The following is a 72,089-nucleotide window of genomic DNA, read 5'->3' on the forward strand; positions in this document are numbered from 1 at the left end:
GTATATTACCCACAATTCACTGCTGCATATGACGTACTGACCAAAAACCAATCACAACCGTCAACGTAGCCAGCCACCAAATCAGAATAATAAGAACTGCGTAAACTTTACACAGCAAGCCGACAAATATATTTTTTTTACTGGTTTTCCAGGCTCAACATCGTAAGATACCACTGGGTTCAGAGTGAGTCTGGGCAGTCAGTAGGTCATAACACTGAAGTTACCTTTCAAACAAACACTGGCACGGAGAGAGTCTGGTTATACACCAGACTCTCGCCTCCTTTGCTTCCTGCACTTTCTTCTCCTCAAAACAATTGCTTGTTGCAGTTTTAAATAGTTTTTTTAGCAGCAAGACTCTGGAAACAGCGCTGGTTCCCGCCCTTTTTGATGTTGCAGTTACGGTGCAAGTCGATGACGTAACCCCTATTGTCTCAATTCTCAAATTTTGCACACTTGTAACCTGCGCGCTTCAACCCCTACATGCACTTGTACAAAGTACACATTTCATAGAGGGTGTAGGGTGGGTATTGGGACAGGGCCCCTGTTGGAATACCCAACCATGTCAACTGCCTGGATGCTGATTTAAGGTGAAGTTGATGTATTTGGAAGCCCTCCTTCTCTTTTATTATTCCACTTTGTGCAACACATCAGCACTACTGGTAGCAAAACATCCCCATGGCATGATGCTGCCGCCACCGTGCTTGACAGTTGTTAGAGACTAAGTTTGAAAGCTTCGACTTGAATCCTTCAAACATATCTTTGACACTGCGTGTCAGTGAACCTTACTCTTGTCTTATTGGTTCCTGAGCTGTTACTGAACATTATTTCTTCTGAATGTGGCAGTCTAGCTCTTCTTTCACATCTTAACAAAGGCGTGGCAGATCCAAATAACTTTCACTTATATAAAATATTTTGAAGTGACGATCTTGAAATCTGCAGATAATAATTAACGCTAATCAGAAGTTAATTAACCTTTGGGCATTTTATTTTAAACATTAGCATTTAAAAGTCTTCTCCGTCACTCATAAAAAGTCTAAGGTGAATTTATGTGTACATTTAGGCATGCATCATTTTGATTCTGTGTAGATTAGAGAAAACGCACAATAAATTCAAACATACACCATCAATTGTTGTTTTTGAAAACGATTGACATTTTTTGTTAGCTAATCAATCAACCATTTAAAATAAACCGCTCAATTAAACAAAAGCCCAAAATGCTGATTAGTGTAGCCGGAACGGTCTGCAGTCCCAGCCACACTGCGTTGTGTTCAGGTGCAAGACACTCTAAGGAGGATACTGACGACCGGCTCTTCTGGGCACTTTATTGCAATCTTCACAAAAATAATAAAGAGCACAAATGGAGAGTCAATCCTCACCATTGGAACAAGCCTAACATGAAAAAGATATAAATTAAAATACAAAATCTACTCCATGTGAGGATGAAAAGGAGAGTGCTAACATGAACATGTAAAACAATGTGACTAGCTTGTTAGCTATCTTGTGCTCTTAAAATTCACCCAAGAAACTTAACAAATCACCCGAAACAACTATTTTTACAAACATTTACAATACTGATCATGTAGGAATCACTGTACGCAACATAAATGACATTACAGCACTAAAATTCCTCTTTTAAAACCGAGCTGCGTTGGAAACCTACCTCTCCCAGCCACGTACAATGCAGACTGGCGAGAGATAGCAGATAATACAGCCCATACCCTATAAACCACTACAGGGCACTGTGACACCCAAAAATAAAACTCCCAATACAAACAAACGTTAACACCTAAAACAAAACACATATTTTGGTGAAATAAACATTCTATACATTCTATATGAAGATAAATTATATAGAAAATAAATAAAGAAAAAAAATATATAAATAAAATGTCTGTCTTTGTTCTTTCCCTGCTACATTCACCCCTCTTTAATTTCACCAAAATCTGAGTACTAAAAGGGTGAGCTAGGAAGAATAACCCAACATTACAAAGCACATTGTTCATATTCAGTCTGCCCAAGGCAACCGGGGGGACTCTAAGTAAGTTCAAAGTAAACCGTAGGTGATCAGACTACTATTTCTTCTAGTAAGCGTGGTGCCTTTTTACACCACACAAAAACCTGGCAGGCAACTCACCAAAATGAACAACTCAAATCAGCGTATTTACTGAATGAAATACTACAACACTCATGACTACTTCCTGTCTAAAATAATGAAAGTAAGGACGATGATCCCGTTAGACCCCTCTATAAGATTTTTTTTGTAAAAGGTTTCTGAACCATGTTCTCTATCAGGCGGTTAATTGCTTTAACAACCCTACCTGTGCGAGTACATCTTTCAAGCCCTAAAGCTTGTGTTTTTGTCTGACTACCAGTCACAGAGGTGGATGGAATAATGTCGGAGGACCCTGTGTCATCTAAATCAATAACGTCAGTTGACGAGTTAATGTCACTCCGATGTGTGACAGGAAGCACACTAGTACTGGGCATATCTGCTGCAAACAATGGTCTTTTTGGCTGACTAGAAGCACCAGGTGAGTGGTGTGGGAATTCATCCTCCGACTCAGACTCAGAGCTGGCATCAGGCATCTTGTTTAGCGATGAGTAGGTATGACCCTTAGAGGTTTCCTCCTCCAAACCGCTTAAGGCTTCAGTGGATGGAAGCTGGACCTCACCAACCACATCCAAGGCACCTGCTCCCAACTCTTCATTTGACAGCTCTTGGGAAGGCAAGAAGGACACATCTAACATCAAGTTACGGTGGACAACTTTGGTCCTCCCACTCTCATCCCTGACTTTGTACACATGGGTCCGGGGATTACAGTCTGTGACGGTATAGACGTTGGGTTCCCACTTATCAGCCAACTTTTGTTTTCCTCGTTCCGTCTTATTTGCCAGCAGAACTCGGTCACCAACGTTTAAATGAACGCCATGGACTTTCTTGTTGTAACCATCCGCTTGATGCTGTTGCTCCTTCTTTGCATGCTGTTGAGCAATGCCAGCGGCCGTTCTGAGGTTTGCCAACAGTTTGTCCACATAGGTGTTATAATCAGTCACAATCGGAAAACTTGTTTGAACACCAAATCCACTGGGAGTCTGGGAACTCGACCATACATTAAGTAGAATGGTGCGTATCCAGTCGTCTCATGAATAGTGGCATTATAAGCAAAGGTCAAAGTTTGTATCTGCTGAGCCCAATGTTGCTTAGCTGCCAGAGGTAGAGCGTGCAACATACTGCCAAGTGTCCTATTGAACCTTTCAGTTTGTCCGTTTCCCATGGGATGATATGCAGTTGTGTGTGTCTTTGTGACTCCTGTGAGGCTGAAAAGTTCGGATAGGAGTTTACTTTCAAAATTGGCTCCCTGATCGGAATGTATATGCAGAACACATTATCCCATAATTTCTTCGCAACTTGCTTTGCAGTTTGGTTGATACAGGGGAATGCATGAGCCAACTTTGTGAAGTGATCTGTTATGACCAAAACGTCCACTGATCTTTGCTTACTATCTTCAGCGCTCCAAAAGTCAATACACACCAACTCCATGGGTGCAGATGTGCGAATGCTCTCCAACGGAGCTCGGGCAGCAGGTTCAGGAGTCTTTGCTAAGATACACCTTTGGCAGCATTTCACATAATCCTTAATGTCCCTTTCCATTCGTGGCCAGAAAAAACGTTGTCTGGCAAAGTGCACGGTTCTAACTTGACCTTGGTGCCCAGCAAAATCATGCACACCAGCGAGGGCCTTTGCTTTCAAACTGGCAGGCAAGACAAACTGGAACCTTTTGTGCCTAGTTAAGGGGTCTTTCATGACTCGATAGAGGACACCATCCTGGACCTTTAACTGATGCCACTGCTTGCATAGTGTCTGTGCAGTTGGAGCTAACCTATTTTTTTCTCGTCTAGATGGTGGCTGACCACCCAAAACAAACGGAAGGACACTCCCAATGACTGGATCCTCCTCCTGGCTGCACCGCAACTAATCAATGGAAAAGGCTGGGGGTGTGTCTTGTTCCAAGCATGCTGCCCGGGGAAGAGCTCTGAGAAACTGCATTGCTCTGAACTCTGCACTACTCTCCCACTCAATGTGAGCTTCACAGGCAGACTTCACATAAGCAGCATCCTGAAGGTCAGACGATTTAGTTTGAGAAGCACATTTGGTCAAACAACCCACCTGAAGACTCTGGACTTTGCAGCGAAAAACATCTTGAACTTTGTCCACTTCTGCCCCTTCAGCCTCTACCAATAGACTCCTATATGGTTCACTGATCAACCTCTGACTCACTGACCTTGTAAAAGGGTCTCTGCTTAGGGCGTCTGCCACAACGTTCTTCGGCCCAGATATGTGCTTAAGATTGAATGTGTATGCAGAAAGCTTTGCGACCCACCGTTGTTCACAAGCATCCAGTTTTGGTTTTGTCATTATATAAGTTAAAGGATTATTATCAGTCCACACCGTAAAAGAGTGTCCCTTCAACCAATGACTGAATTTCTCGCAAATGCTCCACTATAGTGCTAACAATTCCAAGCGGTGAGCTGGCTATCGCCTTTGTGAACTGGAGAGGGTCTTGCTTGCAAAGGCGATTGGATGTGCCATACTTTCCCCCTCTGGTATCTAGAATAACATTGCCCCAAGACCATCAAGGGAAGCATCAATGGACAAGATCAGTGGTTTGGACAAGTCTGGATGAGTGAGGACAGCAGAGCTCAGTAGATTCTCCTTGAGGCTGAGGAAAGCAGCGTCACAGTCATTGCTCCAGTCTGCCGGCTTGAGCTTTCTAAAGACACCGGGATTCTTACTGGTTTTACCAGTCTTGCCCCTCCGTTTCTGCCCAGCCGTTAAAGCGAACAGCTGTTTGGCTATGGCAGAACAATGAGGTATAAAGTGCTGGTAATAAAATACCATCCCGAGAAATGACTTCACCCTCCGGATTGAAGGAGAACAGCCATCATCCTCCATCAGGTCCTTCTTTGACATCTTGACTATGACTTCCACTTTCTCAGGGTCAACAGCTACACCATCAATTATATGTCCAAGGAACGTCACGGATTGCCGCAATAAATGGCACTTTTTGGGACTTAACTTCAGGTTGTTCTCTCGAAGTCTCTGGAAAATGACCTCTAGTCTGTTGAGAGCCTCTTGTTTGGACTGAGCAAAGACCAGGTCATCAAGGTAGCACAGCAGACTATTGAAGTTTAAATCTCCAAAGATGCTCAGCATCATCCTCATGAAAGAAGCCGGACTGTTGCAAAGCCCCTGTGGCATTCTGTTATACTAGTGGAGGCCTAAAGGTGTTGCGAAGGCAGTGTATTTTTTATCTTCTTCGTGCATGGGTAGATTATAAAAACCTGATGTGAAATCCATGGTGCTAAAGACCATATTTCCACCAAGGGCTGCCAAACAGTCAGCTTGATGTGGCAGAGGGTGAGCGTCCTTGATGGTTCTCGCATTCACCCAACAAAAATCTGTGCACAGGTGAAGGTCGCCATTTTTCTTCCAGACCATCACAAGTGGGGAAGCGTACTCACTCATAGACTTCCGTATGATTCCTTGCTCTTCCATCTCAGTGAGAACTTGACGGAGCTTCTGATAATGTGCTGGCGGCACTCTGCGATATGGAAGGCGGAAAGGACGGTCGTCTGTGAGTCGGATCCTATGAACAAATCCTTTAGCTTCACCACAGTCCAGATGGTGCTTTGAGAAAACATCATGATAATGTTCCAGCAATGTCACCAGCTGAGCTTTCACAGAGGGGCTCACCTCACAATGGTCAACGTCAACATCTCCCAAACCACATTTCTGAAGTCGCTGTTTGAGATCAGTGTTATCACTCTGTTCAGCTTGATTGATCTTAACTGAGCAATTCTCTCTTTGGCAGGAGCCCTGGAACAGTGAGACATCTTCGACTGCGACACAAGGAGAGACATCTGCCAATTTAGAGTTCTTTCTCAGAGTGAGTGGCTTATTGGTAATATTGGTGACCTTCATAGGAGTCCAACCATCCCCCCACAGGGGAGTGATGACTCTGCCAACTATGATGCCCCGGGGGACACTCCTGGAAGTAGATGACTCTACCATGACTGTACTCCCAGGTGACACATCACTGGGCAGTCTTCCCCATAGCAGGTACTCTTGTTTAGGGAGGAGAGACACAGCTTGGGTTAGCTTCACCGTACCCACTTTTTCTGGGACATCTGGACCCTTCCACCTCGTGAGACTAGTCATCATTTCTAGAAACTGCTCACACTCAGGAGACTCTTGTGTATTGCGAGAAATAAGCGTCCAATAGTTGTTGTCGTTTTTCAACAGGTGCAGCACATATTTCAACATGTTGGTTTCCACAATGATGTCATCTTTCAGGCCAGCAACCACTAGGACCGGCACCGTACACTTCACCCCATACAGACTCAGTTCCACATCATGCATGCCTTTAGGGCTCACCTGTAGTCCTCCACATCCAACAAGAATAATGTGCTCCCCTGGTTTTTGTCTCTGAGTTAGAATGTTCTATGACATGAGTCTTTGCTCTACTTCTTCATTGATTGTGCAAGCCATCGACCCCGTATCAAGCAACCCCTGTAACTGGGCAAAACCGTTGATCATCACTGGGGCATGAAATAATTCACCAAACGGTTCAACAGTGTGGATGTTCTGAACAATTACTTTGCAGTTATCTGGCATTACTTTACAAATGTTGATATACATTTCTTTCAACTCATCATTTCCTTTGAGGGTTGATGTTTCAATGCCCACACATCCCCTCACCGAGTGCGGGCCATCTAGTTTAACTGTGCTCTGTCCTGCTCATCTTGGGGCTGCGTCTGGACCTGCTGTGGCGTGGAATTGAACCTGGACCTGCGCTGTTGGCAGTTTTTCTTCCAGTGACCTGGCTTAAAACAGCCCATACAGAGATTATCCTGCCTGCAATATACAGAGGTTGAATGTTCAATAGACTGACAAACATTGCATCTCCTTTGAGGTTAAGCGGATCCAATAGTCCATTGAGCTTTCTCCAATCAAAGGGACAGTATTGTAAAAATCTGCTAAAGGCATTGAGGAGTAGGTTACTTCACTAAAATGCCGCTTGAGTATATCAAAAACAAGCTTGGAATTTTCAGTAGGCCGTAAAGATGGGATACTCCGCAGGGTGACTTTGACAATGTCTCTAGCCTTTCCCATCAATCTGGTCATTACTTCTTGGGAATGCTCTTGTGGTGGAACACCCCTCTTTTTCAAGTAAACATCCATGATTTCCTCCCACTCATGCACTGTGTCAGTCCCATCACCTCTGAAGTACGGTGGCTCTTTCACATCCGTCTTCATCACTAACTTTACACCAGTCATGTTCAAGTCGGTGTGTCCCTGACTCATATTCAAACCAGGTGTGGGCTGGCCATCTTGACTGCCAACAGATTTGTTCAATCGACTTGATATATTCTCGCCTATTTGATGAGCTAACTGTGTTATAAGGTGTCCTATTTCTGTTGTGTTAAATCCCGGACTAGGAGGCTCATTGGATGGCCTGTGAGTGAAGGAGAATACAGGACGACCTGCTACACCAACACCTCTCCCTACGCCGGGGAAGTCTCTCAAACTAGGCATGTGCTGCCCAGGTGTGGGAAAATCAGTGAGCATGTGAGTGGAAGACAACAAAGGATTAACCACTGCACGAGTACCCCTGACTGGAGTTGATTCCATCTCACCCAATAGCTTACCCCGCCCCACACACACTACATCAACATTCTTATCAAGGTTAAGAGGCATGTTTACTTCCTTGCCTTCTGCCATTTTAACTGTATTATCTTAACTAGTTTTAATCAACCGTGAGTAAGTACAAAACAATGTGCAAAAAAAACCACTCAGCATGAAATTAAAACGGCTGAAATAGAGGCATTAACCGCACTGAGTTTGGAATGACAATTATACTGGATACAGCTGCAGCAACCAGTGGCGATCACTCTGGAGATGATCTGTTGCGAAACCATCCGGGTCACGGCACCAATGTAGCCGGAACGGTCTGCAGTCCCAGCCACACTGCGTTGTGTTCAGGTGCAAGACATTCTAAGGAGGATACTGACAACCGGCTCTTCTGGGCACTTTATTGCAATCTTCACAAAAATAATAAAGAGCACAAATGGAGAGTCAATCCTCACCGTTGGAACAAGCCTCTCCCAGCCACGTACAATGCAGACTGGCCTGTATCCAACCATTTCAAATTTCAACAGTGATAAAACAGAATACAATAAAACTGCTAAATAGATTGCCACATTAGAACATAAATCTGCACTAAAGAAAAATGCATGAACTAAAATACATGAACATTTACCCAGAAGAAAGAAATAAAAAACGTATAAATATTTAAACAGTTTCCTGAGCACGGTATTGAGAGTACATACCTTCACAAAAATAATAAAGAGTACAAATGAAGAGTCAATCCTCACCGTTGGAACAAGCCTAACATGAAAAAGATATAAATTAAAATACACAATCTACTCCATGTGAGGATGAAAAGGAGAGTGCTAACATGCACATGTAAAACAATGTGACTAGCTTGTTAGCTATCTTGTGCTCTTAAAATTCACCCAAGAAACTTAACAAATCACCCGAAACAACTATTTTTACAAGCATTTACAATACAGATCATGTAGGAATCACTGTACGCAACATAAATGACATTACAGCACTAAAATTCCTCTTTTGAAACCGAGCTGCGTTGGAAACCTACCTCTCCCAGCCACGTACAATGCAGACTGGCGAGAGATAGCAGATAATACAGCCCATACCCTATAAACCACTACAGGGCACTGTGACACCCAAACAACACCTAAAACAAAACACATATTTTGGTGAAATAAACACACCATACATTCTATATGAAGATAAATTATATAGAAAATAAATAAAGAAAAAAATATAAACAAAATGTCTGTCTTTGTTCTTTCCCTACATTAGCAGCCAGATTATCCTGACCTCCAGGTCTCCCAAGGCATAAGTAAAGGAAGTGGCTGCTTAGAGCCTTGAAACCAGCAGGTGCCCAAAGAAGCATTTAAATTCTCACTCCTGATAATGATCTCAAAAATGTATTTATTTATCAAGTAATTCTCTTTGACTGTTTCCTGAATAATGAATGAAAAACATTCATATTTTTTTTACATTGTTAATGCACATTTAAGACAACCTGAAAATGTACCTGTTGTAAATATTTTAAGGGAAATCTTAATAGTTATTAAAATGTAACCATCTGTGCTGATTGAGTCACATTTTATGCACGCTGTAACTATCTGTGAATCCCAACAAATGTACTGTGGCTGCTTTAAAGAACAACCCTTTCAACCTGGACTCTTTTTGTAGAGCAAAACTACCCTGGCACGTGTAGGCAACCAGTGTTTTGCCTGAGATTCCATGACAGGACACATGAAAAAAGAAAACAGGCAAAAAACCATTAACATTTTTAGGCATTTTCATGTCTAGAATACATTTTTCGAAATGTCAACGTAGAATATTTCATTTCAGATCTGGTGAATATGAACATTTTCGATTTTGAGCTTAAGATAATAAAACTAAGTTCAGATTCCTTAAAAAAATTGTAAGAAATCCCTTTTAATGAAGCACCTAATCGGAAAGCGAGATAATGTTTTAATGGGGCGCCCTCAAGCCCCTCTGGACAAAGAGCCATGATACCCATATCAAAAAACCACAGTGACAGCAGGATCTGTTTTTCTATGGGGAGTTAAAAACGTGTTTGTGCCATATGTTAATTTGTTCAGAAAGCAAAAAAAAAAACAAAAAAAACATTCAAGTCTGATAAACTCAAATAACCTGATGAATCACACCCTATCTCTAAACCTCAAAGCACAAAAAAAACAAAGAATTATCAAAGAAGCCATTTTGACAGATCCACCTGGATGCCGACACTTGAATGCCCATCAGCATGCTGGGTTTTGATTAAATGGAGAAAAAAAAAAAAAAACTCAGCAAATGTTAAAGAGTGGATTACTGCTCTATCGTTGCATTTGTTGAAATCATTCATTTTACTTGTAAAATAAAATGAAAATGACCTTTTTATAATTAGAGGACCTCGTGGGCGATGGGCTTAACTGAAAGGGGGGTTCTAATGAACTTCTGCCCAGGGCCTCCTGAAGCCTTGAACCGCTTCTGTTGACCTCCTCCATCATCTGCATCCTCCTCCTCCGCATCCATCTGCACTGGAGCTTCTGCTCTGTCCTAGACTTTCAAAGTCATCGTCGTTCATCGCTGAAATTTAAGAAACTGGACGTTTTTTTCAGAGATAATCGCAGCTTTCGGGTTTATTTTATTACCCATCAGGAATAATTATCTGGTAAGTGTTTCCGGTTGCCGTTAGTCGGAGTTTAAGCGTTTGGGCAAACTCTAAATGGATTAACTTGCTGCTATTTTGGACGAAAACGGGTCTCAGCGGGATTGTTTAGAATTTGAATACGATTATTGCTTAAATTAAAAGAGGTCTTGTGAAGGGTAAATCCCTCTAGCCTCCTAGCTTAAGCGTTAAAGCGTTGATTACAGTTTGGTATTGTTGTAAAGCTAGCACCGCCAGTGTTTCTCAGTTCTACGTGAAGTTACAACAAGCTGATAAAAGTACATACATTCAGTTATTCGGGCATAAATAATGAAGGCAGCTGGCAGACAGTGGTTAAAGGATAAAACCAGATTAATAAAGTGTTTTTGCCAGTAGCGTTAGCATGCTAGGATAGCTAAAGCTAGAGTAGAAATGTCGTCCTGGCACATGTCTTCATACATGTCTGACCTTTTCCCCGCTAGATGTGCGTTGATATCCAGTTAGGTCTGAGAAAGTGGCACTGATAGGCCATTTTCTTATATTAAGCTCAGAGTCATTGTTTTGCTTCACATTTTAAAGGGCATTTTCTGGGCAAACAGTGCTTTTGTTCATAAGTAAAACAGTGTTTCCTGATCCTAAAGCGGACGTTGCCATGTTTTAGACATGTCCCTCATTCACCACACCTTATTCAAACGAATTAATGACCTCCTTATAGGGGTCAATGAGCCATCAATTCAAATCAGGTGTGTTGAAGCACACCTGAACAGCTTTAAGCAGAGAAAGTGAGCGAAAATCTGTCATGTGAAAAAACGTATTTAAATGTAATTCCCAAAGAGAAATCCGAATAAGCTAAAATTTGGATGGGAGGGTCAGAGCTTTACTAATTCTTATACAGCTGATAATGCAGTCTCTTAATACATTTAAAGTGTCGGCTTGACCAAAGTTACAGGGAGCATAAAGAAACTGCTGCCCTTCCTCCACCCGTTGCTGTTGGGTAATACTTCTGGTCTTTAAGAACATGGGCAGTCATACTAAAATGAAATGAGCACCACCCTTCACCCTCTTGTTAAAGTAACCCTGTTTTAAAACTTCAGTTTGCAAGCTATGAGAGGCATGTCTGTTTAGCAGTCCACTGGAGCAGATAGCTTGACTAATTTAACCATCTAACCACACTTTCTGTTACTTTATAGAGACCAAAAACAGGAAGAAGGTATGATGTTCTAGGCAATAACTAATTGAAAATGACGCCGGTGTTTATTTTGTAGCAAAATAAAAAGCAATTATTTATTGGTTTTGTTTTTAATGAAAGCAATCCAATCGTGTATATATTTGTTTAAGATCTACAGGTCCTTCTCAAAATATTAGCATATTGTGATAAAGTTAATTATTTTCCATAATGTCATGATGAAAATTTAACATTCATATATTTTAGATTCATTGCACACTAACTGAAATATTTCAGGTCTTTTATTGTCTTAATACGGATGATTTTGGCATACAGCTCATGAAAACCAAAAATTCCTATCTCACAAAATTAGCATATTTCATCCGACCAATAAAAGAAAAGTGTTTTTAATATAAAAAACGTCAACCTTCAAATAATCATGTACAGTTATGCACTCAATACTTGGTCGGGAATCCTTTTGCAGAAATGACTGCTTCAATGCGGCGTGGCATGGAGGCAATCAGCCTGTGGCACTGCTGAGGTCTTATGGAGGCCCAGGATGCTTCGATAGCGGCCTTTAGCTCATCCAGAGTGTTGGGTCTTGAGTCTCTCAACGTTCTCTTCACAATATCCCACAGATTCTCTATGGGGTTCAGGTCAGGAGAGTTGGCAGGCCAATTGAGCACAGTGATACCATGGTCAGTAAACCATTTACCAGTGGTTTTGGCACTGTGAGCAGGTGCCAGGTCGTGCTGAAAAATGAAATCTTCATCTCCATAAAGCTTTTCAGCAGATGGAAGCATGAAGTGCTCCAAAATCTCCTGATAGCTAGCTGCATTGACCCTGCCCTTGATAAAACACAGTGGACCAACACCAGCAGCTGACACGGCACCCCAGACCATCACTGACTGTGGGTACTTGACACTGGACTTCTGGCATTTCCTTCTCCCCAGTCTTCCTCCAGACTCTGGCACCTTGATTTCTGAATGACATGCAGAATTTGCTTTCATCCGTAAAAAGTACTTTGGACCACTGAGCAACAGTCCAGTGCTGCTTCTCTGTAGCCCAGGTCAGGCGCTTCTGCCGCTGTTTCTGGTTCAAAAGTGGCTTGACCTGGGGAATGCGGCACCTGTAGCCCATTTCCTGCACACGCCTGTGCACGGTGGCTCTGGATGTTTCTACTCCAGACTCAGTCCACTGCTTCCGCAGGTCCCCCAAGGTCTGGAATCGGCCCTTCTCCACAATCTTCCTCAGGGTCCGGTCACCTCTTCTCGTCGTGCAGCGTTTTCTGCCACACTTTTTCCTTCCCACAGACTTCCCACTGAGGTGCCTTGATACAGCACTCTGGGAACAGCCTATTCGTTCAGAAATTTCTTTCTGTGTCTTACCCTCTTGCTTGAGGGTGTCAATAGTGGCCTTCTGGACAGCAGTCAGGTCGGCAGTCTTACCCATGATTGGGGTTTTGAGTGATGAACCAGGCTGGGAGTTTTAAAGGCCTCAGGAATCTTTTGCAGGTGTTTAGAGTTAACTCGTTGATTCAGATGATTAGGTTCATAGCTCGTTTAGAGACCCTTTTAATGATATGCTAATTTTGTGAGATAGGAATTTTTGGGTTTTCTTGAGCTGTATGCCAAAATCATCCGTATTAAGACAATAAAAGACCTGAAATATTTCAGTTAGTGTGCAATGAATCTAAAATATATGAATGTTAAATTTTCATCATGACATTATGGAAAATAATGAACTTTATCACAATATGCTAATATTTTGAGAAGGACCTGTATATGTACAAGTGGTAATGTGCAGTTGTTATTTTTACTCAGAGTTTGCTATAATAATCTCACACCAGCCTGTCTCTAATGGTGGTGTTTCCATTGTTAACTGAATGTTTTGCTAGCTTTTCTTAAAACCAGAGTGTGCTCAAAAGGGACGTTTAGGCCTAGATTTATCTTGCATCCTAGAAGATCTGATCAAAAATGAATAAATGCAAAACATTTCACCATACAGAGATAAAGTCAGTTACTTTTAACAAAAACCACATGTGCTTTTGGTAATGAAGGACAACGAAGTGAAAAATGTACATTTCAGTTCCTGGTCACATTTGTTATTCATTGTTAGAACATTTCCATTAAATCTTAACAGCTCGCCAGTTGTGTTTTATATTTAGTGATGTAAAATAATGGCAACAAAAAGCTCAACACTTAACAGCTTTTTTGACAATGTAAACGTTTCAAATTTGTGCTCTGAAGCTGATAAATAGGTATTTTTTGTAAAAGGACAAAATGCTGCAAGCAATTAGTTTATTCATGACCTTTGCACGCTTATGCAGCGTGAAAAAGAATGTGCAGTAACCTTTTCGTATTATTTTTACAAAAGAAGAGCTTGACATGGTTAACATTTGTCCACAGTTTTTCTTCCTGCCGTTGGCCTAAATGGAAGCTGAAGTGTTTCCCTTTATACTGCAGTGTCTCATTAAATCCTAACTTAATTCTTCTTCCTCTTGAGGCGTGAAAGAGACAACAATCGGGACAGGAACAGGGATCGGAACCGTAACGGACTGAGAGTCCGCCGGAGGCCCCGTGATGTCAGCTAGAGCAAGTTGGAGTTTCGTGAATCAGGCTCCTATTCAGCAGCAGTTAAACCGCTTCACCTACCTGCTCCATTCGACACGCTACTATGAGAGCCTGAAGAAACGAGTGCGGCTCCCAGTCTGGGAATACAGAGAGATTTTGGATGCAGAACCCGTCTTTCGCGCTGGTGGGAGAGACGGGCTCTGAAAAGACCACGCAGGTAGAGGCATGGGGCAGCCATCAGTTGCCCTCCTAAAAACAGACTTTTAATGCCCTGGCTCAAGTGTGTCTCAGAAACTCTGAGTGGTTTAAATTGCTTTAATGTTATCATGAAAAATATGGATGCTATGAAAGATTTATGTATTTTCATTGGCTTGTTTTAGGATTTGATTCCAAGTTGGATAAACTTACCAGTAAAAATGTTTGATGAAGCTGGGCTGTCTGTTATTTTTCCTGTAATTTGCAGGAACAGATTAGAGTAAATCACTGAGTCTCAGCATCATCCTGAGATGAATACAAACTATCCTGCAAAGTGAAGTGTAGAAGTGTGAATGTTTGGGTACTTTTTATGCACCGTCGGTTTACTGATGCATGAAAGTTGGGAAATTAGCTTTTTTTTTTTCAAATACAAATACTTCCTCAAATAGATCAGGAAAAAGGCAAAATTCAGAAGACGTTGCATTTATTGCATTATATTGATTTTGCTTTTTAGGGACACAAATGCAACTTAAGTCATTATGATTTTAAAACTTTGTTCAACTTAGTTAAAAATCTGTTCTGAGCACAGTTAAAACTTCAACTAAATATCTTGCACTGTCATGTAAAGGAGTAAATTAGCAGTGTTGTTAATATTTTTAGTTGGGTTTGTTTTTTGACAGATGCCCTATAGCCTGGGATCATTTTACTGTATTTGTGCACTATTGGATATGCTGAGAAAACAGGCATGTAGCTTTGGGCTGGTTTTGTGAACCTTTTCTTATTAAAAAAGTTCTGCACAAAGTCAAAAAACGTATTTTGATGTAATTTGTATTTCTCAAAGAGAAATCCGAATCAGCTAAAATCTGTATGGGCAGGTCAGAGCTTTACTAACTCCAACAGCTTGGCAGATCATGGGAAACTGTAAAACTAAAATCCCCAGTAATGACATCAGAATCGTCCTTTTAAGGACAATATGTGCATTTCTACCTGTTCTGTGATGTTTGTTGCTGATTTGAAGCCCCAACTGAGCTAAACATTTCTTTTGTCCTACAGATCCCCCAGTGGTGTGTAGACACGGTGCGTTTAGCTGGCAGCATCACTGAGAGCGGTGGCCTGCACCCAGCCCAGGAGGGTGGCAGATGAGATGGATGTCTTGCTGGGTCAAGAGGTGGGCTATTCCATCAGGGTTGAGGACTACATCTCTGCCCAAAACTGTAATGATCAGTTATTTTATAAGGTTTCAGTACTTCATTAGAATAGGGCCGCCACTGATGATGATTTTTTTTATATTGACTAACTTATTGAGTAAATGATTCATCTAAACAACTTAGTTTTTCTACATAAATCAAAAACAGTTGTATGTTAGTTGGTTTTTAACGGTCCAGTTTGGCTCTTAATGTGTACCCCAAAATCAAAATATAAACGGAATATAAAATATATAATGCATCACTAAATGAAGTGAAATGAAGCACGTATTATGCATGCATTTAAAAATAGTGTGAATGTTTAGAATGTGAGGAAAGTTTAATATGTTCAGATGTTCCGGCCTTCTGTTACACAAGATAAAAAATGAAAACAGAAACGTCATTTCAGCCTTGAGTGCCAAATATAAGGTGCATCTGCAGACTTTTTTGCATCTACAGAACTCTTTATTTAATGCATACATATGTATTGATTATGTAGCTATTATTTATGAATTTGTCTGATCTAAGTGTTCTTCATTAAGAGATTAACATTTAGTGTTTCCCATAGGAATATGCTGTTGGGTTGAAGGAGACATGATTTTTATGTGTTTCTTTTAATAACTGCATTATAACAATTGATTACTTTAATCAATTTCTGCATAATCAACAGAACATTTCTATTAAAAAATATTTTTATTTTTACTCATAATAATCCCTTCTTCGTTTTTTATGTGTCTTTATATATTTATATCTATATTTCTCTCTCCATCTCTCTATCTTCACATATGATGTATGTATTTGCATTCTTACTTAGCCCGATCAGTCTTGTATAGCCCGGGGGAGTATTTCCCCTTTGACAGCCAATCCGGGTCAGAGCCTGTCACCCGGGGGTGGGCGGGTGGGCGGGGCCTGAAGCACCCTGGATGAGGGTGGCTATCCTCACAACTCTTGGGCCGTTTGAAAACACAGATGTTTTAGCTTGTCTTGCAGGTGGCGATGACATCTTTTCCGGGTCGGCCCGTGTCTACCAGCGGTACTGTGTGTTCACCTGTGGGCGCGCACGTGACACATGTATGAATTCTGTCGCGAGTGACACAAAGAGCACAACATTGTTGAGGCAGAAATGACATAAATAAGATCATTTTGTTTGCTTTCTAAAAGGACAATGCGTAGACAACAGCTTCATGCACTTTAAAAGGAATCTGCCTTCACATGGTTCTATCTTTATTGTAGGCAGGTTTCATCAGATAACACAGTGGTACATGATGATAAAGCCGCAATGTACTGCATAGTTAGTGTTGGCGGCATATCCTCTTTTTGCTCAGGTACATGACAGATGGAATGTTGCTGCGGGAGGCTACGAATGATCCCCTGCTGGAGCGCTATGGTGTCATCATTCTGGACGAGGCCCACGAACGCACATTACCTACAGACATCCTGGTGGGGGTTCTCAAGAAGAAGTCTGCCAGAGGTCTGACCTGAAGGTAGAAACCAGCTCTTAGAAATCTCCTGAGTTTTTCTCTGTGTTTTATTTTTAGGATGTGATTTCAGGATCAGGTGCCGCAGTCCTTTGTTCTTTTTTTTTTTTTTACAGCTTGCAGATTTATTTTACAGCTGTAACCTCTGGTTTTCCACAATGAGTTTAATTCTTGTAAAACAACGTTGCAGCCCTAAATATTACTTTCCTTCGAGGATAAATTAAGAGGAGAGTATTTATGTCCTTCCTCTGTACCCGTTTTCTGTTGTTGTGCTTTTTCTGACTGAGTCCCCGTGTAGTGGATAGAGAAATGCTGCTGTTAGTCTCATAATCACCCATTTTTCTGCACCGCAGCAGCACCATATATTGCTCCAAGAGTCACCTACCATTTTCAGCCAGTCAACCAGGAGGAAAACAGCAACTGTCGGCGTCGATGGGATGGTCGTAAAGGCAGGCAGAAGTTTTATGGTCTAGAGTGTGCCAGATAAAATTTTCACAAAGCAGATGGATAATTACTAGTTGTTTGTCTTAGTGAAATCAAAGGTTAGATTGTTGTTCGCAGACTGTTAAATGAGGTCTAGGTGATTGGGAATGATCATCCACCCACTCCCCTTATCTCCTTCATCCCTATCGCTCACCAAATTTGAAAGTTTAATTTGCCTTGATTAAGAGCAATTAGGATGTCTTGCAGAGCGTAAAGCGAAATGCAGAGACGCTGGCCCCTGAAAATATTATAGATTGAAAACGGGAGAAGTGTTTCCCATCAGAATCCTAATGCACACAGTCTAATGGCTCTGGTTAGGAACACTGTGTACCTAGCAACAGCAACAAGGAGTGTCATAGATCTTTTGTAGGTCAGTTACTTGGGTTGCAACGCCAAAATGTACATTATAGACTCTGTATTTTGTTTGTGCCAAGGTTCTCTTTCAAAATTAAAATTTGCAGCATCATTCATACCGTAGAAGCATGTAGACACATCAGTCACGGGTTTAATTCCATCCTTGTCTGCTTAGAACTTGTCCTTATCCATAATCACCTAGAAAACATCTAAAATATTAAAAGATTTTTCTCTTGAACGCTCAGACCTACTATCACACAGTCCCATTATCTGTATGAACACAGAGTGCCTCACAGACACGCTGCCACGTCCCCTTTTCTGTTCAGGTCATTGTCATGAGTTCGATGCTGGATGCCAGAAAGTGCCAAGTGTATTTTGACAACTGCCCGCTGTCAACCATCCCTGGACGCACGCACCCTGTGATGTTTTACACACCGCAACCAGAGCGAGACTACCTGGAGGCGGCCATCCGCACCGCGATCCAGATCCACATGTCTGGGGAAGATGAGAGGGAGATTCTGCTCTTCCTCACTGGACAAGAGGTACCTCCCCCAAAGCATATGAAAAAATGTTTTATGATGTACAGGACTCCTGGAAAATATGCAATTTGATTTTAGTGGTTTCCAAGTCGGGATAAGGATAGAAAAAGATGTAACCATCATTCTGTCCTTACTTTGTTGTGCCCTTTCTTTCTTCCTTGTCTCTATCCTTCCTTCCTCACTGCCTTATGTCCTTCCTTGTGTTAATCCTGTCTTTTCTGCTTCCTTCTGTCCTTGTCTTCTACCTTTCTTCCTTCCTCTCTGTTCTTCCTTCTTTTCTTCCTTTTGCTCTGTCCTCTCCTCCTTCCTTCCTCTCTCCCGACCTCCCAAAGAAATATCATTAAAGGAAAAGTTGTACATCCTCTTACTTGAGTAGCTGGAATAACATTCTTATCTTATATTTAGTATTCTTAGTATTTGTAACTATGAGGATACAATAACAACGTCAGATTCAATACATGCACATTTTCCTCCCTTCTCTCTTCCTCATCTGTGCTTCTCACACTCGTTGTGACCTTTAGCATCTTGGCCACTGTAACCTGTGTCAGCTGTGGGTTTCTACTGCGGTGATACTCCAACCAACAGACTGAATATTACATTGGCGCTCAGGTATGAATTCATGACATCTGAAATATATTAGTCCAACAATCAGTGCAGTCCAGTCCTATGTAGTATTAATAACACACACACTGATTTTACAATAACAATATATTTGTGATATATTATGCATTCCTAATGTATACCCTATTGTAGTTCTAAAGGTTTATGCATCATGGCATTCAAAAAGGCGTCTTTGTTCCTAAATTTCATCATGTGTTAAAATTAAAGCTTAATGAACAACTCCATGAAGTATGATACTATGTATGTACAAGTAAGTATACTGCATAATGTATTTACTTTCTACATGACCTTATCAGCCTCTCATTTGTTTGATGGGATTTTGGCCCCCTCTTTACAAGTTGCTTCAGTTCATTGAGGTTTTATGGGGCATAGTTTATGCACGGCATTAACACTTGCTCTTACAGAGGACATGAAAGCTAAACGATCTTAAGACGTTGGATTTCCCCTCTGCAAAAATTATAGTTATTACCTTGTTAGAGATACTGATTTTGAAGGGAAAGCAATCAGCGTTTCTGTACATTACTTGAAGAAGTGTAGCCTCACCTCCGTTATGTGATGCCATACGGGTAGTCCACTTTAGACGTTCTATAGGTTTCTATATATATTTGTGCTTATGTGTTGTAGGGTTTTTTCAGCATGTGTTGCAAAAGTATTCTTACCCTTTGAACTTTTTGTTCACAAGATAGGGTGAAACTAAAGCTATGCCACTTGAGGAGTTCTGGATAGATCATATTTACAGACAAAGTAGGTTTTTCATTTTAAATGCAAAATGTAGATATTTTGTGGACAATTTAGGCCTAATTACTGCTCTGGGTGGGCTGTCTTTTCACCAAATGGCATGTTTTACAGTGTGTATACTCCAGTTAACAATTGTTCGATTATTAAATTCACGATTAATCCGATTGTTTCAGCCCTACGTCTGTCTATAGGCCAATAAGTTTAATTTTCTTCTGATCTAACCAGAGCACCTTCTTTCAAAACCATGTCTATATATTTTTTCCAGTTCACAAATATGTGTGACTTTGTGTTGGATGTCATGTAAAGTCAGAGTAAAATACACTGATGTTTGTGGCACTAATGTGAAAATGACTGAAGGGTATGACTAACTTTTCAAGGCACTGTACATGGCACCATGTGTTTAGGGCCAAACGTTCTCCGGTTTTGGCTCGTTTGTCCAAATAACGTGTTCCAGAGGTCTTGTGGTTTGTTTGAATTGAACTTTGCAAAGCCATGTTGTATTTTTCTCTTTGAAAAGAGCTTGTTTTTCTCTTTTAAATGTACTTGCCTGATATTAATTGATAATGCTACCAAGGCCCATAGAGTCTGTATGTAATTTCTTTTAACTTTTGTTGGCATTACACAGATTGACCTGGAGGTAAAATTGATGGGCATTTGCTCAGTAGATTGTTCTTTGTCCTAAATCTTTTCCATTCACAAATAAACTTTTGTTTAGAATGATAGAATTGGGACTGTTTCAAAATGTTCTAATTGGTAAAACCTTGGAATTAAAAGGTCTACCTACTTTTACTACTCTGTATCCTCAATGTTAGAATTGTCCATGAAAACAGAAAGAAATGGGCACATTTGACAGAATATCTCTAATCCTTGGATGAATAGAAGACTGAGCTCTCTGTGTCTCTGGCTCTTTGGGAATCATCAGGATTTGTGCTGCAAATGTGAAAAAATAAGACAAGTGACCCAGATTTCAACCTTCCCACAAATCTCTGAAATTAAGTCATTATTTTTCCCCTCCTGCAAATGTCGTCCACTGATGTGTAATGGAGGGCAGGGTCCATGCCCAAAGTGATGAATTTGGTCACAGCTGGGTGGACACACACACGCAGAAATGCACCAACAAATGTCTCAATCTCCTGATCAGTGGAGAGGAGAAGCCTGTCGGATCCAGCAGCGCCTTTTGCTGCCATGATTAGTTTCTCAGCTCTTTGACGAAATACTGTTGAACATTTAATCAAAGATGGTTGTATTGGCCAGCATCACTGGTGGAAGAAGATGCCTATGTTGGACTAAATGTTGGTGTTTAGGCAAGGCTTTTTTTTTTTTTTTTTTTTTGCACCATTGGGACACACTATATTTCAAAGTGTCTTACAGAAAAATAAAAGTATATAGGGGAAGAAAATGACAACAAAATCCAGAAATGCATTAAAGTATACAGTCATATTAAGCATCACATAAAACGGTTAAAATTCAAATTGAAAACGCATTCATTTCTAAGACAATGAGCTCATAAGGTGATCTTTGACCTTCATGGATATTTAAAGGAACCAACTGTTTCTGCATATTTCAGGTTTTCAGGTAGCTTGTTCCAGAGCTGAAGGGCATAGGAACTAAATGCTGGCTCCTCTTCTATAGTTTTGGTCCTGGGTGCACTGAGTAAACATGTCGCTGATGACACCAGGGGTCTGACCTGACTAGGCTCTTAGCACCCCTGGGCCTTATAAACCAATAACATTTTTAAAACTATTTACAACTTGGCAGCTTAAAGGACTACTCTAATATCATCTATTCCCATGCTACTGGTCAGGACTCTGGCAACAGCATTTTGGATGAGCTCCAGCTGCCTGATATTTGTTTTTTTATACCTCTCAGTAAAGACACTATCCCAATATTTCACTGAAAATAAAAGCACCCGTTATGCTGTTCTTTAAAGTGGAAGTAGGCTGATTTACAGAGTATGTAGATGTTAAAATGGAGGTTTACCTGCATTTGGGTCTAGCAGAGGGATCTCAGAGTGATCTCTAACCTTCCATTTTTGGAACCATAAACAATATCCTTTGTTTTATTTGCATTTAGTCAGACGAAACACCGACCCGCTGATTGATATTATGAATACACTGTCTTATTGACTGTAAGGGACTGTGGTCATGTGGTGACACAGATATATAATAGTTTAGTGCAGTCAAGTTCAGTTTATATTGCCAATTAGTACAAGTTTACTATCAAAGAAAGCCCATGGAGTTGTTAACTTGGGTGTAGTCTGTCATACTGAGCAAAGATGTGGCGATGGCAAAAAGGATCTTCTCCTTTTTAACAGTAAGAAACCTTCTGCGACCAACTGGGGGTTTGAGCAGACAGAGCAGACACACAAAAAGCATGAGATGCCTGGCTACTAACCACAGAAAACCAGGCCAGGTTTAACTTCTATGAAGAGAAGAAAACATAGACAGAACAAAAAGTTAATGGAAGCAGTAATTGCAGATAATTCATAAATGGAGAGTAGTAGGAGAAAGAAGCAGAGTGAGGAAAAATGCTCATTATGTCCTCCAGTAGCCTATAAGCCTGTAGCAGCATAACTACAGAGATAATTTAGAATTAGCTAAGCCACTTTAACTATAAGTTCTGTTAAAAATAAAGTGTTAAAAGTAGACGGAATGTTTGCGTCATTGGCCAAAACTGGAAGCTGGTTCCACAGGAGAGGAGCCAGATACATGAACAGTTTGCCTTTCGGTCTATTTTTAGAAACTTTAGGAACCACCAGGAGGTATGAGAGGTAAGTACTCTGTCAAGAACATATTGAACAATCAGATCTCTAATTTATGATGGACCAGGACTTTTTGAGGGCATCATATGAGGAACATATTTAATTTTTTTCTGGATTTAACATGGATGCAATGAAGGTTTATTCAAAAGAGACTTGATCACTGTGATGTTTAAACATTGCATAAGTAAAGCCACTCAAATGATGTCATGTTGTCCTGACTTCCCCAGTCACCTTTTCTCGCTGGTTGTTTATTACCAGTAATTATCTAGCATTTGACACCAGCTTGGCTGGTGTAGAACACCTATGTCAGTATTAATTTGTCAAAGCAGGATCGATATGCGGCTTGTTACAAACAAGATCAAGCCATTGGGCGGGGTAGTGTTTGAAGTGGTCTCCTCTGAGGATTGGTAATTGATTTTAGAATAAGTGGTATCCCAGCTGAAACATTGATCGTCCCTCCTGTGACTGACTAGGAATAAGTCCAAGATATTTGCAGGCTAAGTGTAAAAGATTTGTATTTTTTTGCGGTTAGATGTAATTTGGTGATTTATATTCCAATGCCCCGTGCTGTGTAAAGCTCAGGCACAACAGAGAGCACTCCCATGGTGAGTTCATTATCACCCTCTCCTAATTGGGTTAAAGAAGTTAATGTGTTGTAGGTCTGGCAGAGATGGTGGTTCAAAGGGTGCAGCAGCGTGCCCCTCCAGCGTTTCTTAACCTCTTCAGTCTCCCAGCAACTTTGATGTAGACTAATGATTTGGAGGCAGATCCATGGCAAAGCCATAGATTCTTTTTATCTGACTGTTTAATTTATATCAGAGGGTGCAAACGACCACGTACCTCTCTCCCCCACAGTTTTTCTGAGAGATATTTGGCTTCCAAAAACAAACAGAACTGAAGCGCCAGCTACAAATGAGAAAGTTGAAACTTATCACAGCTGTCGAGAGTAGATAAGTCCTAATATTTAAGCTTCCCCCTCAGCCGCTAACATCAAAAACAGCGGGATTTATGAGGGGGGCTGTTGTTTGCTTGTCAAGAAGGGTGCCCAAATGTGTTGGTACTTCAACTTGGCTAGTTAGATTCTTGCTTCTGGGGTCACAGGCAAAGCTGGTGGACAAGTTCCCAACACTGGACAAATGTTTATGCACGTGTGCGCACGCACGCGCGTGTGCTTTGTCTTCAAATCCCTAAAGGACAGACAGCCAGCTTGCTTCCAGCGCTTTGGCAAAGAGGTTATTTATTTATTTATTTCATGGCAGCTGCTGCATCCAGAAGCTGGATAGGCTATTAATACTGAGGCTAATTTTACCGATCCATTCAGATTTAGCGTTTTCCACGTGTCAGCGTGTTGATTAAGAGGCACATGGCCATCGGAGGGGCCTGACTTGATTTGATGAACAAGAGGACAAACAGGGCTAATAACCTATTTGCAGTCCAGATGGAAAAAAAGGAAATCAGGGTTTCTGCTGGGTATTAAAAAGTCTTAAATTTAATCTTTGTTTTAGGCCTTAAAAAGTCTTAAATACATCCAAATTTTTCATAGCATGTTTTAAATTACACGTACTTAAATGTTAAATTAGTTCCATCGTAGATTCGTTGTCTTTTTTTGCGAAATGTTCTGGGATCATTCAATTGTTCCGTTTGTTGTAGTTCTGACTGAGGAATTAGGGTTGTATCATGCTGTGACAAAACTACAACACCCATGATGTAAACAGCCTTTGAACAGCCCTGGTGGAAGTAATATGTAACCTAACCCTATCCTGAACATTCTGCCTTCCCTGCAAACATGCAAAATTCAGCCCCTATAACTGGTTTATTGTATATTTTATGCAAATAAAATCTAAATATTTATGTTATCTGCTGTCATAGGGCGGTTTATAAAGGGTTTGGCTTGAAAGCAGGGATTTCAATAAATGGCGAAATGCTTGGTATTACTGACTGTTAAGTTTACTGTATATTGCTGTATAAGAAAACATTGAAGTTAGGTGACTAGTGGTGCTTTGCAAAACTTTTCATATGCCTTGCACTTCTTCACATTTTGTTACTCTAAAACCATAGACTTCAGGATATTTCATTGGGGCCTTAATTTAATTTTAGAAATACATCTCTGATGTGCATTTGTAATTAGCCTACCTACTTTGTAGAAATACATTTTAATACAATTACAGCTGCAGTTCCTTTTTTTTTTTTTTGATTTTCTGACCATTCTTTTTTGTAAAATAGCTCAAGCTGAGAGATTGTCTGTAAACTTTGATATTCAAGTATTGCCATAGATTCTCAATTGTATTCTGGGTAGAATTTGGACTGGGTCATTCTTTCATATGAATACGCTAAAGCTAAAGCATAGCATTCTAGCTCTGGTTCTGCACCCTCTATCAGGGATTCTTACAGGATTGCCCTGTGTTTAGCTTCATGCATCTTCCTGTCAACTCTGACCGACTTTGATGTTCCTGCTGCAGAGAGGCGTCCCCACAGCATGATACTGCCACCACTATGTTTCAATGTGGCGATGGTGTGTTCAGGGTGATGTGCAGTGATGGTTTCCAACACTTATCACTCTTACTTTGCTGTGTACTCTACGGTGCTTTTGGTAAACTGCAAATGGGACGTTTTACAGCTTGTTTTCAACAATGGCTTCCCTGTTAACAGTCTTCCACAAAGGCCAGTATGGGGGAGTTCACTTCTAGTAGTTCTTCTGTCTACATATTCTCCTACCTGAGCTGTGGATCTCCGCAGCCCCTTCAGAGTTATTATTGGCCTCTTTGCATCTCTCTGACTAATGGTCTCCTTTCCTGGCCTGTCGGTGTAAGTAGACGGTCATGTCCTGGTAGGTTTGCATTTGTGAAACACCTTCCATTTGTCAGGATGGATTGAACGATGATCTGTGAGGTTTTCAATACTAGATTCCCTGTTTTATAACCTAAACCAGCTTTAACCACTCTGCAACTTTTATCCCTGACCTGTTTGCTGTAGCCCCTGGTCTTCATGATGGTGTTTGTTTACTAATGTTCTTTAACAAACCTCAGAAGCCTTCACAGAACATATTTACATAAATGACAGTTCTAATAAAAAAAAATCCCAAGTTGAACTTATTAAACTTCAAAACATCTCAGTGGTACTTTCTTGTGGTATTAACTGTTTTTCATAGAATAGTTCAGGCACAGGATGTTGGTGAAAGTTTTGTAAGTTATAAATGCCACTTTTCGGACTGACCTTTCGGTAAGCAGAAGCTGTTAAAATCTTTGTTGTTGCTTCTGGTGCTTGTTCTGAAGCATACATTTTAGGCTGAAACTAAAGGGCCTTCATTGCGACTCTGTAAGAGGTTTCTGCATTGCTCCCATGGGCCTGCAGGTGGTGCAACAGCATAAGCAGCAAGGAACCACACTGAGGAGATGCAGCGTGCTGAAGATGAAACGATTCTTGTTTGGAACATAATGAAATGGTTCCTAACTGTGAATAGTTTAAAAAAGCTTAACGTGTTGACAGCTATGGTTCGCGCTAGAAACTGTTCAGAACTTAGAGTAATTGTTAAAACATGAAATTGTCTGTGTGTTGAAATGGAGTGAAAGAAAAATGAATCAATCTTTATGTTGTCAGGCTAAAGGCTTTGTGGAATATTTATAATGTATTTTTCCTATTACATTTAATATGCTTTTGCAGAATAGGCTCCAATTTTGTATTTCTTACCCCCATTCCTGGCACTACTCACGGCTTCTGTCTGCCAACCCACCGGCTCTTGAACGTTCAGCTCCACTAAACGGATCTGCGGTGATTTGCCAGTGGTTATGCATCAATGCTGCAGTCTCATATCACATTCCGCTCTACAATACTGCGCTGTGGAATAATGAACCCCGTTTCAGTGTGTCTGGCTCTGCGTGTTTGTGCCTTCCGAGCATGCATGTCTGTGTTTTCCGTGATTGCTGCATTTGACAACAGAGCCACAGGGAGTTCAGCAAAGCATGCTGCAGTCCAAGTTTAATTTCCTCCATCAGATGGAACGATAGTTGGAACCAATGTACTGTAGCAGGGAACCACGGTTTCCCCGGCTGCCTTCTTTCTTCCTCCCCCTATCACCTCTGTCCGCTGCCATTGTTATTCCAGGTGTTGCTCAGAACCTGCCTGGTTTTGTGTGTGCGTTCACTGGAGGTTCGAAAATAATTGTTGTCATCTTTTAGGAAATCTACGAAGCCTGCAAGCGAATCAGGCGGGAGTTTGATGACCTGGGGCCCCAAGTCAGCGACATGAAAATCATCCCTTTGTACTCCACCCTGCCACCACAGCAGCATCAAAGAATCTTTGAGCCACCTCCACCACATAAACTGGTGCTATTGGAAGAAAGGTGAGACAGCTTTGTTGGTACAAAGACACTTGCAGGAAGAGGTTGGAGTGAGGGAGAAAGTAATGGGGAAAATAAGAGAGCTAAAAAGGTGGAAAGTTTTTTTGTTTTTGTTTTTTTCTTCAGTTATAGCGCAGAACTGACTCACACAACATATGCTGCATTTGTAAGGATATGATTCTGTGCTCTAAATTATAGCTAGAGTATTACTCATGCCCTGTGAGCTGGAGGAAAGCACTGCGTTCTTAGTATTTTTATCCCTACACTCAAAAGTGTGTAAGAAAAAAAAAATCCCATATAAGGTACATAACATATCTAATCCTTTATCATTTTATCTCACGCTCTCATTGATACAGACACGAAAGAGTTTCTCTCTTTTGTGTGCCAGTTTCTATTCAGATGGGCTCATCGCCATAGTAGCAGCTCCAGCTGCACAGTCACACTGTTGGCTTGAGATCTGAAAGAATACAAGACCATCATCAGTGCCAGCGAATGAGCAAACACCCAGCCACAACAGCTGATAGAGGACGGTGCTGATGAATGAGTCATTGCTACCACCCTGCTAATTGAGCCAGATCAGAGCGAAATGAGCACCTAAAGTATTTATGTGCTGTCGAAGTTGAGCACATTGTGATACATCAGAAAATACTCGGTGCTTTTAGAGACACTTAAATGCGGATAGATTGTGCGTTTATTAGCGACAGATATTCAGAGTATTGATGTCGCTCTGCGCAGGTCTGCTGTGGAGTCTTGGTATCCAGTAAGAGTTAGACAGGTTTTTTGCCCCATAATTTCAACAAACCTTTGACACAACCTCTTTATCTTTAAAATGTAAAATTTTCCTCCTCTTCCTCTGCAGCTTGCTGCTACTACCAAAATGTCTTGCTTTTGGGATGGTGATTTTTTTGTGATACGTATTGTTAGTTTTCCACCTCACACAATGCTGTGTGGCCCAAATGTTCACTTTTGGTCTTATCTAATCAGAGCACTTTCTTCTTATGAGCTTCTTGTGGCTTTCTGTTTTATATTGTTCCAGAAAGTTGTGCGATGCTTTTTCATGATGTTGCACTGATCATTCAGCACTGCTCAAACCTTGGCCATTGTTTTATAACCTAAGCTCCTGCTTAAATTTATCCCTGCTATGTTTTCATGATGCTGTTGGTTCGATTATGTTCTCTAACAAACCTCGGAGGCCTTTACATAAGATCTATATTTATACTGAGTTTAGATGAGACACAGGTTAGCCCTCTTTACTAATTGGGTGACTTTTCTTTCCAATAAGCAGTTATAAACTGCTTATTGTTGGTTTGTCACTGTAAAGGCTTGAAGATGAAGTTGGTAGCTCCATAATTTCGGAGGGGTTGCGGTTCCTCCTCATGGAAAGGAATCAATGAAGGTTCTTCAGCACCATTGGGATACCCTAATGGCTTTGTGTAAACCTCCTAAACCTTGTGGAAGATGTTTACAGAATAGGTAAAGTTGCTAATGCTGGCAACGGTGGCTCCATCAACAAACTGGACCTTATAAATTAAGAATAGGACGTCATCAAAGTTGATGTACATATAAAAATAATTAGATTAATATCTACACAGACAGATGTTTTCAAACTCTTATTTCTGTTAATTATAATCATTTTCCACCACTTAATAAAACACCACATTTAAGATTAGAATATTATATCAGACCAATAAAAGAAACATTTCAATGCAGAAATGTGGGCTTAATGAAAAGTATCTTTAATACCTGCTTAAAGGTTTTTTTCAAAAGGTGCTTATAATCTGACAGAGGGGCCTCATTAGAATGCATATTCTAATTTATTGAATATGACTGTATATAGATTGAATAGATATACTAGTGGTACACAACACAGTACATAAAAATCACGGTTCTGTACATTTGCTTTAAATTTGTTTCAAGGGAAACCGATAAAAAGTGGCAACTGTGGAACTGCCTGGAGATTTGGTTTGGTTTTTCTTTATTAATTAAGGTGTTTAAAGGGTACAGTCGTTGGATGGGCAGACGGATGGGGTGTATTATACAAGAATAAAACAACTTGAAAATGGACAATGTTGTGTGTTGAGGTTTTTATCAAAATGTTGAAATCACTTTGGAGTTGTTTTAATATTTAGCCAATCCATTGTAAGAGATGTACCTGAATACCCCATAAAAGCGCAGCTGTTGTGAAATCCCCTCTGGTCAGGTCTCATTTGCTGTGCAACATTTTGGACTGGGTGAATGCTGCCGGTAGCTGGATTTGAACTTTAGCTGATTGCTCTCCAGTACCAGTGATGCTTACATTCAGCTTGATGTTGTTTCAGGTGAATAATTCGGTTAAGTGCAGAGCAGCAGAGTTTAGTGATAGCTGGCAGTCCTCTCTGTTTTGCTTTGGTGTCATTTTTTTGAAGTTGCTCTACAAATCGTTGCATTGCACACTTAGTTCTGTACATCAAGAGTCCACACAAATATGCCACACCTTGGTATCCCCAGAATGAGCTGGAGAGTGTTGCTTGGGATACGTAGAAGATGATGGATGACTGCATGTATATTTAGATATGATGGTTTTGAAGAAGGCGTTATGATTGTCTTTTTAGTAGCAGTTGTTGCTTATCTCGTTGGTAAACATCTTTCACCAATATCTCTATAACTCCTAAGTGTTTATTTCATCAAGAGGGTGAAATACAGTAAATAAAGTAGGCTGAAGTTTATGCCCAGCAACCAGTTTAAACTTCAGAAGAGTACAGTTTCTCTTTTTTTTCCCCTCAGCCTCAATTTGTCAGGGTCTCGTTGAATTGGCGAGGTGGCATCTAAAGTTGCCGTCCTTGAAGTAAATGTGCTTCTCTTCAGTGACTGACTGAGCAACTCATCAAGTGAAAAATGTAGAGATGTCATCCAAGCCAGCCTAAGAGGAAGTAGTGAAAAAGAATTAAGGTTCGCCGCATCTGCTGCTACGCATGCTAACGACTGCATTAGACACCCCTCAATTAACATAAAGCACCGGCTCGTCATTGCTCCATTTCTCTTGGAAAGCTACTCGTCTTCCATTTTTGAACAGTTCAATCATCTTAAAGGAAGGCAAGAATTGACATTACAAACAGAGTCTTGGCGCTCCAAAATCTGTAATATATTCTCTAATAAATGGGCCATAGTTTGATTTTAGGATTTTGTCTCATCGGTGACATCCCTTAAACACTCTTCCTGATGTTACTTAAGATGCTGCCATGTTTCATTGGGCTTCAGATGTGAGCTCATCACGGTGTTCCCCTCCTTTTAGTCGGCGGAAGGCTTTATTTGTCAACACGGCTGTGCTTCCCAGCAGGGAACATGAAAAATGGCCCATTTTAGCTATAGAGCATGCTCTCCTGCAGGTAATAACCCAGAAATAACATGCAGAGATGATGCTCTAATGATATTACTGATGAAGAAGCCTGGATTATCCAGTGCAGCAACAGACTGGAAGGAGCCAGCCTGCGTTCAGCGTAATGGCCCCAACCCGGATAATCCTTCAGAATCAATGCAGTCAATGAGGCCACCCATACCATCATGAAATGTGAGAGGGTGTCATGTGCAACATCTGCTGGAGCACCCACTGGGGCCCAATACTCCAGACAGAGGCAACCTCCGCCAGTCCATTTTTTTAGACAGACATTGGAGCATCCTTGGCTCTTTGATTCCTTAGCAGGGTGATGGGTGCTGGCAAGGAGCATCATTCACAGGAATCATGTTACAGTAAGACAAAATAAGTTTATCTATGAAGTACATTCAGAACTGGCAAATGATCAGAATTGGATAAAGGGAAACAGTAAAGACTTAAAATCAACTTACCAGTGATGTGATGATTAAGGTTGTTACAAGAAGGTATGAGATATAAGACTCTCACATCATCTCACTTCACTACAAGTTAAAAATACCACAGTTTCTTTTACTCAAAACACTTCGCAGATCGGCCGTTAGCATTACAACTGTTGTTTTATTTGTGCATGTAATATGTTTTTAAAGTCAAAGTTCAAAACTAGAAATGACCTCACCCAAATCGGGTGAGTTCTGTTTGGAAGTAGGCTTTAATTCCTGTGGGATTTCCTGTGGGAATCTCATTAAACCTCAATACTTAGGTTTAATGAGATTCAAACTCTCAGAGGTTTTAATTATTACTTTACACCTGCAATTTCTATGCTGTATAGTATGTGTGGCAGCCATGTTGGAGACTGAATTCAGGGCTTGCTGGGAACCTTCAACCTTCCCAGTTTAAGGGACCGTAGTAGCCATCTTTTAAGCCAGCTGTCTGGATGTGTGCAGCAACAGGTGGAGGATGGGCAGGGCTGTATCACTATATTCTCCATAGCTTGAGAAAATGGCTGTTATCCCAGTACTTTCTCTGGTAACATTAATAATTTCATTCATGATAAAAATCTGAGTTTGAAAACAAAAAGCAATAACATGATTCAAATACGGTTATTTAAAACAGAAAAATAATCTTACTGTGAATTGCTTCATTGACTTAGGCAAAACATTTAGTAAAAAAAAACAACCTTTATAGAGTAACACAATTTTGACAAACTAATATTAGCTGGGTAATTAGTCAGACCATCTGCTTAGGTAGCTAGCCTGCAGTCAGCTGCTTAACAGACATGCTGCTTAGAGCTTGCCAACTGTAGTTTTAAAAGAGTGTTACCTAAATAGAAGCAAAGCGCATTTGATTTTACATAACTACAAATATTTTCAAACAGCCAAATTTGTAGAATCATTCTTTCAGCAAGCTGACAGGCAATATGCAGCAACAGGTAGGGGAAGGGGGGGTGGCAGTGCTAATCCACGATACGTAGAGCCTGATAAATCTCAGGTTACCACTTTCTCTGGCATCTTATTGAAAGGACTTTAAATCATAGGAACAATATGACTGAGAATTCAAGTGATTTTGAAACCTTGGTATAGCTGGTTAATAGAAATTGACCCATTCCTTGCTTCACGATAGTGTCTCTGTGGAACAGCTGAAAAAAATAGTTCCCATACTTAGTGAATTTCCAGCTTTAAAGCTAGACCAAAGGAAAAGCCCTACATTTGAACTGAGCATCTGATGATGAAATGACTTAGTAGATAGCCTTCCTGATTTAATAGTTGATAAATGTGATCATTCCTCATGGTATGCATTCACATCTTGACAGGCAAGAATTATGTATTAGAAAAGACTGTCAATTTTTATAACTCTCATTCCGGCGTTTATTTCCATCTGTGCATTTTGCGCCTCGAATACTAAGGGGGAATGTGCTGTTCTACAGGTGAATTACTCGAGGTCAGAGGCAGAATGATGGGGGCGAGAGGCTGTCTCTGGCATTAATAACTAAACAGTCAGGTATTCTCAGGCCGAATGGAAATCCTCGCTTAAAAGGTGGGATTTAAAAGTCTCGGAGGCTCACAGCTTGAAGACAGCTGAAGAGGCACGGCTACAAAGGAAGTGTGTCAAGTGTGCAAAATTGGTTCTGTGGACGTGTATCAGCAAAGACTACATTTGATGTTCGGTTCTGTGCTTGCCATTTTATGATGAAGACTGGCAAGAAAGTGGACGGCAACCGTCAAATGGCCGCTTAGGATGTCTTGCGGTCTGTCTTTTAAAAAGCAGTGACGCTGATGTGAGAGCTTATTGTAAAAAATTGGAGATTTAAAAGAGTTTCTGAACCCAGACTGTCTCCGGTGTTATTTGTGGAGAAGTTTCCCCGGCAGCATCAAAGTTTGCGTGAGAGCGGCTGAAACTCTGTCTTGTCTTCCTTTTTTCCTCCCTCTACCCCCTGTTTGCATGCATGCCGACAGCTAACAGACTCAGGGTGATGTGACTCATTGGATAATTTAGCTTTGATTCAACTGTCATTTCTCATACACATCTTTGCTATAAGGGACGATAGCAGATCTGAAGCTCCTACATGAAACTGGTTCACAATTTTCCCACTGGTCATGTTCTTGGAACTCAAGCAGCTTTTCATCACACTGCTGCTTTTCTTTCCTGCTGCTTTTTCTTTCTTTTTCTATTTCTCACTGTGAATACACAGCAGTTAAAAGGTATTGATTGAGCACATTTCCTTCACCTTAAAAAAAACATCCAACATGCCACTGGTCACCACAGTTGTGTTTTTTTCTTAACATTTAAGCATGTCGCATACAAAACACTCACTCTGAGTTGCTTAGCTTTTTAAAGAAAAAGCTAAGCTGTCGTCTTATGTTATGCTATATTACCAGGTTCTCAGAAAGTATAGAAATGTGTTTTTTTTGTTTTGCTTTCCAGGCCAGAATAGGTTTGGAGAAAAAGGGTAAAAATGTGAATAATAAGCAAGCACCATACTTTGCTCCTAACATCACAGTGGTTCACCTAGCGGAAATCCTGGAATTTTATCACACTGGAGCATTTCCAAAAACTACACAGCTACTGGAATATCAACAAATCAGCAATGACATCCTGCTGGGGAGACACAAGATGGCTACTGATTGCACTGCTTACAAAGGAAAGGAATGGAGTTATTTACAAACTGCAAATTATGCTAAAGTAATCTGGGATGACCACATCCATCCATCCATCCATCCATCCATCCATCCATCCATCCATCCATCGTAAAGAGGCAATGATAGCTGGATTGACCCATGAACCGATACGGTAAAAGAGAGGATTGAAGGAAAGAAGCATCACTTCAGTTAAAAAAAGTGAATTGAGAAATATTGGGACACTTTCCTAAAATATGCTGCTGCTCACTACAGGGCCACTTCAGAGTGATTTACTTTCAAATGTGATATCATGTAAATACTGCATTTTTGTTTTTTGCTCAGATAAACAAAGCAACTTCCAAACTGAGTTCAGTGCAAAGATTTGCTGTGCCATTTGCCTCGGCTTGCATTCAAAGTAAAGCTGTTGGAGCCAACATTGCACAGCATAAATCAAGAGTAAGTCATGAACAGTGAGCTATGCACAGTTGGTACATCCCTAGATAGCAGTGTTTCAGATATCAAGAAACAAGTACCGACTTCACATGAGTCCTCATTGCGGGAAGAAAAGAGGAATGATGAAGGCGAAACAGTTGTTTTGTACTGTGTATAAACCCCCCCCCCCCCCCCAAAAAAAAACTGATATTGAGAAAGAGGAAGAGCTGTCCCAAAGCTCAGAGCCTCCTGAGAACTCATAGAGATGCTGTGCAACACAATGCACAGTGTCTCGCAAAAGAATGCATACCCGTGTAACCCTTTTTTTTCCCCACATCTTGCCCTGTTACTTAAACTACAATGTATTTTATTAGTATTTTATGTAATAGACAAAAAGAAGTGCATGAGTGGGAAGCAGAAGGGGAAGGATGTATGCCGTAGGACTGTTTATCTTCAGTAGAAACAGGTGAGCTGGTATGGGTTGCTGAGAACATAGATGGAGCTAACAACGCGGGGCAACCCTGGAAGAAACCCTGTTAAGCCTGCAAAAGCACTTGAGACTTGGATGGAGGTTCATCTTCCAGCAGGAATTCATGTGCAGACCTAAATCCAATTGAGAATCTGTGGCTAGACTTGAAAATGGGCAAACGTGTCACCCGCCAGATGTGCCAAGCTGGCGGAGACATACCCCAAAGGATTCCCAGTTGTAATTGTACCAAAATGGTTCTACAAAGCTTCAACTACAAATGCAAGCCACCCTTTTAGAGATTTGTTTCTTCTAATTTACAATAGTGCACTACTTTCTGTTGGTCGATCACTTAAAAAACCGAGAACACTGACGTTTGTGGCTGTAACGTGACAAAATGTGAGCATTTTCAATGATCGTGCGTTCTTGCCTGGCACTGTGCTTCAGTAGAGCACCAAGTACCAAATAGCCCTAGTAAAATACATTGTCGGACTTTTTCTTGTCATTGTTAGTGTTTAAAAATTTGGCAATTTTTGGCAAAAAATTAGAACATATGTTTGTTAATCACAATGAATCTCAGATATTTTAATATTCCGTGACCAGCTTAAAGCTTAGCACTTTGCTGTTTCCCTGATGAACATACATGAAATTAAATCAGTCTAGCCAGATCCACCCCCTCAGGTCCCGTCAGTTCCTGCAGACACCTTGGGTGGATCATTTAAATCGTGCGTCCCCATGTCCACAGGTCGTCGTGTCAAGAAACATTGCCGAGACGTCCCTCGACCATCGACGGAGTCGTGTTTGTAATTGATCCCGGATTTGCCAAGCAAAAGGTTAGTTTCCCTTTCCCCCTGCAACTCCTTATCTGCCGCGATCATCTGCGTCTGTTACCTGAGAATCCTCAGATAAACACAGCAGTGCACAACTGACAGCCGCAAAGATGGAAAAGCCTGTTATTTATTCCCCTGACATTTCACCTGCCTGAAGCCAAGTCATACACCCGTCACAAAACAAGATTATATATTCACCGTGGTGAATTGGGCGTATGTGTCACTCTGCAGCTTTTTGTCATCATCTTGTAGATTCTAGATGTTATTTTCTCAATTATCTATTTTTTTATAACTGTACCCTAGTTTGTGCATTTCTGTTTTTTGAAATAATTTCGAGCTTTCTCTCCCCCGTTCCTGTCAGGCGTGTAACCCGCGCATCAGAGTGGAATCCCTTACGGTCACAGCCATCAGTAAGGCCTCAGCTCAGCAGAGAGCAGGTCGCGCCGGATGAACACGCCAAGGAAAGTGTTTCCGTTTGTACACAGAGACAGCATACAAGACAGAAATGCAGGTGAAAAGCAGTGTGGTTTTGAAATGACTGAAATTAAATTAAATATAAATGGTAGACTGACACCTACATATATGCTATTCAGCAGTGCCTCGAGCACCTTGTATCCCTCTGAGCACCCTTTTAGCTAAAGAAACTCTGGAAAATGTGGTCTCACGTCTCCTGGATTTCAGATCCCGATTCTAAATCACCTTCTTTACATGCGTTAACACCATGGCCACAGTGTGACAAATGAACTTCTAAAACCCAGTTTTCCACTTTTTTTGGGGTAATTCTGTTCCATCGCTCTAAGTGGCTTGGAAATGTTTCTTTTTTAAATAGCTCTCCAGTAGCCCTTCAGGTGCTCCACACTCCCAGTTTCTGTTTAAGCTGACATATGGCTGATGCATGAGTAGATAATAATCACTGTGTCTGATTCACCTAAAATTATTCCTGGGGCTGCTTTTCTAAAAGGCACAGGACACATGGTGCTGCAGCTGAAGATGATCATTGCATTGATGATCTTGTGCACTTTGACTTCCTGGACCCTCCAGGTTAGTTTAAACATTACTAAGTTTTTAAGCGAGACTTGCCTCATAAAAATGACTAAAGTTGTGACTGAGGTGAATTCATAGAGACGGGGAAGATGTTCAGAGTTGGAGTGAAGACATGAACGTAAATACAGAGCAATCCAGGAGAAAAACAACAGATTTATTAGATCCTCCACCCAAATCTAGGTGGAGGATCTAATAAATCTGTAGCAAGAGCTACAATGGATGGTTTAGATCGAAGTATAATGAAGGGTTAAAATGGCCCAGTTCAAATCAGAGTAAGAATCTGTGGCAAGACTTAAAACCGATGTTCCCTGATACTCTCCAACCTATCTGATTAAGCTGGAACTTTTTGCAATGAAAAAAGGGCAAAGGTTATAGTTCCTAGATGTGCACAGAGGTAGAGATGAAGGCATGTACAGGTCCTTCTCAAAATATTAGCATATTGTGATAAAGTTCATTATTTTCCATAATGTCATGATGAAAATTTTACATTTATATATTTTAGATTCATTGCACACTAACTGAAATATTTCAGGTCTTTTATTGTCTTAATACGGATGATTTTGGCATACAGCTCATGAAAACCCAAAATTCATATCTCACAAAATTAGCATATTTCATCCGACCAATAAAAGAAAAGTGTTTTTAATACAAAAAACGTCAACCTTCAAATAATCATGTACAGTTATGCACTCAATACTTGGTCGGGAATCCTTTGGCAGAAATGACTGCTTCAATGCGGCGTGGCATGGAGGCAATCAGCCTGTGGCACTGCTGAGGTCTTATGGAGGCCCAGGATGCTTCGATAGCGGCCTTTAGCTCATCCAGAGTGTTGGGTCTTGAGTCTCTCAACGTTCTCTTCACAATATCCCACAGATTCTCTATGGGGTTCAGGTCAGGAGAGTTGGCAGGCCAATTGAGCACAGTGATACCATGGTCAGTAAACCATTTACCAGTGGTTTTGGCACTGTAAGCAGGTGTCAGGTCGTGCTGAAAAATGAAATCTTCATCTCCATAAAGCTTTTCAGCAGATGGAAGCATGAAGTGCTCCAAAATCTCCTGATAGCTAGCTGCATTGACCCTGCCCTTGATAAAACACAGTGGACCAACACCAGCAGCTGACACGGCACCCCAGACCATCACTGACTGTGGGTACTTGACACTGGACTTCTGGCATTTTGGCATTTCCTTCTCCCCAGTCTTCCTCCAGACTCTGGCACCTTGATTTCCGAATGACATGCAGAATTTGCTTTCATCCGAAAAAAGTACTTTGGACCACTGAGCAACAGTCCAGTGCTGCTTCTCTGTAGCCCAGGTCAGGCGCTTCTGCCGCTGTTTCTGGTTCAAAAGTGGCTTGACCTGGGGAATGCGGCACCTGTAGCCCATTTCCTGCACACGCCTGTGCACGGTGACTCTGGATGTTTCTACTCCAGACTCAGTCCACTGCTTCCGCAGGTCCCCCAAAGTCTGGAATCGGCCCTTCTCCACAATCTTCCTCAGGGTCCGGTCACCTCTTCTCGTTGTGCAGCGTTTTCTGCCACACTTTTTCCTTCCCACAGACTTCAAACTGAGGTGCCTTGATACAGCACTCTGGGAACAGCCTATTCGTTCAGAAATGTCTTTCTGTGTCTTACCCTCTTGCTTGAGGGTGTCAATAGTGGCCTTCTGGACAGCAGTCAGGTCGGCAGTCTTACCCATGAACCAGGCTGGGAGTTTTAAAGGCCTCAGGAATCTTTTGCAGGTGTTTAGAGTTAACTCGTTGATTCAGATGATTAGGTTCATAGCTCGTTTAGAGACCCTTTTAATGATATGCTAATTTTGTGAGATAGGAATTTTGGGTTTTCATGAGCTGTATGCCAAAATCATCCGTATTAAGACAATAAAAGACCTGAAATATTTCAGTTAGTGTGCAATGAATCTAAAATATATGAATGTTAAATTTTCATCATGACATTATGGAAAATAATGAACTTTATCACAATATGCTAATATTTTGAGAAGGACCTGTAGCTGTGATTGCTATAAAAGGTTGGTTCCAGGTATCATTTGTTGCAGGGTTCTTCTGGGTGCTTGTAATCCTTAAAAATGCTTGAATTTTAACCAGGTGTTTAAAGGTTGGGAAAGTGCTTGATATTCTAACTGCACAGTTCTGTGATAAAGAGCACTCTAACAGTTTGATTAAAAACCTGAATTTGATTATTTTTATGTTAAAGGCACCATTTTGTGTTTAATGAAGTCTCAGAAATCCTTGCTGCCACCCAGAGTGGGTTTGCTCCTTTTTGTAATACTGGCGTGTGAGCAGTAGACATCACCTGATGAAACGACCAGCCGCTGTCCTCTAGCATAGCTATGAAGCAGACCGACTTTGAGCACGTAACTGCGGCTTGCTAGTGGTGCACGTCTCCGGTGAGCGGGAGAAAACGTCATGCCAGGTGGTTGCCATTTTTAATGACCATTGGCTCGAAAATGCTCGATACAAACCTGGTTGAAACAAGGACCAAATTCTCAAATAGCTTCTTGCAATATATGCAAAAAGGACCTGCAGCTTCCTGTGATGGGAGAGTCTTAAATTTAAGCTAGGTCACAACTTGGCAAATTGATTGTTTGAAGGATGGATCGAGCTAGAGCTTTATGTCATCTACTGTATTTTAAAATATGCAACAACAAAACATTTTTATTGAAAACGCTAGTAAAGGTGGTTAGCTAATGGTTTCAATTACTCAAAAAGTCTGTCAAGCTGAGAATTTTAATCAGTTGCACAGTATTTTAGATTGTTGATAGGATCCCTTCACATTGGGAACAGTGAGTGTGCCTTGGTTATAAAACTCAATGAATAAAAGGCGCACAGAGATAACGACTGCTCCGAAGTTTGGTGCTGGAAAAGTTTGAAAGTTTACCTTGAAAATGCTTGAAAAGTGCTTGAATTTTACTGTTGTTGACTCAGGGTGGCTGAATGCAAATGTATGCCACACTTTTTAGTTTTTTTAAAAGTAATTTCTTTAAACCACATTGTGCTCCTTCCACTTTAAAATTATTCACAACTTTGTTGTCATCTGTCACATAAAATCCCCCAAATATACATTGATGTTTGTAGTTGTTCTGTGACACAGTGTAGAAAGGTATAAGAAACATGAATACTCGCTTGGCAAGTAGAAACCAAATGCTTGAACACTCTGGAGCCAGTAGAGCCAGTAAAGGCTGCATTTCTTTCATTGCATTCCAGCAATATTCTTATAATCCATCAACACTTTCTTCTTATGCTCAGATTTATTTTGCCAGCTAAAAAATAAATAAAAGATAAATCAGAAGTAAACACATGGAAAAGGTGTCCCCCGGTATGATCCAACTGTGAGGGTCTTGGATGTGTTAACTTTGATAAAGTGCATCTAAAACATTTAGTGACTTTTCTGTTTTAGTTTTAGTTACATCCCTTTAGAAATTGTGCGCACTCTGTCGGAGCAGGACCGACATGTTTTTTTTTTTTTTTTAGCTTTTCTACACGTTGCTGTTAGCTAATCTTCTTTCCATGGCTTTTCAATTCATTTACCTCTTTTTAATAATAAAAAAAAAACTAAAACATTTGAAGTGGTCTTAGCGCATCTAAAACACAGTTTGTGTCTAATTGAGGTATCAGGTTATTGCATTTTCTAAATATGTATTTTAGATCCTCCTGAAGAAACCACCCATCTTTCCCCACCCCTCAACCTCCATCCCTCCCCCCCTCCCTTTTCTCACCATAATATAGTTTTCATCTCACCTCTGAGATTAAACCCATCTCTCCCCGTCCACTGTGGCAAATGCCATTTGGAGAATGAAATTGGTTACATCAATAGCAGCACTATCACCTTAGCAATTGCCTTCCCTTTATATTCCTTCAGTGAAACATGACTGACCTCCAACACTAATCTCACATTTTTCACAAAAACGCACAGGTATACATCAACATACGGGATTGGCCTTGTCTGCCGAGTCTTAACTGGGAATGGTGGGGTGAAGGAAAAAGGAGGGAGGATTACCTTTTTTATTTATTTGATCCACTCGGGGCAGAAGGTTTCTCTTGAAGAAGCTTCTGCACAGACTGGTAGCTGGAGCTACTTGGGTAAAGCAGATAAAGTCTGACTTAAATGTGAGAGTTATAATATCACCATTTATATGCTTTCTTTCTGTGGGAAAATGACAAACACCGACTAAAGGGATTGATGAATATACTGTACCTTTTGAGATTGAGCATTTTAGTCAGAATCACTGCCTTTATTATTAATTTTGGTATGTTTTAGTTATGTTAGATAAGTGATCGCTGAATTTGAGTTTGGCCACTGGTGTTTTGGGCATTTAAGCCAAAAAAACAGCAGTTTATCTCCATTTATCCTTCAAAGAAAGGGAAGGGTCCTCATCTTTGCCTCCTAAAATTCTTCAGCGCTGAAGCAACATATGGATATCCCATGGCTCTGTCTCAGGTTTAAGTTGGGAAATAACTGAACAAAGTAGCTTTGGTGTAAAGTGTGCAATCAAAAAAGTCCAAATGAAATCATGTCTTGGCTGGGCAGTATTCATTATGTTTTTATAGGGCATGTTATGTTATGCCGCACCCTGCAATATATTTTAGTTGGGTTTAATGTAATAGACCAACACAAGGTGAAGTGAAATGAAACGATGCATGATTCATGTATTTAGCCCTGTCCGTCTTCCCGCCATGTCTGACCAGCTTCCATGTCCCTGCTGAAGAAAAGCATTTCCACCTGATGTTGCCACCATCAGGTTTCACCTTGGGGTTGGTGTGTTTAGGGTGTTGGGCTGTGTTGGTCTTCCTCTGCAACAAACTTGCATGAGGTTCAGTTTTGGCCTCATTTAAGCAGGGCACCATCTTCCACATGTTTGCTGTGTCCCGTGTGTCTGTTGTGACTTCTTATGGTTTTCTTTTCAAAATGGTTTGTTTCTTCCAGCACTTTGCTAGGCCGTATTCATTTTCCTGGTGACATTTCCAAAATACGCCTTTCAAAGCCGACGTGGTTCAATGTACCTTTAGCCCTTTTGCCTCATTGATTTAAACCCGGGTTAATATATCGGATTCTTGTGTGTTGAGCCAGTCGATGTTTACTTTCTGATGAGCCTCGTCACGTATAGATTGAATTTCCACGCTGGTTCATCTTGCTACCTGTACTTGGAAATCAGATTTTCACCTTTTGTTCAGCCCAACACAAGCCATCAGAATGGTAAGTAATCTGGCCGACATTCACCGTGTGGAGGGGAAAAAAATTTAAAAAGTAGCTTTGATAGACTAAATCAATATTTGTTAATCATAAAAAAAACCACCTCCCTGCTGTTTGAAATTGAATTTTTTTAGGAGCACTTGAGAGAAATGAAAGCAAGCAAACACCAGAGTCGGTGTTTGAAGCTAATTTTCAGTTAACATGCAACTGGTCATTAGGCTTCAGCTCTGAGGAGCCAAAGGTCAATAATTGCATCTGAAGGAAAAATCTTTTAACCAAACGGTGGAAGCCTTTTGTGTTTAAGCATTAAGTAGAAAGTTCCCCTGTAATTACATTAGTTGTTTGGGATTGCCGGAGTGTAGGATGAAAAATGAGCTCTGCCATGATTGCTTCTCTGCAATGCTGCTGTCGAACGTAACTCCGGCCATCACATAACAGGAGCGCTCTCATTCTGATTCACCTCATGCATCCGGCTGCCAAATCTGCCAACTGCTTCCATTTAAGTGTTTGGTTCTTTTCTTAAAAGGCATTTGTCTTCTATTAAAGCTTAGAGTACAACAGGTGATGGAAGTGTTTTCTCTGTTGTTTTTTATTCTTTTTCCAGTGCTCTGTTGGTCAGGTTTGTTTCTTAAATAAAATGCACAGCGTGCTTCTGCAGATACTGACAGATGGGCTTTGTAATTAGATTTAAAAAAAGAAAAGCAATCAAATTTTATCAACTGACTCACGTTAATAACCGCACAATCGAGACTGATAAAATAATATAAAAAACACAACTTATAGCCAACATACAGACATTTGAGCAGTTTGAGGCCTGCATCTAGATGTTGCATTAAGTTCGACATCAAGTTTTAAACAAATGCATCTAATGACATAACATGTTGAGGCAGAAAACCAGCAGTGCACGCACCCTCAACACACCATCATCACATTTAAATATGGTGCTAGCAGCATCATGATGTGGGGATGGTTTTCCTCAGCAGGGAAAATGAATCAGGACATGCACGGCATTGGGTATTACGTATAATCCCAATGACATCCATTGAGACAGTTGAATATATCCACCTCCTGTATCTGGCAGGATTCCTTCTGTGAGCTTTGATAGGATTCTAGCTAGTGCTATGGGTCTGTCATGTAGGCAGCTACAACTTTCTAACTTTGTCCTTGATAACTGGGACAAGAAGGATAGATATTTAATCTGTCACTATTCTATTGATCTGGTGACATGGTTGAGCTAGACAAAGTAAATGTGTCATTAAGTGTACAATTTTTTATTTCCCTGTGTCTAAGAATTGCAGAAATTCTTGAACAAATCTTAGCTGTTTGGGCAAACGGGTAGTCGCTGCTTGTAAACATTATAGTTTTAATAAGATCTGATATATTTTTGTTTGAAATTCTACTCTTCCGGTAATGCCGCTGTGAAAGAATGACAGCTCTGCAAATTGTCTGCATCTGCCACCTGTGTGCGGTTGGAACACTTTTAACAGCCCGTCGCTCCCGCTCTGTCCTCTCCAGCCCCAGAGACCCCGATGCGAATGCTCGAGCTGCTAAACTACCTGGCAGCTCTCAATGACGACTGTGACCTGACCGAGCTGGGCTCCATGATGGCAGAGTTCCCCCTGGACCCCCAGCTCGCCAAGATGGTCATCACCAGCTGCCAGTTCAACTGTTCCAATGAGGTCCTCTCTATCAGCGCCATGTTGTCAGGTAATGCTCAGAGCTGGCCCGTTGTGTGAAAGCTGCTTCAATGTCTTTCAGATCCCTAAACAATAATCAACATATATACCAAGACCGGAAGTGGTCAACGGACAACGTTTACCTCGTCTTAACAAGTCAAAACTATAACTTTTTTACTGTTTTACAGCAATTGCTGTCTCTTGCAGAGACGGGGTGATGTCTCCTCTGTTCATAATAAAAATGATAACCCCTGGAAGGCTAGAAACAAAAAAAAAATCTTATGACTCCTTATATTGTAGCTCTTAAAGAGAAACTGTAATTGTGAAAAATTGGTATTGGCCGGTCACGGCTTTACAAAAACCGGAAAACGGATACAGAATTCTGAACGGTGCAGCTCTACTTCCTAGTTGTTTAAGGCCACTTAGAAAACATGTCATATGTGCCTTCAGAACTTAACTACAAGGCAAGTGGAGTAAAAACTCAGTAGTGTCAGCTGTTTGTGAGGAAGAAGGGGAGGGGGGGGAATAAATGTCTGTACGAAATGTATAGGTGTAGCTGGAGCAGCACCAGCATGCTACGGCAGTAATTGCACTTCGGGCTTGCCAAAGCAGAATGCTGCTCATTGAGATGAATCTTGACGCCTTTGAAGGGAGTGTGAGGGTCTTTGAGAGCGGGGAAATGGATTTAACTAGCTGTTTGGACGTGGTATGCACTTAAAGCAGCTGTTTCAGGATGGAAGGTTTTTGCTGAGTTCATTAAAGCAAGCAGCAGCAGAAGCTCACCTGAGAACGGCGCTGCCACAGCAACCAACCGTGAGGCTCAATAAACACAGCTTTTATCCATTAAAGGCACAATCAAGCATGTTCGATGTTAAGCAGGCCAGAAGCAAATTGACAGATGGTAAAGGGCAGAACCAGACAGCCAGTTCTGTTAGAGGGTACACTTGTTTGGACTGATTGTCAGATGTTAGCTGTAGCTTGTCTAAAGCCATGCTGTTGTGGAGGAGGATGGAGAATCTCACCATCCTTCCTTCTCTTAGACCCTCCTCTCCTTTTCACCCATAAACGCTTGGCAATGCAATGTGCCTCATTTCAACAAAGCCTTGTTCTTCTGTCTGTGGGATTTTCGTAACTTGCTTGGGTTGCTTGGGCTGTGGGGTCCAAGCAACCCTTGTTTAGTCCCACAGTGCTTCGTTTGACCAACGGAGGCCAAAATAGGTGGCTGACGGTGCCAAGATGTGCTCTGCCCACATCGACAGAGATCGCCTGACCCTGCTCAACGTCTAGCATGCCTTTTAAACAAAGTTATCCATTTATTATTCTGTGTTACACTAAATGGTTTACACATGGATCTGGAGTGTTTAGTGGAAGGAAATGCAAACGGAAAGTTTAGTGGAAGGAAAATGTGTGGTCAAAAAAGGTGCACAAGCAACAGGGATAACTGTAGCCTTGAGAGAATTGAGAAGCAAAGCCATTCAAGAGTTTGGCGGAGTTTCACACGGTGTGGGCTGCAGCCGGAGCCAGAGCTGTTGCTCAGTGATTCAAAACCCTCTTTACAGATATAAGGGAAGGTTGCTTTTCATTTTTAAATTAAGATCCCAGAGTCTGATGAAAGAGTGGAGAGGCACAGAATCCAAGTTGGCACCTGCCCACATTGCCTATGTTGTACAGTACATGGACGTATACTTCAGTCTGCCGACATTTGTACCAAAAAGCCTTTTTTTATTTGGTCGTATCCAATAAGGGAAGAAACTGAATTTGGGGTATTAATAATCGGTAAGATATAATAATCAAAATTGAAAAGTACCTACCTAATGTTTGATGTGTTCCTCTCTCTCACCATGTCTTTCCAACAGACCACGAGTCCACCCAGTGGTGCTGTGATAACTTTGTACACTACCGCTCGCTGATGTCAGCGGACAACGTCCGGCAGCAGCTGTCATGGACCGCTTCAAACTGCCAAGGAATAGCACCGATTTCAACTGCTCTTATCTCAACATCCGGCAAGCGCTGCTCTCTGGTTTTTTTCTTGCAGGTCAGCTGCTATCTTTTTATCATATTTAAAGTAAAACTATTAATTTGATGCCCACTGAAGCTCACCCTTTTTGAGGTCGATCCTTTTGAAAAATAGATCTTTCATGTTTGCAGAACTGAAATCGCAGCCGAGACCTACAAGCGCACATACGTTTAGTGCAGTTTTTTTGTTTTAAACACATAACAAGAACTCCTATTAATTTGCCTCTTGCTCAGGGATACAAATGGTGGCTTTGTGAGAAGCCATTTTCAGGGCCACCTGCAACAAGCAACCTGACAAGTTGAATTATGGTGTTAATATTGAAATATTTGTAAACATTAACCTTTATCTCAGAGACAAATTTTTCAGCTCATGTTCAAGGGTTCACAGTGTTTGGCTATCACATCTTTTTTTTTTTGGTAAGGCCTTTATTGAGACTGATTGCCTTGTTTAATCAGGTCCGCCACAGAGGCTCGCCCAAGTGACAGGGTAAGGTGGTGGTGGTGTGGGGGGGATTAGTCTCTTGCGGGCCAAAAAATTGGTTTCATGTACTAGCTTTTTTTTTTGTCAGCCAATTCAAAGACTGCATTTCACTTTGTTTGGATGTTTTTTTCCTTAATAGTTTTCCTTACCTGTGCTGTAAATAGGTCGTTCACCTTTATTGTCAGGCCATTACCTGACAGTAAAGGACAACCAGGTTGTGCAGCTGCATCCCTCCACTGTGCTGGAGCACAAACCTGAGTGGGTGCTCTATGACGAGTTCGTACTCGCCACCAAAAACACCTTCACGCGCGCCGACGTCAAACCAGAGTGGCAAGTTTCAGAGATTGTGAATATGTTACTCTTCTATACTGTCCTGTACCTGTGTAGGAATTGGCCTTCAGCAGGTATAGACTGACACAAAGCAGTGCATAATTGTCAAATATGGCAGGTCAGGGTTAAGGTTTTAAGTTTAAAGCTGGGTCAGGTTATAAAAAATATCCCAGGTTTTGAACATCTCACAGAAGGCTGCCGAAAGAATAATCTATAAATAGAAAATTGCACTACTGTAAATTTACCAAGACACGGCCGCCTCCTAATCTGAAAGAGCGGGAAAGGAGAGCATTTATTAGTGAAGGAGCCAAGAGGTGCACAGTAACTCTGGAGGAGCTACAGAGATCCACAGCTAAGGTATGAGAATTTGTTTAAATGATAACTGTTCGTTTCACAAATAATTTTTGTTGGAACAGTGACATTTTTGAACAAAAGACTTAAAAAACCTTGTTTTGCACTGACACAAACCATGTGGGAAGCACAGCAAGCATGCAGAAGAACTTACTCTGATCAGAAGAGACCAAAATTCAACTTTCTGGCCTAGATGTGAAATTATTCGTGTGTAAGAAAGCTGACACTCCACATCACCCTGAATACACCATCCCCACGGTAAAGCATTGTAGTGGCAGCATCCTGCTGTGGGTTGGCTCTTCTTCAGCAGAGACAGCGGAACATGTCAGAGTTGATGTGAAGCCGGATGGAGCTAAATGCAGGTCAGTTCAGGACGAAACCCTGTTTGAAGCTGCAAGACTTGAGGCTGAGGTGGAAATTCATCCTCCAGCAGGTCAGCAACTCGACAAACAACCAGAGCTACCTTGGGATGATTTAGATCAAAGCGTATCTATATATGTCAGCTTGTATTATTTTATTCCTATTTCCCAAATGTCTATATAAATACATTTGCAAGGTACTGGATTAAATACTTTTTTAAAAGAAACAACAGAAAAATATTACAACAACAAAAGCCAGTCTTCCAGTGCGGCCTTCTAAACATAGCATGCAATCACCGTGTTTCTGTTCCTCCCGTGTGACCTCCAACAATTATGTACCAGATTTGTTGTGCTTGCTCCTGCGGTCGCCTCGTGAATATGAAAGAATGTTGTTTTTTTTGTTTCTTTTTACCCCACAAGTAAACATGAAAGACAGTTTTGTGACTGTTGACTTATTTTCGGTCCCAGGCTGGCGCAAACGGCCCCGCAGTACTACGAGATGAGTAACTTCCCCCGGTGTGAAGCATCGAGACAGTTGAGGTATATTATTGCAGAACTCATCCAAGGAATACACTCAGTAATAAGAAGGCCTGCTAGTACTGCGGCAGCCTCCTCAGTGTCTGAACAAAGTTCAAACAAGAATTCATTTCTGTGTTCTTTTGTCTTTTCAATTCCCACAAAAAAAAGACTCATTTTGACAGTTTTTCTTCTTTCTCACTACACCAAATGCTTTCTCATGATTCATGAACTGTGTGATGTTTTGTTGAGTTTTTTTTTTATAACTATAAACAGGCTAAGTAGGTTTAGAAACACATCCTGGTTGGCAGGAAATAACGTTTTCTGTCTGATTCATGATGCTTCATGTAAATTTCCACATCCCGTTGTTTATACCGGCTTCAACAGCATTCATGTATGAAGTGGCTTCTGATCAGATGTAATTAAACAGTATTTTGATGTAATGCTCATCACATTTCTCGTCAGCTGTGGCGTTGAATAATAAATGCATTTGCAATAACTCCTTCCCTCTGTCATCATTACAGTTGAAGTATAATCTGCACATGAAGTTCTCATGCGCACACTCAGATCATTCACTTCCCCTCCTGCAAAATCCAGCCTGTTTTCCCTGCCCCTTTAGGGAGGTAAAATCTTCTTACTGGTAAATTGATAGCTTGAGAAACGGTTGTAGTTGAGGAGGAATGTTAATTACAAATGTTTCAAAACAAGATCAGTGTGAAATCCCCGCTGTGCCGGATCCTGTTCGGGCTGGGCTGCTTTGTGTCGGTGCCTCGTGGACGTGGAAGGGAGAGGTATGGGGTTGAGAGAAGCATAAGTTCTTCTGTGATCTATTAAGGGAAAAAAAATTACGTTTGTTCAATTGTACAACAACTGAAAAAAACTCATCTCTTTCTAAATTAGTCCGAGTTGTATACTCTTGACAACTTCAAGAAGCTCATTCCTGTTATCGTGTGCGTCAACAGCTTAAACACACGTTTCCCAAGCTCTTCTGTCTTGGCTTTGTTCATAAATAATGTTAACAAGGCTCTCAGGGTTCCTAAGAGATGTATAGAGTTTGATTCAAGTGTTTTCCAGGTCTGGATAAGTATGGGAAAGGAAAATAGATTATGGAAAAATGTTTGTATTTCCAGACTTTATTCCTTTTCCTATTTACTAAAATTTGTGTTTTCATCCATTCATATGACCTTTGATTCTGTTTGTCCTCCACCCATGGATCTATCTTCATGTCATTAATCCATTTAACGGTTTGTCCATCCATGGGTTTGTGCAAAATCCATCCATTCATCCTCTTTCTTCCGGTCTTTATTTTCTGTTGGTGCCACATTTGAAGCCTGAGCTCAATGGAAATATCTGCCATAAATTTACAACAACTTTTTATAGTTGTATTTTAAAAGTGGCTTCCAAACCACTGAAAACCTTGGATTTGAGGAAAAGATAGTAAGAAGTATTTGCCCGGGAGTCTGACAGTAGTCTTAAGTCTTTTACTCCAAAGAATCATATCCGATAGATATTTTGCATTTACTTATGTAAATTTAGTAATCCACAGTGACAAATGGAGTTACATTTGTGGTACCTGCTTTTAAAATATATTTATGTTTTTGGTTTGTCCTTGCTCTGCTTAAGAACTTTACATCAACTCTTCACCATGAACTAAGCATTGAGCAACTAAGCATTTTCAGGCTCTCTATAGCGTTTGGATGTAGGCAGGGTGAGATACCAGACCTGCAGTGGGACTTTTTAAATTAAGCCTGCAGATTCTGTAATATGCCACGTCAGGAAATAACCACGTTTGCTCCAACATTTTTTGGACTGTTGGGAGACGAGTTTCTAAGTGGTCGGCCTTTTGCTCAAGAACATACGCAGCAACACAAAAAGTTTCCGTCTGACTAATCAGCCCAATAGAAAAGCCATTTGACTGAGCTGATCTGGAAATTATATGGGATTGATCCTGAGGTAAGAACAGTTTTTCATGCTCAGTACTTCCGATTGATTCACGCTGCCATAATTACAAATGAAAATCATTATGTCTCCGAGCTGTATTTTCTCCTGTGTCTGATGCGAGCACCGGGCTTTGGTGTGGATGGATGTGTATACTCAGACATCCGTGTCAACACCTATTAAAACTGCATAATTAATATTAATAAAATGGCATTTGCATGTTTTTTAAAGCTTTTAAAAGTCTGAAGGTTATTTGAGGCCAATGATGTAATTTATCTGAACCTAAACTGGTCTCTATCAATACTCGCATCCCTAGCTGCAGATTGGAAACAGTTTCATGTTGAATTGTGATTGCACAGTGCCTTGCAAAAGTATCTAAAACTCCTGGAACCTTTTAAGCTTCAGGAAACGGGATTTTATGTCAAACTGACACAAAGCAGTGCATAATTCTGAAGCGAATGACGAAGGAAAACATGCCATTCCACATTTTCTATAAATAATATAAAGTGAGCACTAAGAGCAGCAAGTGTTTTGTCTGTACCAGCTTTTCACATCCAGATGCCATTTTGCCCATTTTCTGTGTGATCTTTGAACGTTGCATTCTTAAAAATGTAAATGCTTTCATCTAAACCATTGACCTGCTGGAAGGCGAACGTCCACCACAAGTTTTTTTGCAGCCTCTAAATTATTTTCTACCAGGTTTGCCCCATATTTAGCTCCATTCATCTTAGAATAGAGTAAAACAGAACAGGTTCCTTTGACAGGGATTTTGTACATTTTGGCTAACTCTGCAAATGCACCAAAGTTAGCCAAAAGGCATTTTTTTCATCTACAGTCTCTGGACAGAGAGAAAACTAAACAGCAAGATAAAACATCAGATGTATACAAACACAATTTTAATATATATAAAAGACTGGGTAAGTACAATGATCAGACATTAAATAATATACTACGAAATGGGTAACAAATGCTACAAGTATCAACATTCAAACATCTAAATATATTTTTAAACGATAAGGTCAGGAGAAGGCACATGAACTGATAATGTTGGCGCGCCTGACTATCAATAAATCAGCTTTTAAGATGTATTTTGAACAGGTTGTATAAAGCTAGTTTTCTGATGTTCACTGGAACGGAGTTCCTCTCTTGTGCAGCTGGAACTGAGGATGAACGCTGACTGAAAGTACTCCTTCTGAGAGGAATACTGCAGCCCCTTCTTTCTGCACCTTTTGTCTTCCAACCAACTTTGATCTATCTTCCCCATCCATGCTGAAGAAAAGCACCCCTAAAGCACAATGCTGGTACAATCAAAGAAGGTACTGTGTTCAGGGTTCAAATGTTGTTTCCCACAGCGTTTGCATGATGGCCAAAAGGTTTTACAGATCATTTGAACAGATCACTTTGCTATGTCCCCTACATGGCTTTTGGCAAACTGCTTCAAATGACTTTCTTTTAACAATGGCTATCTTCAATGACACCCAGATTTGTAGAGTGCGTATCTAATAGTAAAGACATTTCCTGTCCTTCGATGTGGATCTGTGCAGCTCCACCAGGTGCAACCATGGGTCTCTTAACTGCTCCTCTGAATGATGCTCTTCCTGCCCGGTATGTCAAGTTTAGGTGGACAGCTATGTTTTGGTTGGTTTTTAGTTGTCACTTAGTCTTTTCCATTTTCAGGCAATGGATTAAGCAATGATTGAGATGTTCACAGCTTGGGATATTGTTTTATGACTCAACTCAGCTTTAAATTTCTCCACAACTTTCTCCTTGGCCTGTCTGGTGTGTAGGGCTATCAGGGTAAAGAGGAGCTGAATACAAAAAGACACCACTCTTCCTATTTTTATTCGCAAAAAAGTACAAGCGAAAACTACTTTTTGTTGAACTTTAACATAATGTCCAGGTATAATACATTGAACAGGGTATCCATACTCTTGCAGGGCGCTGGAACTCACCGAAAGTCATAAATACAAACAAAAAAGAAACAAAAAACAGCAAGGTAGGTATTGTTCACCGTCATTCCAAACAGCGTGAATCACCAGCTCGCTGCAGCTCAATCTCCTGCCACCCACAGAGTCCTGGATGGTGCCTCATCATCATTTGAGACCGTGGGGTAGAGAAAGTTTATTGCAAAACACCTCAGCATTTCAGGAAATCTATCCACCCACTCCTCCTCCTCTTCCTCCTCCCATCCAACGCCAGTCCTTCACCCCCAAACAGCACCACGACAGGTGTCTTATCTCCATCGCACAGCACAAGCACAGCCAATCTTCCAGGAAGACGGCGGCTGGAATGTGACAAATCCATCTGTCCTGGTTTGAATTTGTATGCTAATTTGAAGTAATAGCCCCTTTGGTGACAGTGCTAGGGAACAATTCAATCACGCCATCTATGACAGTCGCGTTCCAGCCCTTCTCTCTGATATGAGAGAATATGCTCGCATCGCCTGGGTTAGGCTTGATAGATTGGTTATGTAGGCGCGAGGTGGCATGTAGACTGCATGTTTAAAACGGGCTGCCAGTTAAAGATGAATCACGCAACGACTGAAGGCACCTGTGCAAAAATGTGCAGCTTCTACCGTTTGAAGGAAAACGGGGGAAAACAATGTTTGATTTAAACCTATTTATTTCCCAGCTAATCTTTTGGATTGGCAGCCGTCCAACTCTCACTCTGGCTGCAATTTCACTGCCGCTGCAACCCTGCTGAGATATGTGTGAATGGTAGAGGTGCCCCCACAAAAAGATCACGCTAACACTATTGTTACATTGTCAAACTGAATTATCTCTGGCTGTTGATTGGATTCAGTGGGAAGCTTTCAAGTGTTACTGGGCGGAAAAGGGAAGCAAGGCAAAGAAGGGGCTAAGACGATACAGACAAAAAAAAAAAAGAAGCAAGCAAATTTATGGTACTCTGTAATCTTTAAATTAATCTGCAGCTCGGGAAAGATTATGGTTGATGGTGACAGATAAGGCTAAAGAACAAGCGTCTCTTCATTCTTGATTGAATCATTCCTTTTCTTTCCCTCTTTCATTACAATATGACACATAATAATAACCATAACTGTCACTAAGAGATCAAAATCTCCCTAAACACTTTATTTTGTGGTGCTTCAGATGCACAGGGAGGTGCATTTTGGCACAATTTACAGCCCTGACACTGTTAGAAGGCCTCGTGAGAAACAGCGAGATGATGTGTGAGCTTGGTCACCATGAGAAACATATCCCCTGTTTTTCTTAGCATCCCTTCTGCAGGGAATTCCCAGACAATTAATGGATCCAGCTCAGTACCTGTTGACCAGGCTTCAAACGGGCGTGGATCGTGCATGGAGAACACTTTCAACTCAAGAGGGCAGCTGACCTGACTGATGCGTAGACGAGCCGGGGGCTTGCATCAAGATAAATATTGTGGGGGGAAAAGACAGCTTTCCAAATGAGGCCTGTTAGCAGCACTGGTGTTAAACAGTTTGGAAAAAATGAAGGATTCTCTGTGGTCCGCATAGCTGCATGAGGAGAACAAGTAATTCCAAATTATGTTGGTTTTATTCTGAAGAAAAGAAAAAACCTTCTCCCCTTTCAACACATTCTGCTTTGATTATAAACACCAGGGCAAAATTTTGCATGATGTCACTTAATATTTAATGTCATGCATGTTTACAAGATGGAATCATGGTCTAAAGAAATGCAACATCTTTCACTAACAAATTTTTACATCAGAACATTTTAAAAATCTGATCCAGGCTGTGCGATTGTTTAATTGCAACCTCAAGTGATGAAAAAACAGACAAATGATTCTAGAAAATAATGATGAAGTAAAATGGAAAAGCTGAGTGTGTGCTTTCATAGAATTCAAGTCTCAATGTAGCAATAATCAGCAATACTCAAATGCTCCTGATTGATCTTCAAGGTGTTTACTTTTTATTTTGCATTGAAAAATATGTTATTGTGTATATTTTGTATTACGGTGTACATTTTTATTTATATTTTACTTATTTTAGTTCTTTTTCATGTACATTTTTATGTAATACAACCACAATGTCTTTGTACCTTAGTGTACAATGACAATGCGATATAATATATGATACATTAATACTTAATTGTCAGAGCATGGCTGTAAGTTGTGTTGCATCAAAGCACAATTATTAACAAACATACAGTACACAGACACAAATAGAATCAGAATTACACACTACAGGTCCTTCTCAAAATATTAGTATATTGTGATAAAGTTCATTATTTTCCATAATGTCATGATGAAAATTTAACATTCATATATTTTAGATTCATTGCACACTAACTGAAATATTTCAGGTCTTTTATTGTCGTAATATGGATGATTTTGGCATACAGCTCATGAAAACCCAAAATTCCTATCTCACAGAATTAGCATATTTCATCCGACCAATAAAAGAAAAGTGTTTTTAATACAAAAAACGTCAACCTTCAAATAATCATGTACAGTTATGCACTCAATACTTGGTCGGGAATCCTTTGGCAGAAATGACTGCTTCAATGCGGCGTGGCATGGAGGCAATCAGCCTGTGGCACTGCTGAGGTCTTATGGAGGCCCAGGATGCTTCGATAGCGGCCTTTAGCTCATCCAGAGTGTTGGGTCTTGAGTCTCTCAACGTTCTCTTCACAATATCCCACAGATTCTCTATGGGGTTCAGGTCAGGAGAGTTGGCAGGCCAATTAAGCACAGTGATACCATGGTCAGTAAACCATTTACCAGTGGTTTTGGCACTGTGAGCAGGTGCCAGGTCGTGCTGAAAAATGAAATCTTCATCTCCATAAAGCTTTTCAGCAGATGGAAGCATGAAGTGCTCCAAAATCTCCTGATAGCTAGCTGCATTGACCCTGCCCTTGATAAAACACAGTGGACCAACACCAGCAGCTGACACGGCACCCCAGACCATCACTGACTGTGGGTACTTGACACTGGACTTCTGGCATTTTGGCATTTCCTTCTCCCCAGTCTTCCTCCAGACTCTGGCACCTTGATTTCCGAATGACATGCAGAATTTGCTTTCATCCGAAAAAAGTACTTTGGACCACTGAGCAACAGTCCAGTGCTGCTTCTCTGTAGCCCAGGTCAGGCGCTTCTGCCGCTGTTTCTGGTTCAAAAGTGGCTTGACCTGGGGAATGCGGCACCTGTAGCCCATTTCCTGCACACGCCTGTGCACGGTGGCTCTGGATGTTTCTACTCCAGACTCAGTCCACTGCTTCCGCAGGTCCCCCAAGGTCTGGAATCGGCCCTTCTCCACAATCTTCCTCAGGGTCCGGTCACCTCTTCTTGTTGTGCAGCGTTTTCTGCCACACTTTTTCCTTCCCACAGACTTCCCACTGAGGTGCCTTGATACAGCACTCTGGGAACAGCCTATTTGTTCAGAAATTTCTTTCTGTGTCTTACCCTCTTGCTTGAGGGTGTCAATAGTGGCCTTCTGAACAGCAGTCAGGTCGGCAGTCTTACCCATGATTGGGGTTTTGAGTGATGAACCAGGCTGGGAGTTTTAAAGGCCTCAGGAATCTTTTGCAGGTGTTTAGAGTTAACTCGTTGATTCAGATGATTAGGTTCATAGCTCGTTTAGAGACCCTTTTAATGATATGCTAATTTTGTGAGATAGGAATTTTGGGTTTTCATGAGCTGTATGCCAAAATCATCCGTATTAAGACAATAAAAGACCTGAAATATTTCAGTTAGTGTGCAATGAATCTAAAATATATGAATGTTAAATTTTCATCATGACATTATGGAAAATAATGAACTTTATCACAATATGCTAATATTTTGAGAAGGACCAGTATAGGAAGAGCGGACAATGGCATTCTAAATGTTCCAGGTTTAGTCTCAAGATTAAGGTTTTTTCAGTTTAGCTTTGGTAAACTGTGGAATCCTTTATTTTTGACCGGTTGGCAGGTTTATGTATTCATGATTCAGAACATGATTACAGTTAGAAGTGATGTTCTCAGCTAGTCTCACAATATCACCATATGATTTGTGATGTTCTTCCACTGGTTGACCTATTCTATTCTATTCTATTCTATTCTATTCTATTCTATTCTACTCTAATACATGATGTGACCACCCCAAATTCATCCCAAGGTCAGACTGAGCAATGCAAAGAGAACCTAAGAGCTCAACCTCAGACTCTACAGGTCTCAGTTAGCTATTAAATGTTATAGTTCATAAAAGTACATTTAAAAAGAGACAAAACCAGTAGGTTTTGTTGCAGTTACCGGGAGAAAACCTTTTTGCTCTAAAAGGGACAATAATCCCAGATACAGCAGCAAATGTACAAAAGAATGGCTAAAAAAACTAAAAAATCTACATGATGCAAAAGTCCAGACCTCAACTTGATTAAAATACTTTGGTGGGACCTTAAGAGGGCTGCCCACAGACTGGGGCCAAGAAACCTCAATGAATGTAAGGGTTGTTGCAAAGAAGGATGGCCTAAAATTCCTCCACAAAGATGTGGGACTTAACGTCATTCAAGCACAATTACTTCTGGTAATTAATGCTAAAAGTGGTTCTAGAAGCTTCTTAATGACGGGGTGTACTTTCACAAATATCTGTTCAAAGTTTACGGCATTTCCTTTAATAAATAATGACACTGTGGTATATGTTGTGTGATTTTCTCTGCACTTGAGGATAGAGTTCAAGTATTTTAGAACCGTACTGGATCATGTTTATGATATCTTGATGGTGTACTTGTTTTTTTTTTTTTTTACTATTACTGTATTTTAAATAAAGTTTATTACATTGTGGTTTCAAAAAGTTCTACTCAATGTTCCCATCAGTGAAGACATAACTGTAAGACAGGAAGATTAATGACTTATCCTGGTATAGCCAAGCTTTTTTAAGTTTCCTATTTTTCTACAGCCGTGGAAACGGACAGAAACAACTTTATAGATTACGGGTTCTTTTAAGATTTACCCATGGCATGGAAACTAGTCTGTGACCTTCTATTTGAATTATACTTGTTCTTTTTTTTCTGCAGAAAGACCAACTGATTTGAGAATCGCTAAATTAGTTTGTGTCGTTCTGCCAGCTGCACTTAGCTATGTCATGTTTTCTTATCTATGTTTCGTACATTCCTGATAATGCACCATAATAAAAAGAAAATGAGCTGTGAATTATTCCGTGTTATAACTGGGTATCTGAAATAGCTATTGGCAGATAATAGAAGTAGGTAAAAATCTAGGATTATACATTTGATTTTGCTACATCATCTCCTGTAAAACCATATATATGCAAATGCTTTTCACTTATACCACATGATTCAACTTCTGCCAAGACTCAATTCTGGGCTTAGCTTTGCTAAGAAAATTTAATGTCAGCGGTCTTTGTGAAGGAAGATGAATGATAAAGATGGATGTTAGCCCATAGTAGACAGTATAACAACGCCAGCAGGAGGGTGAGAGAGATGTCATTCAAGACCCACATGGTCCCAAAAAGACATGAAAGACCATGGTTTGTAATATTACTGTAGTAGTTCAGTTTGTATTGAGATTCTTACTTTCTTGTGTTCTGTCTGTTGTATATTTGTTTAAATTCTTATTTTAGTATTAGTCTTGGTTCAATTGGATCCATCTTTGCTTATTTGTGTGTTTTATAGGCATTTTCCACTCTGTTGATTCCTCACCTCCTTTTGTGCCTATTCTTCACTTTTTTTCTTCATCAGCAGCATCATGAGTCTCTCGTTTTCCTGCTTGTACCTTGGTCCACCACAACAAAATATGACACTTGCAGCATATTTTCTCCAGGACATCTTACAAGGGATGAAATAAAAAGATTTGTACAATGATAAAAACTAGCATAAAAGCTGTTGAGTGTTTGTGTTGTCATATTGACCTCATTTAATTTGTGTGTTAGACACTAAATGGATACTTTTACCAGTTATAGTCCAAGTCTCTGTTGCTGTTGTTTTATGCATCAGTAGAAGAGTTTGATACTCGCTGGCAAAGTGATGAATTTCCTACATCCATATTCTATACCTGCCAGGGTGTACCCCTCACCTCTCGCCTGTAGACCGCTGGCGATAGGCACCAGCTTCCCCGTGACCCTGTATGGAAGAAGCAGCTATAGAAAAGGGATGGGTGAAGAAATATTTCTGAGCTTTATAAAGTTTAGAAAAACAAATTAAAATCTGAAAATCTAAAACATAACTTTAACACTTTATTCATTGGTAAAGTAGTTTTTGATTGACTAACTGAAAGAAAAAACACTTCTATCATCCTGCACGTCTCGAATAAAAGTCTTTACTCAGTTGACAGAATAAGTGACGACAAAGTTGAATTCAACCTGGAAAGATTCACATAAAGGAGAAATGACAAGAAGACGGTTAAATAATTTATTAATGAAAGATTATTTCTTTGGCGCTCGGACCCCTGATGGAGACGTAAACGCTGAGGATGAAGTAGGTTTGAAAAAGCATCTTAGGATTATGATAAGGTACGTCTTCCCCCCCCTGGGATCCGATCCTGGTGGTGGTGTAGGCCTTGATATGGAAGGAGTTGGGAGCCCATGGTGGAGAAGGGGTGGAGGAGGGTCGAAGCACAGCAGAAGAGCGGTGTTTTCCATGCAGAGGGTCTTTAAAAGTGATGCCCTGGGAGATGATTGGCTGAGGAGGAGTGCGGACTTGCCGTTGATTGGAGCAGCCAGTGAGGAGTGACTGGACGTGGCGGGGGTGGTGAGTCTTCCATGTTGAATTTTCGTTTAAACTCCATTTCTCAAATGTTTTGACCATCAACTCATTAGGAAAAACAGGTAACAACTGGTTTGAAGTACTTTTCCCTCTAGCTCCTTCTTTTTGCAACACGCCGTGGTTTTCTTTTTCTGTTTGCAGCTTACCTTTAAAAATGTCTGAAAACTGTATACCCTTAAGCTGGGAATGTATAACATATTTTGGTATTTAGATGTTAAAGTGGGCTTAGAATACATAGAGATACCTGAAAATTTGACTCTAAACAATCATGGAATTCTGAAATAAAAGATTCACAGGCATTCGGCAACCAAAATACTTTATTTCATGTACGATTAGAAGCTGATTTTTATCCAGAGCCACTGATATTAGGTTCAGGTTGTCAAGTCTTAAGACAAAACAATATAATCAGGTAAAAAAAATAACTAACAATGAAAGAAAAAAGGGAAAATACAAAAAAAAAAAAAAAAAAGAAAAGAGAAAATGACTCTTAGTTGTTTGCAGAACAGTCTACAATTCCCATCAGTGCTATGAATGAAAAAAGCCAATTGGCCCAACCACAGCCAGGAAAGTTAATGCTACAATTATTAATTTTTCACTAGTGTTAAAGGAAAGATTTTATGTGTCTGAATATAAAAATACCCAAAATTAAGAAGCACTTTCTTTTGCAAACAGTCTAGAAGCAGATTTTAATAAGTGCCTGTATCATAATTGGTATTATGTAATATTCCAATTTTCAGAGAAACTTAACCTTCGATTTTCATGAGACAGAAGCCATGATCATCAAAATAAACTGAAATAAACGCTTAAAATATAAGGGTGCGTATGTAAATGATACATACAATGATAAAAATTATATATATATTTAATTTTTAAAATTAAACTTTTGAAATAAATCACATTCTCAACTATATTCCAATTTCTTGAGATGCACCTATATACAGTAAAGAGAACTGTCCCAAGCAGTAAGCCATGAAGTACTCCATAACTATCCTACAAGTGGGAATCAATCGTTTTACAGCAGCAGAAGCTTTGAGAAAAGTCAAAATGTATTTAAGAATCGACCAGGGAGCCAATGAATAGAAAATAAAATCAAATAGACATTATTTTCATCTGCAACACTCAATATCTGCAGCAACAAATCTGAGGAGGCTAAAGTCTATGGCATAAAAAGCAGATTTCATGGTGTTGTCAGCCGTGTTGACCCTCAGCTGACACCTGAATGAGGTGCAGGGATGAATTTTGGGGGGCAGGACGCCGCACCCAGACGCATCCCACCTCTGTATTTTGGGGGAGAGGACGAACCACGTGACCGAGGAAGCAGCAGCCTGCATACCGCTGCTGTTCGCCTGATTTCGTCCACACAGCTGAGCCGAGCCGAGCCGAGCCGAGCCGAGCTGAGCGGGGCTGAGAGCAAGAACAGAAGAGGCACTCGTCGAGGGAAGACTTACAGAGCAAGAATAAAAAAAGACCCTCCTCCGACTACTCCCTCCGACTGAGGCGGCTGGCTGGGTCACCATGGAGGGATATGGCAGGACCGAAGATGAGCTGTTCTCCTCCTGCCTTCTGAACCTCACCTGGGAGACTTGCTACGAGCAGGTAGGGCGGAACTCCCTCCCTGACGTTTCGGTTAAATGAGCTGTCTGTCGCCAACGACCTGTTATGAAAACTAGTTTTGAAGCGAGGAATAAGCAGGTGCAACTTTACTAACTTTATTTATGTTCCCGTTTATCTGTTCTGAAATGTGAAATGTTACCTTTTATAACTTCCTAAACCAAACCTCGAAATTACTAGTAACCAGAAGTATGAGTAAACATAAAAAAAAAACAAAAAAAAAACAAAAAACAAATAGTATTCCTATGTAGAAACAGAAAGGAATCATAATCTTGCGAATTTCTGGGCTGGTACTTTACTTTACATGGACATAAAGGCGCTGTCTGATCCTGAAACACACAAGTTTCAAGGTAAGTGTGTGAAATCTAAATGTGCAAACTTCAGAAGTGACTTTGTTGTCGTTGCCAAAGTTTATCACCGTAATCCTGGTATGATTGCCAAAAATGCCATAATAAATAAATTATAGAGGTCACAGTTAGAATTAACCTGGAAATAAATGTATTTATTAAATAGATTTATCCACACCATTTAAATGTGTCATGTTATTGAACAGATAAAATTCATTCATTAAAATAATTCATTAAAAAATGTGTAATTCGTGCTGTATTTATTTGTAAGTTGCTTTGGATAAGAACTTCTGACAAATTCAGACACATAAACATTAATTTAAATTCCTGTGTGAGAATATGAATGAATACATGTATCAATATTTGATTAAATATATAAATATAGATTAAAATATTTTGATTTGGAAAGCACTAAACAGTATTATGTTCATTGAAATAGTTCAAACTGTTGCTGTGGCTCACTAAGTCTGATTGGTTAACCTGTTAATATTTAGCCAATCACCTTTAACAATAGCAGTGTTAGCTCCACCCACTAACTTTGAGTTGCAAGGCTTACAGATGCACCAAAAAAACATAGAGTGAACAAAATCTATCTATTTTTAAATAAATGAAAATTTAGATTGGTGTATTTAGATAATGACATATTTACTGAATTATGTACTTATTTGTAATTTAAGTTATTTAAATACGTTTAAATAATTATAAAATGATCAATTTACTTAATAATTTATTGTATTTTACATTACATTACTTTTTGAAAATATGGAAAGTCAGTTATGCTGCTAAAGTGAAATACATGATTTCTGTAATTTAAAAATATTTGTTTAATGTCTTATTTTTTATTAGATTTGGGGACTTTTGGCTCTCCATAGTGTTGAAGTTCACCGTGACATAAATGGAACTCTATGGCGGGTCAAATACACCCTGATATCTGATTGGTTTACCTGCACTGCTAGTCCACTTTAGACTAATTTACTGAGTCAAGCAGTGTTAGCCCCGCCTACTGATTTCTGACAGGCGGATGAATACAATAAATTCACAAACATTGAAATAAATATGTATGTTTTTTCTAAATAAAAAGTATGTTTTTAATATTGATCATGTATAATAGAATTGATATTTTAATAAATTATCTATGTATTTGCTTTCTTATTGATCAAGGATGCATTTATGTAAGTATTTTAGGGTATTTAACTTTTTTATCTATTTACTGATTTTTGGCAGTTTCGTAACTCCATAAAATCCAGGCACGTGAGGTCTATTTTCACACTGGTGTTTGGAGATAATTACCTAATTCATCCCTTAAAACGCAATCATTACTGCCTTAAAAAAAAACAAAAAAAAAACACTTATTGCGTCCTGCATGAAATCTGTTATCATTCTAATTTGTGAGAGTGGCTGAAATCATCTGCCACAAGAAAGCCAGTGAAATCACCCTCCGAATGCTAAGAGGGCTCCCATCTATTTAGCAATTTACTCTCAGTGATTGATGCCAAAATATTCTCTTCAGCGATTTTTATGGTAATTTAGTTGAATGCCACCACGAGAGCTCAGGATATACATACGATACGTTCGCATTCCTCTGTGATCAGGCATCGAGGTTACAAAAATCCCAAAGCGGAGGAGGACACTTAAACAATGACTCTCCCATGGTTTGGTGGGCTGCCATTTGAATTACGAGTAATCACAAATTAAAGAGGATTAGCCTCTTTAAAAAAGCCAGAGCGCCTGATTTGCTGCGCTGAGAGAGATAATGCAGGAGTTCTTTAGGCGAAAAGGAAACAAAAACCACATGCAAACATGTCTCAGAATCATAGAGTCATTGGGAATGGCATGTTTTGAAAATGTGCAACAATTAAAGCCTCAGCAGTTTCAGCTGCACAATGGGGTTTCAGCACATCCGTCCAGAAGCTGCACATTGAACAAAAGGGAATGTGCTTTAATCCCAGCAGAAATTTTAGATGCATTCCGTTTGTGAATGAATAATAAAAATTTTCATAAATCAGCTTTATTGGCTTTAAATGTGGCCATTTCCAGCTGGAAAACATAATTATCAAAATAATCGTCAACACAGTCTTTAACGTTTGTAATGCTGCTGGTTAAGGAATATTTCTGAAGCTTGGATTGTTGTGGAGAGACAACCAAAAGTTTTCGATAACATCAGTCTGAAAACCACTGAGTGCACAAGCCGCTTAATGACTCCATTAACCCATAAGGAAAGTGTTTTCCATGCTTTATGAAAAGATAAAAATAGGGTTGCATAATTTTAGGAAACCGTGACATTGCAGTTGGTTTAAACCCACATTTCCCTTCTGCTTCTCTGTTCTGTCATCACAATGACTCAAAAACTCTCCCTGAGCTTTACTTTCTTGGTCACTAAACTCTAGATCAGGTGCGGCCGTAAAGGGTAATGGAAGTTCATTCAACTGATTATTAGCAACTAGAGGGTGAATGTTTGGAATGTGAAATGTACATCTGGATCTCAATGATTTCTATATAATCAAAAAGTTACATTATTTCACTACTTCCAGTTGAGAAGTGAACGTTGTTCAGATTCTTTACACACAGACTGATAGATTTCAACGGTTTGTATGTGGTAATGTTAATGATTAATTTCCTACAGCTACTGAAAACCTGAAATTCATTTTTTCAAATGGTTAAAATATTAAATATAATCTATAAAAATATATATTTTTAAAATATATATAGAAATGTTAGATTAATTAAAAGTATGTCGATGTGCTGTACGGAACATGCAGTCTATGCTTAGTTTGGGCTTCTTTTGCATGCATGACTGCATCAATGCAAAGTAGCATGGAGGTGATCTATTTTCAACCTGTGACTCTGCTGAGGGCGTTACAGAAGACCCAGTTGTTTTGAGCCTTCAGCTCATCTCTGTCTCTCATCTTCATCTTGACAATATTTAATAGATTCTCTATTACTTTTAGGTCTGGTCAGTTTGCTGGCCAATCAAGCGCAGTGATGCCGGGGTCATTTAAGGAAGTATTCGTACGTTTGACAGTGTGGGCAGGTGTCAAATACTGCTTGAAATTTAAATCGGCATCTTCATGAAGCTTGTCAGCAGAGGGAAGCATGAAGTGCTCCAAAACTACCTGTAGTCATGTGTCCTGATTTTGGACTTGATCTAACACAGTAGACCAAGATCAGCAATGACATGGCGCCTTAAAATGTTCACTGATTGTGGAAATTTTATACTGGATCTTAAGCAGATTGGATCCTGTGGCAGACCATAAGCAGAACTTCATGATTGTGGAGACCATAACATTTTTGTATTAAAATAATTTTTTATGTAAAAATCTAACTGTCATACCCAGCCAGTGACTGAGTTTTGGGTTTGTGTTTTTTTTATTTTTTATACCTGGTCTGGATCTCTGTTTACCTTTAGCTCTGTGTCTTGCCTTGTTAATTGGTTTCACTCCCTCTGTCTCCAAGTAGTGTCACCCACACCTGTTCTGTGTTTTCCTTGATTACCTGGTCTTGTCATTCATTGGTTCTTCCTGCTTGTATTTAAGTTCCTTAGTTGCCTTTGTTCCCTGGTGGATCCTTGTATGTTGTTTTTTCGTTGATACCCTGTGTTGCACCTGGTTATGCCTGGTTGCTCTCAGTTTTGGTCTGGCTCTAGTTCTGGATACTCCTGGTTTCCCTGCCTGCCTCTGTGAGTGTGGAATTATTAAAATTCAACTTACCTTTATTTATCGTGCTCCTGGCCTCTTCTCTGCACTTTGGTCCTACCACAAACCCAGCAATATGACACTAATTGTCTGAGAAATAGAATTTGGGGTTTTATTATCTATAAACCATAACTATTAAATTAACAGAAAATAACCATTTGGAATATATCATTCCTTGTGTAATGAATGTAATGACTAAATTTGCATTCAAGCAGTTCTTTGTGGGTAGGATCTGGGCACACACTGAATATGCACTGATGATTGCAATTTGACTTATGTGCAGCTCTGGCTAGAATAATTTCACAGTCTGATTATTTCTTCCTTGTTTCTTTCTATATTTACAGTAGTCACATAGTTTATATATTAAAAATTGTATTTTTATTAAAGAGGAAAAGAGCTAAAACAAGCCCTATTAGAAGCAGGTCACCTGCTTTTTCAGCTTGCTCTAAGATCTGCTCCTTGGCCTACACAACATTTATGACTGGTGGAGTAAATAAAAAAATAAGGGAGCAAAAGGGAAATGTTGACACTGCCTGTCCTTGTGGCCAGATTATCCACTCATGCTTGAGCTCTGGGTAAAGGCCCTACATTATTTACGCTGAGACACAGAGACGAGGAGAAACTGGGGAAAAAGCTGGGTCCTGCCTCAGGAAGGAGCATGCCTGCATATGTGCTTGTCTCTGTGCATCTATTTTCAAAAGAGCAGGCATGAACGTAGCTGAAACGCAAAAGGGCTTTGGGAAAAAAGCTGCTATTGCTTAATTATCAAACCAACTTACTGCCTTTCCAATGAACTCTCCCCTCTCTGCACACATACTCTACTCTCATCGCCTGGCTTCTTCTGGGCCACTGTCCATGGTGCTGAAAGTTTCATCACACATTTTCTGCATGTCTTTTTCTTTTCTGTTGACTTCCAGGCTCCAATTCCCCTGTCCAGACTCCGGACACTCTTCAAAGGCAATGTATTCACTTGGCTTCGACAAAATGCATGCCAGCACTTGCCAGTCTGGCTCCTACGGGTGAACTCTTATCATTCAAGACGTTTCCGAAAAAAAAAAAACGAGAGAGAGAAAGAGCTGCAGGTTGCACAGCGTGCTCTCAGAAGCAGTAAGAACTAATATATGTTTTCATGTGTCCATTGCTGCCTACAGCAAGGCTCCAGTTACATTACTGCACACTCAGTGGCTCAGCTAAATGAAAGCTCTTTTGTACGCGCTCTTATGTGCAGTATTTGATCCATGTGAGTCACTTATTTTTCTGTATAATGACTCAGGAGCCTGAATGGTTGGAGAGGAGGCTCAGTTTTCAGCGGGAGAGGGATAAACACATTATGTTTTTAATCCCTTTTTTAAAAATAAAAAAAAGTTTATAACGACTAGCTCCATGTTACGATATATTTAGAAATGTTTATCCTTGGTGTATCTGACACCGGGGTCCAACTATGGAACTTAATCTGGCGAAAACTACTTTAGACACCTTACTTTGGTTTAGATTTTCTACAGTTTTTATCTCCATGAATTGAATGAGACTGCGTTTGGGAGGTCCTCATTTCCCGACGCTTTACTAACCAAACCATTGCAAATCAATTTCATTTGTAAACCTGATTAAGACATTCTGATATTGGTCAACAATACTTGTATAGTTTGAACATCTGAATATAATTGCACCAAGAATAAACATCTTAACAACGATTATATAAAGTATGGAAGTACAGTAGTTTTGTATGTTTTCTAAGTCCTGATGCAGTTTGAAAAATGTTTTACAAGTAAAACTCCGAAACATTTGGTGTGCATTTGTATTCACTCCTCGGAATCAGTAATCTGTTGTAGCACCATTTGCTGCAGTTAAAGCTAAAAATCTGTTGGAGTATGTCTCTATCAGATTTACACATGTAGACGCATTGGAGCTGAAGTTTTTCCCCATTTCCTTTTTTTTTCTAAAATGTTTAAGCGAAGTCAGATCAGATGGATATTGAAATAATAATTTGCACGTTTTGCACAGGTTCTTAATTGGCTTTAGGTTTAGTCTTGTTCTGTGTCATTCTTACACAAGAATAAGCTCCTATCTAAACCATTCCAGTGTAGCTCTGGCTATATGTCGCCTCTGGCTGTGACTCTGTAGGTTTGCAGTTGTGCCATACTCTTTTCATTTTCAGATGATGGACTGAACTGAGCTCTGTGTGACGTTCAAAGCTTGGCATATTGCTTTCAAGTTCTCCACAGCTCTTTCCCTCACCTGTCTGCAATGTTCCTTGATCTTTATGAATCTGTTTGTTCACCAGTGTTCTTTAAACCTATAAACCCAGGCAGTTGGTTGCACTGGATTGTATTTGGCAGTATGCGAGTAAAGGAAGTTTTATTCAAATGCACTTTTTTTTTTAAAAACCATTCATCATTTTCTTTTCACTTCACAACTGTGCACTAGTTTGTGTCAGTCTACCACATAAAATTTCAAGAAAATGATTGAAGCTCAAGGTTCATTGCCTACTTACAGCGCTTTTGCAAGACACTGTAGTTATGCTGGTTATTTAGGACGATTGTCCAAGTTAGTTGCCATATGAGTAAAAAGTGTTCAGTTTGGTCCTATTATTTGAGATTTTTTCAGGATTATCTGATAGAATTACCCATACCCCTTTATTTAGCCTTAAATGTTTGGTGAAAAAGTCTTGCAATATAAGTTATTTAGTCTTTAAGTTAGAAGTTTTGTGATCCAAATTCAAGATTTTTGATGCTAGTGTTTATCCGGTCTCTTTTTTTTTTATCTCAAACACAGTTTGTATAAGATGTTTGTGTTACCTTATTTTATTTTATTTTTTTTGCATTTTTTTCTAAGCAAACCTTCTCATGACCTTTTTAAAAGGGATGTTTAGGAATACTTCTTAAGATTTTTGAAGTTTTTCAGCTTGCAGAACTGACCCTGAATATAAGAACTCTAGCCTTTGGTTGTAAATTTTGGTTTGCCATTCCTCTGACTTTTTGGTTCTAGTGTCTAGTCAGAAATATACTGTCCTACTCCTTCTTTTTTTCCTTACAGTACTGTGCAGACATTTTAAACCACTCATAATATCTTTATGCTTTCCAAGAATCCAGACTTGTTCTTCTTCCAGTCTGGAGGATTTAAAGTAATGAATAGTAGTTCTTCAGGCTTTCAGAAAGTCATAAAGTTTTCCTGTAGGTCTTGATCACCTTTTCACAAGTTTTCTGCCTAGTCATTCCACCTTACTGTGACAACATATTGTGCAGTGGACGGTTATTAAGTGTAGACTAAAGATGAATCATCAGTCCCAAGAACTATCTACAACAGATAAACAGTAAGGCATGTCTTTAAGGAAAAAAAAAAGCACCTAAGAGATGCAACTTTCTCTCAGCTTATTAGGAATCATCTTGTTGGTGCTAAGATACTATGTTCTACCTGTTGATTTGTGGCATTTATCTTAGACTACACTACAAAATAGGAAGAAATTGTGTCTGTGACAGACTGCTAATAAATAAAGAACATAAAGATCCAATTTAAAGCTTATTTTTTGTTCAGTTGTCTGTTATGTGTGGATACAACACTAGCTTTATTTGTTGAATTAGGGAGTATTTTATTCCTGAGTAGTTCATAAGTGAGGTCAAAAACATGTATCTAGTAAAGGTTCAGTAATGGATTTACACTGAGTACAAAATAGGCCAAAGTCCAAACAAAAACTTTACAAAACGTTCAGAAAGTTTGGAAAACTACTTCTCAAGGACACTATTAGAGACAAGACAATCTTCCTTCTTGGAGGCAGAGTATAATGTAGTGAGTTAAGCTCATTTTGAAAAAGTGCTCATCTTGGGTGTGTTCAGGAGTGGGTCCCCTGCTGCGGCTGGCTGGTTCCTGTCCAGTGTGTTGGGGATCGTGGTTCTGGGGGGCCTCCCATGCTTGCTTCCTGGGTGGTCTGCTGGGTGCCATTTGGGCCACCGGGAGGCAGGGCAGGGTCCCCGTCTTGGCCTGCACTGCAGAGAAGGTCCGGGGGGGCTGCTCAGTGCCCTTGGTCTCACCCTGTGCATCTTTGGGCTGGGGGCTGCTGTTCCTGTGCATCACTGATGACCTAGCTCTGTGTATGGCTGTCCTGGGGTGATGCCTTGTGCCTGTCTGGAGCTGCTGAGGTCTTCTGGAGCCAAGTCCACCTGTCCTTTGCAGCTGTTGGGTGTTGTGTTTGCAGCTCTTCTACCGTTCTTGCCACACTAACAACTGTGCACCTCCAGGTGACAAATTTGCATACATACACCCACTCAACACAAACACACTTCATTCTACACGTACGCTCAAACACCCACCCACACACACACACACATGCACTGACACACAAATGGTTGAAGGTTTTACAAACACAGGTTGCTTTTGCATCAATGTGGCCTGTCTGCTTCGGTGCTGGATCACTTGATTTAATAAAGTTAATCAGGCAATTTAGATTCCATTTTGAGATATTTCTGTATTGAGATATTATATTAAAATATTATTCGCTCCTGGCACATGTATGTAGCCAGCTTCTCCATATGGTGTGCCTAAAATGCCACAACAGGAGACAAGCAAAAAAGGCTCATATAGTGCAAAGCAGCATACTGAAATAATCTTATCACAATTGAGTTCAACAATAAAGCATCCAGAACTTTTTCTATTTAGCGGTAAAAGGGACTATAGTTTTGAAAAGTAAGCATTACATTGTACTAAATGAACCCTTCAACTCTGTGATTTAGACCATAATTAATACCTCCATCAAGGAGGTTATGTTTTTGTAACAGTTGGTCGGTCTGTCTGTCTGTTGGCAGAATAGCTCAGCTCAGCTGACATGCAGTGGCCAACAGTCATCCAGAGTATAGGACATCAGTATAAAAGAAAGCTGACGTACGTCAATGACCCTATTGCCTTGTGTGCCTTTCTAGTTTTATTTGGAAAACAGATGCCAAAGCACCTAAGTATAAAACTGGCACACATTTTGGAAATCTGACGGAAATTTGGAATTTCTGCTGAAGGTTGACCACGAATGCTTTAGGATGGAAGACATTAGGCCCGTCTTCAGCTTTTGCAGTGATGGGTGGGACATAGTGCTTTCTGCCATCTTCCATTAACTGTGCCCGCCACTATTTAGCAAATATTTTTCAGCTCTTTTTGCTCTACATACACAGACTAGGACTACGTTTACACTATAAACAATCTGTTGTGATAAGTGCGCAGTTTAAAGAACATTATATTTCATGATAAATTACTGGATATGTATGTGGTGAAGCATTTCTTTTTTCAGACTGCCTTTGCTTTAGCTCCCAGCTTCTAAAACAAGGTCAGCAATCCCTTTAATATGTTTTGCTTGTTGAATTAACCTCTGGTAGTTAAGGCTTATGTCAATAAGTGCATTCAGGTGCGACTTTAGCTGACAGCGGCTTACTTTATGGTCAACATGAACTTAGAGCTGGAGCATAAAAGGACTGCTGCAGTCTGGTTGGCCACAGTTCACTGGTGCAGGCTGATCCTGTGGGGATACTGGAAAGAGGAACACTTTTAAAGAACACTTTATTTTTTATTTCTTTCTTGAGAATAATATCAGATTGTACCACCTGGAGGTAGAAAAGAAAGTCAATCGAAAAGGTCAGAAATATGACCCTCAGAGGCATTGTATCTTTTCCACTGCTGGTAGACGAACTAAATTGTTCTCAGAACTGTCCTGCAAGAAGTGAGTTGCTGCCAGAAAAAAGAAAATTTGAAGAAGTTAAAATAGATATGGTGCACTTTCTGCATGTAGATAGGTTATTTAGCAAGTTCAGGCTGGGGTTTGCTGTAGCATGTGGAAAGCAGCATTACGAGAGGTGTTCTGATTCTGAGTACAGCCACCTCACTCCAAATAACGTCATATCTTTTATTTTAATGATCATACAGCGACTTATAAAACTGAAAAATGGAACAATAGTTGTAGATATCTGTGACATTATTCCCAAAATGACTCAGTGTGTGCTCATATATTCTGAGGCCTGATCCTAGAGCTTCCAAGCCTCAAGGTTTGCCTGCAAAGTCTACATTTCCAATGTCCAAGACCAGAAATGTGTGCATTAGGCATGTGGTGGTGCCCAGATTCAAAATGTACAACAGCTTTAAAAGGTCACACTTTGAAAACCACTAAGGTTTAGTTGTTAGGACTTCATCTACACATACTAATGGTGTCAGTCAGCTGTGTGGGAAAGCTGATCAAGGGAAGCCCACATAACTTTTTTCCCTGACCTTGTTTACAACGTGCGGATCACCAAATTTGTATTTGTGCAACAGTAAACTAAACATATAAAAAACACATTTTATTCTTGTAGAAAATGGATATGGAATTTACTGTAAATCTGAAATAAAGCCAAAGTTTCCACACAGTTTCCAAATTGTTTGGGGGGTGATTATTATTTTCCCTATTGTTCCTTATTGTGTTTTGATTGGACTGGAAGGGTCACTTGTAGCATTTATTGAACACCATACTGTCCATCTGAGTAAAAGTCACTGGATGTAAGTTCTTCTATTACTATCAAACAAAAGACAAAAATACATGAGTAATAAATGACATACTTGTTCATACTTGTGTTGAAGCAAACATTTTCCATTTTAAGAATATTCTAATTCATCACTGAACATCTTGGCCTAATTAAATTTAAAAGCTCCCCATCTGCATAAACTCAATCATCTAGAATTCTGGTCAGTGGCCACACAAAACCATTTCAAGTACTTCAAGTGGGCCGCAGACCGCATTTTGGGCACCCCTGTTTTGAGGTAACATTTTTAAATAAATGCAACAAGCTACGAGATCAGCATGTCTGTGGGTACAGTGAACACCCTGCTAGATCACTGTTGGGACCTACAGTCTGAAGCATATAAATGTGACAAAAAACAAAAACAGAGAACATTTCTGAGGAGGTTAATATGACACTGTCGTTTCCAACCACAATCTGATTTGTGTCTTTAAAACTACTTCATACAGCTACCCCCCTAAGGATTACATTTGATTTTCAAGTCAATACGTCTGTTTTGTTTGCTTGTTTTTAATCAACAAGTTTGTTTCTGCTGAACATCTTGCTTCTGACAGCGATCCACAGATGCGGAGCCTGTCAGTGGTGTAATGAGAAGCTCGTTGTGCCTTTGCAGCATATTGCCAAGATATGGATGGAGAATTATCTAATCAAGACTTTGCAGAAGCAACGTCACTTAGTCACTGCTGACCTGCTGAGCATCTGTCTGGGGTTTCTGCAAGATGTTGACGTACTTCACGGTGATCATGTAGGCTTTAGTTTGGATGTCGCTGTGTTGTTGTTTAACCTCACACAAATACTGTATGTCTAATAGAATCTACACAAAGGTGCAGAAATGTAAATAGGATGCAAAAAGCATAGAGGATGAAAAAAGAGGGAGCGGTGCATGTGAGAAGTGGGATGCTGCATGTTAAGAGTTGTTGTCCTGCTGGAAGGTGTAGTTCTAAGTCTATCGCAGTGTCTGACAGGCTTTCCTCCAAAATTGTCATGTATTTAGTTACATCCATCTTTCTATGAACTCTAACCAGTTTCTCTGTCCCAGATGAAAAATAGCATCTCCACAGCATAATGCTGCCACAACTGTTTTTCACCATGAGGATGGTTTGTTCAGGGTGATTTACAGTGTTAGTTTTGAACCACATAGCCTTTTACAAGCAGACCAAAAGCACCAAGAGCACCTTCTTTCACACGTTGCTGTGTCCCCTGCATGGCTGGCAGAGAACTTTGAATATGGCTGCGTCTTTCAGCAATTGTTCTCTCCACGTCGGATTTGCGGAGTGCACGACTCTTGTCAACAAATATTCCCACATGAGCTATGGATCTCTTTAGCTCCCCCAGAGTAACCATGGGCCTCTTGGCTGCTTCCCTGATTAACCCTCTATTGGTCTGGGATGGTTTGCAGTTATCCCATACTCTTTCTATTTGTGGATTTTGGACTGAACAGAACTCTATGATGTTCAAAACTTGGCATATTGTTTTCTAACCCTGCTGTAAACTTCTCCACAACGTTTTTCCTGACCTCTCTGCTGTGTTCCTTGGTTTTCATGATGCTGTTTGTTTACTGATGTTCTCTTAACAAACCTCTGAGGCCTTCACAGAACAGCTGCATTTTTACTGGGACTAAATTAAACACATTTGGCCTCTATTTACTAATAAGGTGATTTGTTCGCTGTTTGTTACAGATTATTTGTAAAAAATTTTGAAAACTGTGGATTAATTTTCTTACAACTTACAATTGTGCACTATTTGTGCTGGTGTGCCACTTAAATCCCCATAAAATTCATTCCAGTTTGTGGCTGTATCGTATGAAAAAGTTTCAAGGTGGTGTATATGTTAGGGTTTGGAAACTTTTGTATTGTTTATCACTCATGTCTGCTCTAAGTGTCTTTCCCTCCTTACATGTCACAGAAAGGGAGATGGGGAGAGGAATGAGTTATGCTTTTATCAGCAACATCTAGGGACTGGTACCAAGTCCTCACTCCTTCTCCCCATCTCCCTTTCTGTGACATGTAAGGAGGGAAAGACACTTAGAGCAGACATGAGTGATAAACAATACAAAAGTTTCCAAACCCTAACATATACACCACCTTGAAACCTTTTCATACGATACAGCCACAAACTGGAATGAATTTTATGGGGATTTAAGGAGGGAAAGACACTTAGAGCAGACATGAGTGATAAACAATACAAAAGTTTTCAAACCCTAACAGTATAGCAAAGATTATTATTGCTAAGCTCACTATATGTCATCCCCAAAGGGGGATGCGAACCAGCAGAGGGAGCAACGAGCTCCATTCCTCGTGGGGCCGTGGAGAATATCTTATCATTTTCTAAAAAATGCTGCAGTTCTGAAACTGTTTAATGTTAGTTGG

The 72,089-nt window shown here is 40.2% G+C and overlaps 1 protein-coding gene across 1 annotated transcript; it reads left to right on the forward strand.

Annotated features, from left to right (window-relative positions):
* Nucleotides 1-10,973: 10,973 nt before the first annotated feature.
* Nucleotides 10,974-52,206, forward strand: dhx15 (DEAH (Asp-Glu-Ala-His) box helicase 15). The gene is given in 19 exon segments (XM_047385357.1): nt 10,974-11,053; nt 13,981-14,028; nt 14,030-14,206; nt 14,208-14,265; nt 15,297-15,329; nt 15,331-15,455; nt 16,744-16,883; nt 16,886-16,911; nt 18,069-18,284; nt 26,577-26,718; nt 26,721-26,740; nt 34,846-34,881; nt 34,883-34,933; nt 35,292-35,441; nt 42,669-42,888; nt 44,714-44,860; nt 45,540-45,684; nt 46,863-46,934; nt 52,083-52,206. Coding segments are annotated over 19 exon segments (2,010 nt in total).
* The last annotated feature ends 19,883 nt before the right edge of the window (nt 52,207-72,089 follow it).

This window comes from Girardinichthys multiradiatus, chromosome 14 (genome assembly GCF_021462225.1).
Source record: "Girardinichthys multiradiatus isolate DD_20200921_A chromosome 14, DD_fGirMul_XY1, whole genome shotgun sequence".
Taxonomy (NCBI): domain Eukaryota; kingdom Metazoa; phylum Chordata; class Actinopteri; order Cyprinodontiformes; family Goodeidae; genus Girardinichthys; species Girardinichthys multiradiatus.